Here is a 72,089-nt window from a genome sequence, read left to right on the forward strand (position 1 = left end):
TCATTCATGGATTGCTGGACAATCCGTTTCACCAGGGATTCCAATCTCTGATCTTCAGACTCTTTCACCAGCTGCACGAGTGAAACAGGGCTCGCAAAGGGACTTGTCCTCCGGGACATGCGCCCCACAACCCCAACAGGCTCTCTGGGCCGTATGGCTACTGTGGCGGTGTGTGCGGTGTCTGGAGGAGGAATGTGAGCGTCTCCTCTCATGTCTGCTCCCTGATGGAGACTCACGGCGTCTTGACCTTGAAGATGATTCTCTTCGTGGCCTGACAGGGTCTCTTTCTTGACCAGACCTGGAGGAGCTGGGAGAAAGAGAAATCCAGGGAGACACAGGATTTTGCCATGAATCATGAGCCAGCAACCCTCCCTTCATATCCCTCTAAATGTACCAGCACTCACCTGTTGTGATGTTGTGAGAGGGCTGGCCACAAGAGGGCGGTGAAGCAGGATCCATGTTTCAGGCAAAACCACAAACTCACTAGGAAGTAGAGCATACAGGGATCACTACAAAGCAATAAGGAACATTCAGGTGTTGTCCTAATATGCATCCAACCGCTCCCCCCCCCCCCCCCCCTGCATACCACAAAAAGGTATGCAGCATCCGGTCCCCACATACCTGGTAAACAAACGGACAAGGTACCGGGAAGACGTCGCTATGCCCACAGTGGATTCCCAAATGCTCTGGAGCTGACAGGCGTTTAAATTTTCACGCCAGGATGACGTCAGCGACGGCCGGCCGTGATCGCAAGTTCGCATGCGCGGACCAGGCCTCGCTTCCGATCTCGGCGAAGTGCGCATGTGCAGGCAGCGAGCGGAGCTCCATTACCATACAGCGCATGCGTCCGCCGGACTGAGCGGAGGGGAAGCAGGAAGGAGATGGCTGGAACGCATGGAGCGTTCCAGCCGCCATTGGGCCACCAGGGATAGCAAAGAAAGATAGTTTTGAGACAAACAAACATAACAAAAACACTGCCATGGAGGAGACAAATCTTCAGACCCTGTCAGGATATCCGTCGGCCATCCGAAGCACCGCACAGTTATCAGCCAAAAGGGGATTTTGAAATGTCACTCACCCGCCCATGGCTGGGCCCTGGACATAGACACCGACTTTTCATTCTGAGGTAAGCGACCAAATTTCAACAGGAAATAATCCAAATAGGGTCCTTGGAGGAGGACAAAAAAGGAACACTGGCTGTGCCTGCAAGCTGAAATTTATAGAGGGGGGTCCTATACCATTGGAGAGGAGGCGGGGTTAACCCACACGTAGGCTGCCATGGAGACTGCCAGGAAAACACTGCTAAAAGCTAACAAGGCTAAACGTGCAATAACGGCAATGGAAAAAGTTACTAAAAGCACGTTTTTACAGCTGCTTTTTCCTGGCGTTGGCAGTTGCTCTGCAGCTCGTTTTTTCTAACGCCCTGTGCGCATGAGGCCTTTGACTTCCGACTACTTACACACAGACAGAAATATGTCACAAATGCATTATTGAATTTCTATTTTTCTGAATTTCTGTTTTCTGCAATTTCTATTATTCGAAATATTTTGTTGCCAAGTGTGTTTTTCTATTTTTATTACAATGCTCTTAGTGTTTTGCCCCTCGGTGAAGCTGCAGTATTTCCTTTCACTTGTGGTTTACATCTTTATCTATTAGGTTTATCAAAGTTCATCAAGTTCTTTATCACCATTGTAAATTGAGATTTGCTCATTTTTCTGGAATTTGTGAATCCGTTGTTTTATCTTTAGTGGGTCATTATGATATCCAGAAACTGATTCTTTTCTTTTTATCTCGCCACAGGGGTGGATCGATGTGCCGGTTATGGAAAGCTATCTCCAAATACAGAAAGCCAAATAAAATAGAAGTCAATTATTAACCTTATAAATACTTTGATGCAGTCCGATATGTAAACTGTACATTATAGAGAGAAAACATTCCAATGTTTAAGTTATTTATCTTTTGTATATCACTGTATAGCTGTTCCTCCTCTGAGTGTTTTCTTACATGTAGATGTATTTAAATTCTTTGTACTGTAACTTGTATACAAAATAGGATGTTTCTTGTCATTGCGCTGATGAAAAGATCGTTGAATGTTTGTCATTACGGATTTTGTAAAGAGGTTTTTTGTAATTGAGTGTAAAATGTGCAGTTCTGATTTACTAAGGATAAGTGAAAATTACTGATTGATGTGTGTGAACTGGGGGTACAATTGCAGTCCTTGGGGCCTTCATACTGGCCAGATGTTTGGCAATGTCAGTTCATTTTCTTTAGGCCTGGTTCACACAAGTGCGACTTCTTATGGGATTTGGGTCGCACAGAATTGCATGACAAGGGAAGTCCCATTTTTTTTAAAGGTACTTGTTATAATCAATGCAACTCAGAACAGTGCAATTTTGGAAAAAGGTTCCTTCACTACTTTGGTGCAACTTACAGTGCGACTTGGCCCTATAGAATATGCAAAGTCGCACCGCATAATCACACTGTAAATTGCATCAAAGTTGCATCTCAGTAGTGTGAACGGAGCCTTAATCGCATCATAAACTATTTGTTTATAATTAGTCAATCCTACATTTGAGGATGTTGGCCCTTAAAGGGTATTTTCTACTTTTGAAGTATAGAAAACCCCACTAGGTGTTTGTTATGTGTTCCTATTCAAATCGCACACCTAAAAAAACATTTGAAAAATATTTCTTACTTTTTTAGATTGTAAGATTTTCCATTCAGGCTCACGGTGTCTTTGTCCCCACACAGACTGAGCTATACAATATTTTACTATTCAGGAGGGCGCTTTATAAATTTGTAAATCTTTGTTAGAACAGTCAGTGTTCAAATCCAGCTGATAATGAAGAACTGTGAACACAGTACATACTTCACAGCCCCCTCCTAAACATTACAAAGCAGGGAGAGTATGTACTTAAAAATGTAACCAGCACTTTTTTTATATTTATTTTTACGTTATGCTACGGTAACCGCTTAAGGACCGCCCCACGGAAATATACTGTGGCAAGGCCGCCCTTAAGCATAAAATGGTATACCTGTACCAGATTTTCTTCGGCGCTGGGGCACGCACGCGTGCTGCCGGAGCCCCACTCCCACTGTGGTTGGACAAAGCGGGAGCCAATCAGCGGGTCCAGCGGACGCAATGTCCGCCAGGAACCCGCGATCGTTCGGAGAGAGGCAGAATAGCAGTTTGCTTATGTAAACAAGGCAGACCATCCTTCTGCCAGAGAGGAAAATGTAGATGCTAATCAGAAACACGGATCTCTGTTTTCCTTTATTCAAAGCATACCCCCCACAGTTAGAAAGCACTCATAGGGAACACATTTAACCCTTTGATTGCCTGTGATGTTAACCCCTTCCCTGCCAGTGTCATTTATACAGTGACAGTGCATTTTTTTTTAGCACTGACCACTGTATTGGTGTCACTGGTCCCCAGAAAGTGTCATTTAGTGTCAGATTTTGCCGCAATGTCGCAGTCTTGCTAAAAAATTGCTGATCGCCGCCATTTCTAGTGAAAAATATTAAAAAAAAAAAAAAAGTCCCTAAATCTCTCTCATAGTTCGTAGACGCTATAACTTTTGCGCAAATCAATCAATATATGCTTATTTCGATTTTTTTTTACCAAAAATATGTAGCAGAATACATATTGGCCTAAATTTATGGAAACAATTAGATTTTTTTACATTTCTTTATTGGATGTGTTTTATAGTGGAAAGTAAAAATTATTATTTTTTTTTTTCAAATTTTTTGTTTATAGCGCAAAAAATAAAAACCACAGAGGTGATCAATTACCACCAAAAGAAAGCTCTATTTGTGGGGAAAAAAAGGCATCAATTTTATTTGGGTACAGCATCGCACGACCGCGCAATTGTCAGTTAAAATAACGCAGTTCTGAATTGCAAAAAATGGCCTGGTCATGAAGGGGGATAAAACCTTCCAGAGCTGAAGTGGTTAATGGGAACATGTAACAAATATAATGTAATCGTTATACCTATTTGGCTGCAAAAGTTGAAATACACTTTGAGTTCTGGAGTTGTGCATCCCTGAAGTAAAAATGTATAAGAACACCTATTAGGGTCCAGCATATCTATAAAGCCCACCATCGTAGCGTGGGGGTTGAACTAAAACTTTATGCCTTAATGATGTCACTGGGTGATAGCAAACTGCATTCTTAGCATTGCTGGCTGATGCCAAAATGTGCACCTCTTTTTTTTTATATGCAATTTAGAGTATAAGGCTGGGTTTACATATATGCGAATTGGATGCGTTTTTTACCACATCCAATATGCATAACATGTGAATGTGAACGGCTTTCAATTCAGCCGAGTCACACGTCTGGGGCAGCCACGGTGCAGTTTCAAAAAGGGTCCTGTGCGTTTTTGGGTCCGGTTCAGGTGCAAACTTAGGTAATAATTCGCACCTGAACCGGTGAACAGAAACGCACCAGACTGCTGCACTGAAACCACATCCGCATATGTGTGAATCCAGTTTAAAAAACACTCAAAAACAATATATTGGTGCGCAGCACTAAAGCTGTGCAGTATTAATATAGTACGTGACCTCCATATGCAACTATTATCCTTCATTACTCCTTCCTTGACTTTTTACTACAACTGCTGGCAGTGAATGTGACATGTGGCCTGCCAAAGTCATACACAGGTGACACTATGCTGACATGTTGATTCTTGTGGAAATTCAGTGATTATTGCGGCAGGAAACATATACCAGCGCCATGCACTGTGAGGTTGGTTAGTTCTTTAGATGCAGACCAGGTTTTTGTGGCCTACTAATGAGATCCATCTTTAACCTGCCACAGCGCCTAACACTGACCCCTTCTGATACCCTCCACCCTCTTGGCCATTTGAAGACCCTCTGTAGCTGTGTGAAGGCCTCATTCATAGCAATTTGAAATATTGCTCCATGAATACAACCTTCGTAGAACTAAAGCAGTGCTGAAAGAAGTAACAGAGGTCTAAACTGTAGGAGTGATTTTGATATCATGCTGCTGAACAGTTTAAACTTTTGTGGACAGTTGCCTCATTTGCTATACAATTTAATCAGTATGCTGTGAATTAAAGTGTAACTCCAGCCAAGGCCTATATTGATGTTAGAATAGGGTAGGGTATTGGTGTATGTGACCCTATTGGGGAGACTCCCTTCCACATTCTGTCCTGGTGAAAACATTGTTGCTGGGACTGGAGGAATCTCTCCGGTGGGCACATATAGTACGTGAGAAATTCCAACCTGCTTCTTTCCATCAAACGCGTGGTTGAATGAATCACACGTGTACTCAGGGTTTGGGATGGGAACTAATGAAAGTTGTAGGGCCTGGCATAGAACCAGAATACTAGGTCCCTGGTTGTTTTCTTTTGTTTTTATCCTTTCTTCTGTTGTAATTGTGCTATCTTTTTTTTTTACATTTGACAGGTCCACTATAAAGCAGGACAAACACTACACTGTTTGAATGAACGTGAACTTCTGATGTGCTACACTTCTTTGTAACATAATGGCTGGGTTCACACATATGCGATGCGGGAACCAGCCTGTGGCACCAGCATCGCATGTCTCTCATAGGCAGTTCACACTGCCCTATGTGAACCGCTGTGGGTGTCAATACAAAGTTAATGATACCCCCAGATCGGTTTGCAGATCTTTGAAATGGTGCAGGAATCGGATCACATAGGTGTGACCACCCAATGCGATCCAATTTCAGTGCGGACCAAAAAAAAGGTCCTGCACCGTTTTGGTCGGAATATGATGCAAATTCAGCCATACAATTGGTATGGCTGAATTTGAATTGCACAGACATAGCATGTGACCCGCACAGCAATGCGGTGCAAATCACATGCGATATCTCACATCGCAATAGTGTGAACCCAGTCCCAATGTTGCAGTATTAGTTTATGCTACACTACTGTTTTGCTGTACAGAACATGAACATTTCTTGTATATAATAGAGAAAGTCCTTTCACTGGTAGACACTTGTCCTAACCTGTAATAGGAATCCTGTGCCCCAAACTATGGCACTAGAAACACCTTTACAGTCAGTAGACAGGCGTTGCACTAAGACACTTTTCAGTATGTTACATTGTTTTCTGTGTTGTGACAGCTAGCGCAAGTACAAGGTGCTGCTTCACACTGGAACACCCTGATTTTTTGTGTGTGCAAGAAAGAGATTTCCAATATTTGCATGTTAGATTGTAGGAGATGAGACCGACACCCCTTCCATTCTCCTAATAGGTAACTCTGCTATCACCTTTACCTATTTAAAGATGATCTGTAAATAAATAGGTATCCGAGTGTTAGTGCCGACAATCAGTGGTATCTGTACATATATTCAATTATCTTCTAAAACGTGGCCAATGTTGGTTTCATCATTTTAGAGCACCCAGAAGGTATGTAGACACCACTGAATGCCTATGCTGATATTCTAATGCTGCCATACAGTGGCAGGTGCACTTTAAAGTTCAGATTTAACAATTCCTTAAAGTGATACTAACACACTGTTTTTTAGCGTTTTCGTTTTTTTTAGCAAAAGCTATACCTCCACAAAAGTTTATGGCTCAAAAATGCTCATAAACACAGATTAGTCGGGTTTTCAGCGTTTTTTTTTTTTTTTTTTTTGCGGTTTCAGAGTTAAATCGCTTTTACAGCTAAAAAAAACTCCTCTTTAAACCTACTAGTTCTGGTTTTTTCTCCAGGCTGAAAACACTGATAACAGCCTATGTGTGCATGAATACATAGGATAACATGCTGGGGAGTTTACTGGCTGCAGAAAAAAAACACATAAAGCCAACAGCAGCTGTAAAACATCCTTTAAAAAAAAAAAATCGAAGTACCTTTTTCCTAACCAAGGGGTCTCCAAACTTTCCAAACAAAGGACCAGTTGATTTTGCTTCATACTTTTGGGGGACTGGACTGTGGCCATTGGGATTAGAAAATGTCCTGGAATCAGTAAAACAATAAACAATGCCCCATCTTTGGTAATGGGGGAATTTTTAATGCCCCATGGTTGGTGTCAGTGGGAGGCATAATGCCCCATGGTTGGTGTCAGTGGGAGGCATAATGCCCCATGGTTGGTGTCAGTGGGAGGCATAATGCCCCATGGTTGGTGTCAGTGGGAGGCATAATGCCCCATGGTTGGTGTCAGTGGGAAGAATAGTGCCCCATTGTTGGTATCAGTGAGAGGAAAAGTGCCCCATGGGCTGGAAAAAGACAAGTAAGGGGCCATAGTTTGGAGACCACTGTCCTAATCTATATACAGCTGTCACATAAACCATCTGTTTCCCAGCCTGTCTGCAGGGAAACATTAAAGCCCCATACACACACGCAGATCGTCGTCATACAAATGTTCGTCTTTTCTCCCCGGGATGTCGGTGTCTGTTGAAAAGTGCAAAGACAGCACAAGGACAGCACAAGAATTTTGTCTGCAGACTTCAGCTGACAGCAGAAGTGATGTCATGTAATGGTTAACTTTCCCTGTGTTTTTTATTTTCTGAGCATGCCCAGTCTTGCAAATCTGCGGTCTGTCGGCCGAATTCTGTACTGACAGGCGAACAATCGTCCGTTCTGGTGTCCGCAGACAAAAATTTTCATATACCTCCACAAAAGTTTATGGCTCAAAAATGCTCATAAACACAGATTAGTCGGGTTTTCAGCGTTTTTTTTTTTTTTTTTTTTTGCGGTTTCAGAGTTAAATCGCTTTTACAGCTAAAAAAAACTCCTCTTTAAACCTACTAGTTCTGGTTTTTTCTCCAGGCTGAAAACACTGATAACAGCCTATGTGTGCATGAATACATAGGATAACATGCTGGGGAGTTTACTGGCTGCAGAAAAAAAACACATAAAGCCAACAGCAGCTGTAAAACATCCTTTAAAAAAAAAAATCGAAGTACCTTTTTCCTAACCAAGGGGTCTCCAAACTTTCCAAACAAAGGACCAGTTGATTTTGCTTCATACTTTTGGGGGACTGGACTGTGGCCATTGGGATTAGAAAATGTCCTGGAATCAGTAAAACAATAAACAATGCCCCATCTTTGGTAATGGGGGAATTTTTAATGCCCCATGGTTGGTGTCAGTGGGAGGCATAATGCCCCATGGTTGGTGTCAGTGGGAGGCATAATGCCCCATGGTTGGTGTCAGTGGGAGGCATAATGCCCCATGGTTGGTGTCAGTGGGAAGAATAGTGCCCCATTGTTGGTATCAGTGAGAGGAAAAGTGCCCCATGGGCTGGAAAAAGACAAGTAAGGGGCCATAGTTTGGAGACCACTGTCCTAATCTATATACAGCTGTCACATAAACCATCTGTTTCCCAGCCTGTCTGCAGGGAAACATTAAAGCCCCATACACACACGCAGATCGTCGTCATACAAATGTTCGTCTTTTCTCCCCGGGATGTCGGTGTCTGTTGAAAAGTGCAAAGACAGCACAAGGACAGCACAAGAATTTTGTCTGCAGACTTCAGCTGACAGCAGAAGTGATGTCATGTAATGGTTAACTTTCCCTGTGTTTTTTATTTTCTGAGCATGCCCAGTCTTGCAAATCTGCGGTCTGTCGGCCGAATTCTGTACTGACAGGCGAACAATCGTCCGTTCTGGTGTCCGCAGACAAAAATTTTCATGTTTGCAAGAAAGACTTTTGTCCGCGGATTGTGCGCAGACAGCTGTCGGAGGCACCATACTAACACGCGTACAATCGGCAGATCTTTCGTCCGCCGACGTTTGTATGCCGACGATCGGTACGTGTGTACGGGCCTTTACAAGAGGAGCTTCTATTTCTCTGCTGCTGGTCACATGTGCAAAAAAAAGAAAACAGGCTTTGGAATGCAGAGTAAAAAAAATTAATAATGAATTTTATTAAAACTGTTTTAAATTGTCATACAAATATATATTTGAAATCAAATCTTTACTATTGGCAATGACATGGTGTGGGTTGATTTCTGCCAGTCACAGGCTGTGTCACGTCCCCTCCAGCCTGTGTCTTAGAATAAGAGGGAGGTGAAGCCTCTATCAACCTACATGTAATATTTTGCCCCCAATGTGTTTAGCTGGTTAGTGGGCATGGAGGAGGAGGGTGGGAGTGGGCTGACATTTACCACTGTGTATACTCCTACATGTGCGACTCTATAGTGACATGGGCTGCTCAGATGTGATAGGGAGGAAATGCTCAGCATATAAACTCATTGAAAACTGAGCATGTGCAAAGTTGCCACCACAGCTGCAAAATCCCTAGCTGAATTGGGGAAATGAGTAGAAGGCGGAGACAGAGAGCAGCAGAATCAATCAGATTTTTTTGCAGAATACAGAAAACGAATCTCATAGTGATTGAGTATGAACAGCATGTAATACAGCATTTATTGATAGTTTTTAATTATGTGGGTTTAGTGACACTTTAAATGTTTTAGGCTTCCCACGTAGTCTATAGCATTCCTGCTGGGATGCCTTGGAGAGTGAGATGAGACTCACATTTCTGGGTCTAACTTGCTAAGTTTTTGTATTTCTGCCTCAATGGCCAGCTGTAGTACTAGGACTCTTTTGCTGACCCAGTATTATCTTCTGTATAAAAGTCTGAGAATAAATTATTGTTCAGAAAAAAACAGTAAAGCCGCTGATTTCACTGTAAATGTAAAGCAGAGCAGCATCTTAGTTTGTGTATTTAGTGAATTCTTCTAGAATAACAGTTAGGAGAAGGGACAGAGGGATCAGCAGTCACTGGGAATAACAGGAGAAGGGACAGAGGGATCAACAGTTACTGGGAATAAGTTATGAGAGCTCACTGAGGGATCAGCATTCACTGGGAATAACAGTTATGAGAGCTCACAGAGGGATCAGCAGTCACTGGGAATAACAGTTATGAGAGCTCACAGAGGGATCAGCAGTCACTGGGAATAACAGTTATGAGAGCTCACAGAGGGATCAGCAGTCACTGGGAATAACAGTTATGAGAGCTCACAGAGAGATCAGCAGTTACTAGTAATAACAGTTATGAGGAGTGGACAGAGGAATCAGCAGTCACTGGGAATAACAGTTATGAGAGCTCACAGAGATCAGCAGTCACTAGTAATAACAGTTATGAGAGTGGACAGGAATCAGCAGTCACTGGGAATAGCAGTTATAAGAGCTGACAGAGGGATCAGCAGTCTCGGGAAAAACAGTTATGAGAGCTGACAGAGGGATCAGCAATTACTAGTAATAACAGTTATGAGAACAGATAGAGGAATTGGCAGTCACTGGGAATAACAGTTATGAGAAGTGACAGAGGGATCAGAAGTCACTAGTAATAACAGTTATGAGAGCGGACAGAGGATTCAGCAGTAACTGGGAATAACAGTTATGAGAAGTGACAGAGGGATCAGCAGTCACTAGTAATAACAGTTATGAGAGTGGACAGAGGAATCAGCAGTAACTGGGAAAAACAGTTATGAGAGCTGACAGAGGGATCAGCAATTACTAGTAATAACAGTTATGAGAGCTGACAGAGGGATCAGCAATTACTAGTAATAACAGTTATGAGAGCGGACAGAGGAATTGGCAGTCACTAGGAATAACAGTTATGAGAAGTGACAGAGGGATCAGCAGTCACTAGTAATAACAGTTATGAGAGTGGACAGAGGAATCAGCAGTAACTGGGAATAACAGTAATGAGAGCTGACAGAGGAATCAGCAGTAACTGGGAATAACAGTTATGAGAGCTGACAGAGGGATCAGCAGACACTAGCAATAACAGTTATGAAAGCTGACAAAGGGATCAGCAGACACTAGCAATAACAGTCATGAGAGCTGACAGAGGGATCAGCAGTCACTGGGTTGTGAGGCTTTTCTGAAGGGTAAAGCTGTCAGCAGGTGTGGAAGGCGTCCACCATTCATGGCTCTTTCAGAGCTCCTGACTATCCTGTACTGTCCACTTGTTTCTAAAATATCTGATGCAAACCCAGGATATGCTAATTGCCAAGAATGTTCTTTTCTTAGAGGAAACATAATACAATGGCCATCTTTGTGCTAGATGCAGGCAGTAAATACTGTATCTCCAACCAGCAAAGATTAAAGGAAACAAAGATATGGAGCTTACTTTGGCTACAAAAGGCTCTGTCACTGACCCAAAACAAGCCCGCAGTCTAGAATGTCCAAACTCCTGGACTCCATACATGTTCCAGTTCTGTTCCTCAGCAGGTAATGAAGTCATAGTTCAGCATGAAAGCCAAGCAACTAGCATCTTAGGAAGGAAAGCCTCCGTAATCTCTCGACATTGGTTCACACATGCAGTTTGGTGTGTTTTTATTCTGCATAAAAAACGCATGGACAGTGGTTAACATGGTTTCCAATGGCCCTAGTTCACAATAGTGCAATGTGTTCCAGTGCCGTAGACAAAAGTAGAACATGTTGCTTTTTTTTTCTGTATAGAACGTATCTGGAATGCAGCAGTGGCATCAAAAACGTATTGGAACGTACATGTCCTTAATTGAGAAAGAAAAACAAAAGGAGAGAAGAAACGCAGAATAACCGCATCTGGAAATTGTGGTGTGAAGTGGCTCTCAGTACAGATTTCCTTTAGGCTGGGTTCACCAATGTGCAAATTGGATGCAGTTTTTACCACATCTGATTCGCATGACAGGCGAGTGTGATCTGCTCTCAATGAAGCCGATTCAAACATATCAGGGGAAGCCACAGAGCAGATTGCAAAAGGGTTCTGTATGTTTTTGGGTCTGGTTCAGGTGTGAATTCAGGCAAAAATTCGGACCTCAACCGGTGAACGGACGCACCGGACCCCAGCAGCCACACATATGTGAGCCCAGCCTTACGAATCTTGAGCGGTCTTAAGCACATAAATGAGGACCTCTGTTTAATGCATGCTGCTTTTTATGCCCTAATGAGGGTTCTCACCGAATTGGAAGTCTGATATGTTGTCCATTGTGCCTTTCCTGCTCTCCAGCCACTGCTTCTTATCTCCCCAAGACTGACACTCTCATGACTTCAGGAGTTTGCAGATGGCCTGACATTGTCAGAGTAGCAATCAAAAGTTAAAAAGCTGTCCTTATGGCCCCTTTCACACTTGGAGTCCATCGGCGGACTCAGTTTTTCTCAGCTGGGGATCGATCACCCGCTGAGCAGGCGTATGGCCGCTCTTTGTGCGGAGACACAGCTGTCAGGTCCCCGCTGTTCTCTATGGGAGAATCGGATGAGAACGGACCATCTGTCTGTTCTCATCCGATCCGATCCACTGGACGGATGGAAAATAGGGTTTCCATCCATCCAGATTTGACGGACCGGATCGGATGTCAGTGGACATGTCTCTGCTGACATCCGATGCCCCATAGATATGCATTAGGCATCCGTTCAGATCCGCCTGAAAAACTGACAGATCTGAATGGTCCAATAGTGTGAAAGGGGCCTATCACTATTGCATCCCTCTTAACAAGTCTTCAGCTCCAAGGACAGACTTATTGGGGTTGATTTACTAAAGGCAAATGAACTGTGCACTTTGTAAAGTGCAGTTGCCCTTTGCAAGTGCAGTTGCTCCAGAGCTTAGTAAATGAGCAGAAGCTCCGCTGACTTCCATCACCCAATTATGTGCAAGCAAAAATTGCTTTTTTTGTTTTAAATTTTCCTTGCACCTGATTGGGTTCTCTTAGTACATGATCTAAAGATTCACTTGACAAAGCTCTGGAGCAAGTGCGCACTCTGCCTTTAGTAAATCAACCCCATTATGTCTGTAGAGTAACGATTCGGAGTTTATGGACTGCTTCACAACCCCTTGTACAGAGTAGCAGATTATACCAGAATAAATTACTGCCCTCTCCATTAGAAGGATTTTTACAATTTGTAGTGGCTTCTAGCAACTACATTTTTCAAAATGATTAATGGTACTTTATGTAAAATACATTGAGACGCTGCCAAAAATGAAAAACACAAGTGTGAATCTTTCGTTAGATTTAACCAGTCTAAGGGTAGCCATACAAGCTATACTGTCGACTATTGTATTCGGGGCTGCTCAGCTCTCTAAAAAACAGACTGCATCTGATCGGACACAGTCATGATGTGCCCAACAATTTTCACACCCAGCTTCTTTGATTTTGAAATCAACTGGTTGAGCCAGGTAGTACAGACAGCGCCACCTACAGTTCAAATTTTATCCAGAATCTGCCTAAATTTGAGCCATATATGCCTAAGTTATAATGTGATCCAGGATATAACTGTCCCACCAATAGAAAACGAATACTGTCCTACTCATTGTGCTCTTCAAGTAGGGGGAGCCGTAGGATGCAGGCAGGTGACGGTTTTATTTCTTGTATGGCGTTTTAATAATGTAGTTGATAAAATGCAATGGCTTTATTAGTATTCCAAAAAAAAACTATACTAATTAGATTTTAGATATTTAGGTATATCTTTCTTTCTTGCCAACGCAGATCTAATATAGTTGAGGTGTTTTTCCTGCTGTGATAGGAGCAACTATAAGAGGCACACTCATTTAAAAGTCTCCCATTAACCTTCCCTTGAACTGCAAAAAAAAAAAAAAGATATTAAAGCACCTTTTAATAAAAATAAATAAATGCACATTTTTTTTTTTTAGCATGTAAAAAAAAAATGTGCATTTACATTTTTTTTTTTACTCCAGTCAAGGAAGCTCAATGGACTAGGAGGGAGCTGACCAGCACGGTCGCAGTTCATGGAGAATTATAAACAGTCAGCCGCACGGGGCTGACGATACCTGTAGTCATTCATCCACAAAACTCTGAATGACTGACGCGGCCGCGTGTGCGGAGCCCCGTACAGCCACGCTCTTATCAAATTGTGACAACAGGTGCAGGGCGAAGATCCCTGACCCGCTATCACACGGAGGGGAGGAGGGGGGAGAGCTGCAGGAGCAGCAACTTGTATGTTCTGTTCCACTATTCTGTTTGTTGCCTAACTTAATGAACTGCTTTCCTTTCTTTTCAATTACTCACTATACATCCCCTTTCCAAACCCCACTCACACACACACCCATCAACACTTAGACGGTTTGAATCTCAGCAAGTTCAGCAGGAACCGGCCGAGATTCAAACCATGTATGGGCAGGCTGAATGTGCCCAAGTCGATCAGCTTTGGTACCACGAGCCTGTCGCATTTTATATGTGATTATTGCTAGCAGCTGTTACAGTCGCTAGCATAAATCATAGTGTTCTCCCAGCGGGGATGGCTTCCCCCACCGAGAGAACACAATGGCTCCACGGGAGGGATTCCCCCATCAACATTGACTGTGTTGATGGGGGAATCTAGCGATTTTGTGGGTTGCAGGAAAGAAAATCGCTCCATCTATGGCCGGCCTTACAGCATCTCAACATTACTGTGCATAACGTGCCAAGTCTGATCACTTTATTGTTGTTAATTTACGCCAATATGTTGAATTGCTTATCTTGGGAGTACTTGAGCTAAAACAATGGAACACAATTCAGATTTACTCATCACAATATATTTTTTTTTTAACATTTCTGCCACCATTACTAACTGTCAGAGTCTTGTTATTCTGTAATATCACATACTACCTTTCACCACCTATAGGCTAGTTCTCCATAATCTTCACTCCTACCTGGCAGTAATCATTAAAATGCTCTTTTAGGTTCTTTTTTTATACAGCACACAATGGCAACAAGTTGTAAAATGCATTTACAAACTTGCATAGAGCTAGTTTACATAGAATTTCTGTACTAAAAGTGCACTGTCAATAATCTATCTTGTATTCAAAGTTATAATAAAAGTTGATTTTTTTTTATAAAGTGGTTTCATTCTTTTCTAATATTTATAAAGCACTAATATTCAGAACCATTTTGTGTAAAGCAACATACACTGGCGATCAGGTAATGCTTCATATCATTGCATGTAAAAGGTGTCCATACATGGGCCTATTATCTGTCTGATAAATCATTGTAATGGGCCATACACACTATAAGATTTTCTTGAAGACTTTTTCCTTTAGACTTACCAAAACCATATAATATGAGGTCAAACCTAAACACTTTCAATTTGTATGCAATCTGGCAGGCCCTTGCACTACATAGAAAAGGTAAATCTGAAGGAGAAAGTCTTCAGAAAATCTTATAGTGTGTATGGCCCTTAAGACTTTACATCAGGGGTCCTCAAACTACGGCCCGCCAGGGTCCTGAGCCCGGCCCGCCGGCCGGTGTTCTGACAGATTGCTATACCCTATCAGAATGCTATACTCCCATCGCTTCCGGTGGCGGTACGTCATGAAACAGCTGTGAGACTCACCAGTGCGCATGCGCAGACAGGACGGATTGCCACTGTTACAGTCATCGTCTCTGACAAGGTATAGCAGTCCATACAGGGGGCGGGACGGGGAGGAACATTTTGCGCAGTGACAGGTAATAGCAATCTGTGATGACACCCGTCATTGAGTCCTTACAGGGGGCGGGGCGGAACATTTTGCAGAGTTCACTTGCCAGAGGCGGGGCCGGAGGGTAGAACTGAGAGGAGGCGGGAAGGAAGTTCGGCCGTGACATTAATACAGGCCTTCTAGCCATTAAAAGCCGAAGCGGCTCCTCCTATATATATATATGTTTAATTTATATAAAATACTAAGTATATGTTTTGTTTTTTTTATGCCTTTTAATGGCTAGAAGGCCTGTATTAATGTCACGGCCGAACTTCCTTCCCGCCTCCTTCAACCCTCCCGCCCCCGCCTCCGCTAAGTGAGCTCTGCAAAATGTTCCTCCCCGTCCCGCCCCCTGGTATGGACTGCTATACCTTGTCAGAGACGATGACTGTAACAGCGGCAATCCATCCTGTCTGCGCATGTGCACTGGTGAGTCTCACAGCTGTTTCATGACGTATCGCCACCGGAAGTGACGGTGGTATAGCATTCTGACAGGGTATAGCTGTGGTCACTCTGGCATTGAAAGGGGGCATGCTGTGGTCACTCTGGCATTGAAAGGGGCACGCTGTGGTCAATCTGGGGGCACGCTGTGGTCACTTTGGCATTGAAAGGGGCACCCTGTGGTCACTCTGGCATTGAAAGGGGCACCCTGTGGTCATTCTGGCATTGAAAGGGCACGCTGTGGTCACTCTGGCATTGAAAGGGGCACGCTGTGGTCACTCTGGCATTGAAAGGGGGGCACCTTGTGGTCACTCTGGCATTGAAAGGGGGGCACACTGTGGTCACTCTGGCATTGATAGGGGCACGCTGTGGTCAATCTGGCATTGAAAGGGGGCACGCTGTGGTCACTCTGCATTGAAAGGGGGGCACGCTGTGGTCACTCTGGCATTGAAAGGGGGCACCCTGTGGTCACTCTGGCATTGAAAGGGGGGCACCCTGTGGTCATATATATATATATATATATATATATAACAATAAATATTGTATTGTTTTTTTTTGTGCACTACAAATAAAATATGTGCATTGGAATTCGTTCATATTTTTTTTTCAAACTATAGTCCGGCCCCCAATAGTGTCTGAGGGACCGGGAACTGGCCCCCTGTTTAAAAAGTTTGAGGACCCCTGCTTTACATGCTGATAACCAGTTTTTAGGGCTTAAAGTGTTTGTTACCCCAACACTTCATATACCCAATATGTGCCTGCCGTACTTGTAAGAGAAAGTATCTTGTTCTCTTTGTATTGCTTTCTTTATGTGAAATCCCTGGTGTTCTTGCCAGTCCCCTTGCTTTCCTATTAAAAACTGACCACACTAAGCAAGGGAGCACACAGTGGTCAGTTCTCTAGCTATGCTGGGAACACAGCGTACTCTCCTTCAATGATCAGACTTGTCCTGACACCCCCAACTGCACAGGCTTTCACTGGGAAGCTCAGTGTCCTGCTGCTTCTCCTCCCCCAGCTCTTATGCAGCTGAGAACAGAGGGAATGTAAAACACATATATAAAAGAAAAAAGGGAAAAAATATATTTATAATGTATTTTTTTTTATCTATTCAAAAATGTTTTGCCTTTCATTTCCATTTTAAACGGAATGGGTTGTTTCACAAGGTGATCATTTAAAATCACTTTAAAAGGTAAATTCATCTTTGGCAGACCTTTTTTTTTTTTTATAAAAGAGCGCAAACAGATATGTGGCCATAGTAGAATAAATTATAATTCCAGGCATTAGTAAGTTATACGAGGGGTGTTCCAGTTCAACCGGGACTTTTCATTTTACAGGTATAAAAAGAGATGCTAGGGTGGCGGTACTACAAGCAGTAGTAAGTGGCAAGTGTGTCCAAATACTGATAGAAGTCTTGTTTTTTCCAGGAGAATGCTCATGCTGCTCACCACACTACATGCACATTACAGCAATCTGGCTGGGAGGTATTGCCACATCCCCCTTACAGCCCGGACCTCACTCCAAGTGATTTCCACCTGTTTGGACCCCTAAAATAGTTCCTCAGAGATCAGCATTTCAGCACCGATGATGAAGTAAAAGCAGACTGTCCTAGGATGGTTCAGGCGTCCTGACAAATCTTTCTACGCCAAAGCTTTGCAGGTATTAAACGCTTGGAAAAGTGTATAAATCTAGCAGGGGAGTATGTTGAAAAATAAAGGCATTTTCCACTCCTTAAAATTTTTTCTTATTATATAAAAACACAAAAGTCCTGCTTTGACTTGAACGCCCCTTGTACATAGTTACACTGGTCCAACTTGGACCAATATAACTATGTATACACCATACCTAACCGATGCCCGTGGCCACTGAATTAGATGAAGCTACTCCACCTGCTTTCAGGTCCCACGCCAAGCGGCTGCTGAACTTCACTGTGAACACAGGAGGTCAGCCATTCAACATGGGCACCAGTTTGATGTCACCGCCCTGCCTCCCCACCTTGTCCAATCAGAGAGGGCTTTGCATTCATTCAGAAAATGCAAAGCATTCTCTGAATAGGGACTGTGCCAAGCGGCTAACCTCTTGTATTCAGTAAACAGGAGGTGCAGCTGCTCGGCCTGGGATTCAGAAGCAGGACAGCCAAGTCCTCTTTAGTGATTTCCAGCTTCCAGGGGCATCAGCCAGGTATGGTACATGCATAGTGTTGTTGATCTATTGTAACTATGTATAAATGATCGATATTCTTTAACCACTTCATGTCCACGCTATAGCCGAAAGATGGCTACAGCGCAGGCCTAAAATACTGGATGTATCGAGGAGCGCAGGTGACGCACTCTATGATCACTTGGGACTCGGCTGATCACAGATAGGAGTAAAGGGCCGATCACAGCCCTTTACCATGTGATCAGCTGTCAGCCAATGACAGCTGATCACGTGATGTGAACAGAAGTCGGCTGATAACCTCAGGAGAAAAAAAATAAAGCTGATCACCAGCTTCTGTAAGAGGGACATCGGTCCCACACTGTCCCCACCGATGCTGCTAATCAGTGCCCACCAGTGTCACCTACCAGTGCCCATCGGTACTGCTAATCAGTACCCACCATTGTCACCTACCAGTGCCCATTGGTACTGCTAATCAGTGCCCACCAGTGTCACCTACCAGTGCCCATCGGTACTGCTAATCAGTACCCACCATTGTCACCTACCAGTGCCCATCAGTACTGCTAATCAGTACCCACCAGTGTCACCTACCAGTGCCCATCGGTACTGCTAATCAGTGCCCACCAGTGCCACCAATTAGTGCCTCATCATCAGTGTTACCTACCAGTGTCCATCAGTGCCATCTATCAGTACAACCTCATCAGTGCCGTCTATCAAGTGCAGCCTCATTAGCGGAGATCAATGAAGGAGAAAAATTACCTGTTTGGAAAATTTTATAACTGTAAACTTTTTTCTTTCTGTCTTTTTTGGTTTGTTTTGCAAAAAATAAAAAACCCAATGCTGATTAAATAAATACCACCAATAGGAAGCTCCATTTGTGTGAAAACAATGATAACAATGTCATATGGGTACAGTGTAGCATGACCACGACTTGTCAAAGTCTGACAGCATAGAAAGCTGAAAATTTGCCTGGGCAGGAAGGTGGTATGTGTGCCCAGTAAGCAAGTGGTTAGAACCGTTCAGCTTTAAAAAAAGAAGTTGATTATTGGAAGTGCCATACCTGTAGGCCTTTTTTAGTAGCACTGAAGCCAAACTCAAATACAAGCAGTTCGCGGGTTACAAACAAGATAGGTTCCATAGCTTTGTTCTTAAGTTGAATTTGTTTGCAAGATGGAGCAAGTGCAATTTGTAAGTGTAAATTATTTTTAAATTTTGGATAGCATAGTGAAGGGTTAACACCCCTGTAACATTTTGTTTTGCCGTCTGTGCCCCTGTTCAGAAGATTTCACCTCACTTTCTGTCCCTATGATAATTGGATTTTAAAAATTGTGGGTTTGTTGTGGAAACAAGGATTGGTGATAAAGCTTTAGGCTCGGTTTACATATTTGCGGCTGCGGTTTGCAGTCCGGTGTCCTGTGCGCTTCTGTCAACTGGTTCAGGAGCAAATTTTTTTTCCCCTGAATTTGCACCTGAATCAGGCCCAAAAACACAAAGGACTCTTCAAGACCGCACCGCGGCCGCCGCACATGTGTGAATCAAATCAAATGAAAGCCGGTCATACTCCCGTTATGCTAATTGGATGTGGTTAAAAACGCATCCAATTTGCATATATGTGAACCCAGCCTTTGTGGAGAAACCTTTTTCCCATGAGAACTCTTACAAGAGTGAATTTCCCTTCCTGGGGTAGATTTCTCCTCACTTCTTTCGGTCTCCCTTTTGTAAGTAGTTGTATGCAAGTCACATGTTTATAACCTGGGGACTACCTGTACTCCCCGTATTTGTTGACATTCTTATCCTGGCTAGTTTCCCAGGCCATTCCAGCTGTTAGAAGCTTACCCCCCCCCCAGCATAACAAGAGCCCAGGTCTCCCACTTTCAAAAGTCACACATGCACAGTGCACTCTCCCAGCAGTGGTAAGCTCAGCCTTTGCTATTATAGGAAAAACTTTGCAAACATTAAGATGAACAGAGCTGAGCAGACAATACTGTAGGACTATGCCAACTTTAAGGTGTTAACCACTTGCCGACCGCCGCACGATTATCTACGTCGGCGGTCAGCCCCTCACAGGCAAACTAACGTAGGGCTACGTTGCTTGCTTGTGAGGGTCTAGGGAGCGAGCGCGCGCCCCCCGGGGCGCGCTCCCGCTCCCGCGTGGTCACGGACCCCCCCGCGCGTGTGACCAGCGGACCCGATGTCCGCCGGTCACTCGGCGATCGGCGGGGGAGAGGGAGAATGTCAGGCAGCTTGTGTAAACAAACTGCCTGTCATTCTCCTCGCTGCAAAGACACTGATAAAACGGATCTGGTATGTAGATCCGTTGATCAGTGTCCTTACAGCTAGAGCCACAGCCAATCACAGTAGAAACCACGCCCCTAGGGACACACACAGCCCCTCCCTTCCAAATAAAGTTAACCCCTTCACTACCAGTGTATTTTTACAGTAACAGTGCATATGTATAGCACTGATTACTGTAGAAATGTCACTGGTAACCCCAAAAGTGTCAAAAATGTCAGTCAAGGGTCCGATCTGTCCGCCGCAATGTCGCAGTACCGCAAAAAAAATCGCAGATCGCCGCCATTACGCGTTAAAAAAAAAAACAACAAAAATGACAAAAATCTTTCCCTTTGTTAGTAAACGCGATAACTTTTGCGCAAACCAATCAAAATACGCTTTTTGCGATTTTTTTTACCAAACATAGGTAGTATAAAATAAATTGGCCGAAAATTTTTAAAAATTTTGATTTTTACATTTTTTTTTGGGGGAATTTCATATAAAAAAATGTGAAAAATATTGCTATTTTTGCAAAATTGACGCTCTTTTTTTGTTTATAGCGCGTGATCAAAAAATCGCACAGGTGATCAAATACCACCAAAAGAAAGCTCTGTTTGTGGGAAAAAAAGGACGTCAAATTCGTTTAGGTACAGCGTCGCACGACCGCGCAATTGTGCGTTAAATTCACGCAGTGCCGAATCGCAAAATACCCCCTGGTCGGAATGGGGGTAAAATCTTCCGGGGCTTAAGTGGTTAATACGGAAAGGCCTTTTTTGTATATAGTCTATTTTAGGGGTCACTGCCCCACCGCCGGTGTTAAGGGTGGGAACAGTGCCCCCACCGCCAGTGTCGGGAGCAGTGCCCCCACCGCCAGTGTCGGGAGCAGTGCCCCCACCGCCAGTGTCAGGGGCGGGAGCAGTGCTCCATTGATGGTGTCAGTGGCAGGAATTATGCCCCATTGTTACTGTCAATGAGAGGAATAGCTAGATAAAAGGCAAGCAAAGGGCCGTATCTGGCCCCCGGGCCTCGGTTTGGAGACCACTGGTCTATATATATATATATGTATGTATGTATGTATGTATGTATGTATGTATGTATGTGTATGTATAACCTATTTTCCTATGATCAGACAAAATAGGATACCAACATTGAGCTGTATAAATTTTGTGAAAACTCTGCACTCATTTATGAGTTGTAATAGAAAGGTACAAAGGAAAAAGTACAGTAAAAAATAACTCTTTAAGGCCAAAGTTTAATGACTGCAGAATGAAAACATGGTAAGACACGTGTTAGCTGTCTGTACACACTTAAAAACAGGAGAGTTCCTATAAATAACAGCTCAGTAATGTACTGAGGATAGAACACGATGCTGTAATAGACACTTGAGTATCTTTAATGTGTCACCAGGAGAATCTAAGGCAATTGGCAGACTTAAATCTTTCCAACCACTTAGAAGTCCATCTGCTTAGAATAAAATGCTTGAAAAGGACTGTCTGCTCCCTATCCCAGTAAAGTGGGAAAAGGTTACATGAAACAACAGTCCCCACTGAAGCGGTGACAGAGTAACAGACAAATGAGTATACGGTACATATAAAGACTGGGAGTACTGGGGATGTTTAGCTGACAGATTTGTATTTAATCCAGGGGTTGGCACCCCGTACGTCAAACGGTGCTTCGTTATGATAAATATGGTTTCCCAACTCTTCCAGAGGGGGCTCAGGGTCAGTGGTGGCAAACTGAGCAGCTTCTTCTATTTCTTTCCGCACCTCAACATCGATTTCCTGCAAAAGAAAAGATTTGTTAGCAGCAGAAGCAATTAGAGCCAAAGCTGTTCTGTGGGCAAAATACTGCATATAGAGGTCATAAGATTGAGAAGGCTCATTATTATAGCCTGAAATTTGTCTTTCCGTTTTCAAGGGTTGCATACTGAAGGAGAGTTCCCAGAATTTTATTATCTAAATCAAAACTTTTATACGTACCATACCCCTTACCCACGCTTGTATAATACAGAACTCATTGTGCCCTCTTTTTTGTGATGTTGTGTACTTTAGGTATTTAGGATTGGCTGAATAGGAGAAGATGGTGTATAAGACAATGCATTTGACATTTAAACCACTAGCCGACCAGCAGCCGTATTTTTACTGCGGCAGGTCGGCTCTATTACGTGAAAACGTATCTGTACGTCGCTTCGTGTAACCGATAGTGGGGGCGCGTGCACCACCGCCGCAGGCGCGCGCACACACACACACACACACCGATTGGCCAGAGTGGGAGCCAATCAGCGGGTCTGGCGGACGCAATGTCTGCCAGCCACCTGCGATCGCTCCCCATGGAGAAAGATTGGCGGTTTGCCAATGTAAACAAGGCAGGCTGCTGTTCTGTCAGTGATGAAAACAGAGATCCTGTGTTCCTCCTATTAAGGAACACAGGTCTCTGTGTTCATCCAGTGAGTACAACCCCTCCAGTTAGAAAGCATCAGCTAACACCTAACCATTTGATCGCCCCTGGTGTTAACCCCTTCCCTGCCAGTGTCATTAGTTAAGTAACAGTGCATATTTTTAGCACTGATTATTGTATTAGTGTCACTGGTCCCCTCAAAAGTGTCAGTTAGGTATCTGATCCGGGCAGTCCCGCTTAAAAAAAAAAAAAAAAAAATTGCTGATTGCCGCCATTATTAGTAAAAAAAAAAAATAAAAATAAATAATTAATAAATAAAAATGACAAATATATCTAATTTGTAGACATAACTTTTGCACAAACCAATCATACATTTATTGGTATTTTTTTTACCAAAAATATGTGGCAGAATACATACTGACCCATATTGATGAAAAAATTAGATTTTTTTTATTGGGAATGTTTTATATCAGAAAGTAAAAAATAGTTTTTTTTCAGAATTGTCGCACTTTGTTTATAGTGCAAAAAAAAAAAAAAAAAAAACGCACATTGATCAAATACCACCAAAAGAAAGCTCTATTTGTGGGAAAAAAAGGACATCAATTTTACTTGGGTACAGTGTCACATGACTGCGCAATTGTCAGTTAAATTAAGGCAGCGCCGTATCGCAAAAAATGGCCTGGACATTAGGGGGGGGGGGTTTTAAAACCTTTCGGTCCTTAAGTGGTTAAACTACATTTTTTAAGGCAAGTATATAATTGGTACTAGTCTTTGATAATATTGCTTGGGTTAAGATTTATACTTTTCCTTTCTTACAACAGTTGTAGTCAACTTATACAAGATGTGTGTGATGGTTTTCTGCTATTTTTGACCTATAAAATTTATCCTGTACTGTGTGCGGTTATAAATACCCACTTCAACTCCAGTAATGTTCTCGTACATCACTGGATGATATGTAGTTTTTGAGGGGATTTTGGGGTTTTTCGCCTTCCACTGGATCAACTGCGGGTATAGGATTGTATAGTTGAATTTTCTTTGTTTTTTTTTTGGTTGAACCAGATGGACTTGTGTCTTTTTTTAACCTGACTAACTATGTAGTTAAAACCGGTACCGTTTTTTTTTTTTTTTAGAGCCAGCGATCGAGTGTTTTTACAAGCAGCAGGAGGTGGCGTCTCCCCCTCCTGCAGCTCTACCAGGATCTCCCATTCCACCGGAAGTCCTGATTGACCAGCCGGCACTTCTGCCGACTGATCATAGAGCCTGGCAAAGACCAGATAGGCGGCTTTGTTGGGCTCTATGATATAGTAACCCAGAAGCGATGAGGTCACATCACTTCTGGGTTACCTGGATGTAAACAGTGCTATTTTGAAGAATCAAAAGCATTTCACCGATCTTGGTGTGATCAAATGCCTTGAAAGGGCAGGAGGAGGAATATGGGGTATTACAGACCCCAGATCCCTCCATAAAGAGTACCTGTCACATGCCTATTGCTGTTACAAGGATGTTTACAATAAAAGAGACAGTGTAACAAAAAAAAAAAAAAAGCCCCTGTCCTTGTGCGTAAAGGCAAGTGCATGCGCTGGTCCCACACGCACACAGTGATCAGCCCACACATGTGAGGTATCACCACAAACATCGGATCATGGGCAGTAATTTTAGCACCAGACCTCCTAAAGTGGTAACCTGCTTTTAATGCGTCGCCTATGACTAATAAAATTTACATCCTTTTGTTGCAGTTTCAGAGTCATGCGCAATTTAAAAGCGTGACATGTTTTGTACATCAGCTTTTATATTTTACTGCTGACAGCTGATGACTCGTCAGTTGACAAGGACACGGCGGTGGCTGCCCGCTCCTTTACAAGCAGGTTGTTAAGGATGCTGGCGGATGCCGGTTCCTTAAATTTCTAATGCCGGGACACTACTTATTTACCAATTGCTATTTTTAGAAAAAAAAAATTTAATTGACTTTCACTCCTGTTTTATGCAGTATTTACTGAGTGACTTTGCTTTATGCAGTAGATACCACATAAAGCCGCAGTAAATTTACATTTTTCAGGATTGCATGCAGTATTCGGCAAAACATTTAAATACCACATGTGAGCTGGTTCTGTGAATGGAGTCCTGTGTCTTTAAAATGGCCCATCTCTATCTATAGAACTTAATCAAGCAAGGATATGCAATAAGGTTATCTAATTACCCTAAAAAATACATAGAGCATTTGAACTTTTTTCTGCAACTGAACTTTCACATTACACATAAAAGGCCCCTTTCACACGGGCTTTCCGATCTGGTCTGCCTGTCAGATGGACCTAATCGGATGCTCCATGTATCTCCGCTGACACCCGATGCTATCCGATCCTGTCCGTGAAATCCAGACAGATAGAAACCCTATTTTTCATCGGTCTGGAGGATCGGATGGGATCAAATGAAAAACGGACAGGCGGTCCGTTTTCATCCGATCTCCCATAGAGGAGAGCGGGGCTCTGACAGCTCCGTCTGCAAAGATCGATCCCCGATGACCAAAACAGAGTCCGTCGGGCGCACTGCCCGTGTGAAAGGGGCCGAAGGAAAAAAGAATCTGCTAGTAATTTAAAAAAAAAAAAAAAAAAAAAAAAAAACACAAAAAGATTTTGATAATGTGGTTCTATGCAACAGAGGATTAAATCAAATACCTTCAATTCCTCCACACTGGATAAGTTGTTGTTTAACATCCTGTCCTTTAGAAGGGTTATTGGGTCACTCTTACTCCTCACTTCCTGAATTTCTTCTCTTGTACGGTAACTGGAAACAAATATAAAGCACTCCATTACACATAAAAAATATAACGCAAGTGGACCGATCAGGATAGAAAAAAAAAAAAAAGAAGACACGCCACGAGTGAGGAAGTGCAATACATTGGTATTACCAAATCACAACACATCCCTGAGTAAGAAAATATAAATAAATACAAAGCTCTTTTTTGCCACAAATCAAAATACTGCTCTGTCACCAAGGGCTCATTCACATCAGAACATGGTGTGAGAAATACGCGTTCCGTGCGTTTCCTGCGCTTAGTTGAAAATGATCTTCTGCAGGTGTCAATGTAATCCTAACCACATTCCAAATACAGATCGCAAACGCAGTGCGTTTGCCTGCACCGGATGTATATGTGTGTGTAAATGTGCATGTGAGTGTATGTATGTATGTATGTATGTATGTGCGTACAGTGCTCAGCATATATGAGTACACCCAATGCCTAGAAGACTTGGTGCTGTCCTTACAAATCATGGAGGTCATACAAAATACTAGATGTAGTAGTTTTTGGTGTTGGGTGTATTCATTTTTGCATTAACTAATTTCAGTAAAACAGACTACCAAATCTTTAAAGTTACATTATTAACCTTAACTTCATGTAAGGAGCTAAAACGGAATTTTTGTAAAATCTTACCTGTAAAATTCCTTTCTCTGAGTCCTCCGACAGTCGCCGCCTCTTCTACTCCTTCGGAGCAAAGTCTAATACCCCATATGTGACGAATATGAAGAGGCGGCGACTGTCGGAGGACGTAAGAGAAACAAATGTTCTATAAAACTCAATTTTGTCAAAATTTTGGAAATTGTTCTTGTGTTCATTGAGATATTGATTCAAATCCTACCTTTCAAAAGAGGGGTACTCATTTATCCTGAGCACTGAATGCGAGTTTATATGTGTGTGTGTGTAAACGTGTACGAGAGTTTATGTATGTAGGAGTGTACGTACAGGCCGATCTCATAAAATTAGAATATCATCAAAAAGTAAATTTATTTCAGTAATTGAATTAAAAAAAGTGAAACTCCTATATTTTATGTAGATGCGTTTATATATATATATTATATATATACACATACATACATACACACATTATATATATATATATATATATATATATATATATATACACACACACACACATACATGATTTATTACATACATACACACACTATATAATATATACATATACACACATAGCACTGTCTAGACCAGTCTATTCTTCAATCAGGATTTTTCAGCAATGAGTAATTTCTGTCTATTAGATAAGTAACCACCAACTCCGAAGATCTTTTAATTTCTTCTCCTCTGACGCTTATGTACTGTGAGCTGTGGATATAATTGTTACCAGGTGTTCTCTGAGACCTAAAAGTTACATCAAGTGTTCCTCTGTGTTAAAAAGGTTGCGAAAGGCCAAGCTAGACAGCAGAGGGCAGTGGTGAGTTGAATATTCACAATAGCACAGTCCTACAATTCACTGGGAGCATTATGCGCCTCGGCGCTGTCACTAAGCTTTTACTAAATGCTGCAACGATGCTTCCAGCTGGTGCTCCATTTGCTACAGTACATGCATTTACCTAACTCCAGGGTCACTCATACTATGTCCATGGTAACGATAGGTCTGAAGCTCCATCAAAATAGGTCCCTGCAAAAAAAAAAAAAAAAATTCAAAAACAATACAATTAAGCCCCTTTCACACTTGTGTGACCTGAAAGTTGGGTGACTTGAAGAAATGCCTGAGTAATCTTGGTGTATGGACCGCAAGTCGCATCAAAGTCAGACCAAAGTAGTGCAGGGACTACTTTGAAGTCACACAGATATGAATGGTACTCATTGGAAATCATGGGATACGACTTGTCATGCGACTTTGCAGTCCCAAGTCGCACAATTGTGAATGGGGCCTTACAACTATTTATATCCACTGTACAATAACACATTTTAGATATGCTTTTAAAATATAGACATATGAAATGGACAGCAACACATTTATTTATAAAGGAAATACATATACAGGTACTATACCTTCCCAGATCTGCAATGATCTGCAGCAAACTTAGTAGCTTCTCTGACACAAAGCACGTCCATACCATCAACCTGCCAAAATATGAAAGTTATTACTCTTACAGGATCTAAGCCAAGGATTGTTTTTAAGTAGAACTATAACTATATTTTGGATCGAGTAGAAGTGTTACAACTCCTGTCCTGTTTTTTTGTTTTCCAATGTGTGTCCCAATGGAGAGAATTACCTTAGCTTCCTGTCCCATAGCAAAAACAGGAAGTGACAGGGAATCCCTGCAAATTAAAGGAATCCCTTGACCAGCCCCCCCCACCAGGTCACCAGAACTAGTGTCCCCATTGGAAGATTTCCCATCTATTACTTTTCTAGGGAGAACCCAAAATTGGGGATTCTTTTACTTTCACTGATTATAATAAATAGGACAAATAGAGAGGATAAATCTCCCTAACAGAGGCACAGACCACAAACAGGCGTTCTAATGCCCACTCTGTCCAAAACGAAAAAAAAAAAAAAGTTTTGCCTTTAGTATAATTTTAGGCTGATGTCAAGCTAAGAATTGAACATATACTACAAAAGTTGTGTAAGAAAAAAAATGTAAAACATGCTATACAAATTTATTCTGTGCTGGAAAATCTCATTTTAGAACAATGATGGGCAAAAACATGTTGAGCTGAAGTGCCAATTCTTACAGATTAGCAGCCAGGAGACCTCCGCTGTCACACACAGCAGAAGAAAAAGTTCAAACAAACTGAACACCACTGTGGTGAGTTTAACCACTTAAGCCCCAGCCTTATTTCGGACACTTTTTGTTCACAAGTTAAAACCAGTATTTTTTCCTAGAAAACTACTTAGAACCCCCAAACATTATATATATATATTTTTTAGCAAAGACTCTGGAGAATAAAATGTCATTCATTTCAATATTTTTTGTCACGTGGTATTTGCGCAGCGGTCTTTAAAACGCCATTTTTTTGGAAACATTTTGAAAAATCACATTTCACTGCATTTAAAAAATACTAAACAGTAAAGTTAGCCCATTTTTTTGTATATCGTGAAAGATGTCACGCCGAGTAAATAGATACCCAACATGTTACGGTTTAAAATTGCGCCCCCCCCCCCCCCGTGGGATGGCGACAAACTACGGTCAATAGAGATCTCAATAGGCGACGCTTTAAATTTAACGGTTACCAGTTTAGAGTTAGAGTGTAGCTCTTTTTTTTTTTTTTTAATTATTGCTCACGCTCTGGCGATTGCGGCGATACCTCACATGTGTGGTTTGAACAGCGATATCAATCGCGGCTCGACTTCCGTATACGTTTTTTTTTTTTGTGCGCAAGCCAACGGTGACGGCTAAATTTTTTTTTTTCCAATTTATTTTATTTATTTTTTTTAACTTTATTACAGGTTTTTTTTTTAAAAAAAATTCTGATCACTTTTATTGCTGTCACAAGCAATGTTAACATCCCTTGTGACACCAATATGCAGTGACAGGTACTCTTTATGGAGGGATCGAGGGTCTAAAAGACCCTAGACCCCTCCACTACCATGTATGCAAAACGCCGAAAACGGCATTTTTGCATACAGCCGTTTAAATTTGCCGCTTTTTGCAGCACAGTAACCCGGAAGTGACGTCATGGACGCCGCCTCCGTGTTACGTCATCGGAGACCCGATCAAAGCCGTTTCCGGCATTGATCGGAACTCCATCCAGCCAACGGACGTGCCGGCTGGGTGCTCGGGGCTCCCGGTGGGACGGGAGTCCCGAGCAAAGTCACGGAAGGCGGCGGGAGTGGGGCGGGAGTGGGGGACGTCCCCTCCCGCTCACCCGGGTAACGATCGAGCGGCTCCCGAGCCGCATCGGTCGTTACCGACGGAAAGCCGACCGTTGGCTGTTAACCAAGGTACTAGCTAGAGGCATCACCCCGGTATACCCCCGCAAAGTCTGCCGACGTATATATACGTTGATATGCGGTAAGTGGTTAAAGACAAACTGGTAAACTTTAGGTAGTAGCCCAATCCAGAAAAACATCAAAGCAGAAAACAGCAAGATAGTTCACAAGCTTAGAATAAAGAAGTGGTGCTCACCCTGAGGCCAGGGATATAGTCTCCACGCTTGTAGTAGTCTGTGCTAGCTGCAGCCCTTTCTACAGAGGTACCCATGCCATATCGGTTGTTTTCACATATGAAGATACATGGCAATTTCCAAAGAGCTGCCATGTTGTACGTCTCAAAAATCTGACCCTGTAAAGCAGAAAAGAAAAAAAAATTGCTGTCTCCATTAACAATATATGTCAACACATTTTCAATTAAGAGACTGTAGAGGCACATTGACAAATAAAGTAAGAAGGTAGGATATCAATGACAGCTTAGACCAAACCTTTAGGGATAAGTTTACCTTTTTAAACCAAATAAATGCAGATCTTTTTGCAGGTAAAAAAACAATGTGCATTTATTTTTATTTGGAGCCTGGAAAGCATTGCACCCTCGATCAGCAGGTGGTGGGTGCCATGCAGGACTCCTGCATACGTCCCAGTGTATCTGTCTGCTCACAGCTCCTACGGGCAGGCAGAGACAAACTACTAGAGCTCTCAACAGCACCACGGTACTTCATTGAGAACTACAAGCTGACAGCCGCAAAGGCTGTTGGTACTTGTAGTGAAAGAATGACGCGACCAGACTGGCGGAGCTCCACACAACCACGTTATTTTCAAACAGTGTCAATGGGCACCTAGAGAACATGTCTGTTCGCTGTCATGGAGGAGAGGCTGGAACATGTAACATTCCAAAAGGTGAACTTATCCTTTAAAATCAAATCAGTCACCATATGAATATAAAGTAAATATGTGGAGGTAAACTTCAGTGAAAACTGCCATGTGGAAACAATCAGTAGATCCAGAGATGGTAGATCTCCCCTCCCAACAGAAAACTTCCTTGTTGGTTTTTTTTTGTGTTGGGCAGCCCATTACCAACTGACAGAACACAGGGGCTGCCTATTTATGGCTGCTATTGTTGATCTCATCGGCTTTCATTTTTTTTAGTCACTGGTAGAACATATATGCAGATGAAATTAGAAAGACGTCTGCAGTGCTTATTTGCATAACTGTTCCAGGTCAATGATTCAAAGTTGTGGCAACAAACATTTAGCAGACAGCCAAGCAAAAAGAAGAGCTCAGCAATTGCAGTCTGTTTCTTACTGTACACCATCCCTTTAGGGCAAACCCCCCCCCCCCCCCCCAAAAAAACAAAACCACACTGATTAGACATTTAAAAGCAGATGCTGTAGATCAGTGATCCTCAGTTCCGTTCCTCATGGCCCACTAACAGGCCAGATTTTAAGTATTACCTTGGGGAGATGCAGACTAGAGTACTACAATCACTGAGCAGCAAATTATATCACCTTGGATGTATTTCAGTTATCTTGCAAACCTGGCCTGTTAGTGGGCCCTGAGGACCAGGGTTGAGGACCACTGCTGTAGATAATGGGTGTCCAACCCTTCGGCTTCTCTGGACCACATTGAGTTTAGAGAAATTTTCTCGGGCCACATATAAAATATATACTATAGTTAAGGTATATTAATAAAACGCCGCCACGCCCTTGTCTCCCGCAGCAGCCGGGGAATCGCACGGCACTTGCAGCCTAGTGCGTGCCCATCCAATGCAGCCTTAACACTGCCGTCCATTGCAGCTTCACCAGTGCGTGCCCATCCAATGCAGCCTCACCAGTGCATGCCCATCCAATGCAGCCTCACCAGTGCATGCCCATCCAATGCAGTCTGCAATGAAGAAACAGGAGAGCCGCTGGATTACACAGAGCGGGGATCTCCCGCTTACCCGGCGACCGCTGTCATGCGAAGTCCTGCTTCCTGGACCAGCTCCTATGATAGAGGTCACCAATGTGGCAGGAGTCGTCCCGGAAGATTGGAAATTGGCAAATGTCGTGCCCATTCACAAGAAAGGTAGTAGGGAGGAATCGAGCAACTATAGACCAGTGAGTCTGACATCAATAGTAGGCAAATTAATGGAAACCCTAATAAAGGATAGGATTGTGGAACATCTTAAATCCCTTAAATGATTGCAAGATGAAAAACAACATGGGTTTACTTCAGGGAGATCATGTCAAACAAATCTTATAGATTTTTTTGACTGGGTGACTAAAATAATAGACGGTGGAGGTGCAGTAGACATTGCATATCTAGATTTTAGTAAGGCTTTTGACACTGTCCCACATAGAAGACTTCTCAATAAACTGCAGTCATTGAGCATGGACTCCCATATTGTTGAGTGGATTAGGCAGTGGCTGAGTGACAGACAACAAAGGGTTGTAGTCAATGGAGAACATTCAGAACAAGGTCATGTTACCAGTGGGGTACCTCAGGGATCTGTACTGGGACCAATTTTGTTTAATATCTTCATAAGTGATATTGCAAAAGGCCTCGATGGTAAGGTTTGTCTTTTTGCTGATGACACAAAGATATGTAACAGGGTTGATGTTCCTGGAGGGAAACGCCAAATGGAAAAGGATTTAGGAAAACTAGAAGAATGGTCAGAACTCTGGCAACTGAAATTTAATGTGGATAAGTGCAAGATAATGCACCTGGGGCGTAAAAACCCAAGGGCAGAATATAGAATATTTGACACAGTCCTGACCTCAGTATCTGAGGAAAGGGATTTAGGAGTAATTATTTCAGAAGACTTAAACGTGGGAAGACAATGTAATAGAGCAGCACGAAATGCCAGCAGAATGCTTGGATGTATAGGGAGAGGTATAAGCAGTAGAAAGAGAGAAGTGCTTATGCCGCTGTACAGAACACTGGTGAGACCTCACTTGGAGTATTGTACGCAGTACTGGAGGCCATATCTCCAGAAGGATATAGATACTCTAGAGAGAGTTCAGAGAAGAGCTACTAAACTAGTACATGGATTGCAGGAAAAAACTTACCAGGAAAGGTTAAAGGACCTTAACATGTATAGCTTGGAAGAAAGAAGAGACAGAGGGGATATGATAGAAACTTTTAAATACATAAAGGGAATCAACTCGGTAAAGGAGGAGAGCATATTTAAAAGAAGAAAAACTACCACAAGAGGACACCGTTTTAAATTAGAGGGGCAAAGGTTTAAAAGTAATATGAGGAAGTATTACTTTACCGAGAGAGTAGTGGATGCATGGAATAACCTTCCTGCAGAAGTGGTAGCTGCAAATACAGTGAAGGAGTTTAAGCATGCATGGGATAGGCATAAGGCTATCCTTCATATAAGATAGGGCCAGGGACTATTCATAGGATTCAGATATATTGGGCAGACTAGATGGGCCAAATGGTTCTTATCTGCCGACACATTCTATGTGCTGTCTATCATAGGAGCTGGTCCAGGAAGCGGGGCTTCATATGAAAGCGGCTGCTGGGCAAGCAGGAGATCCCTGATCGGCTTTTAATCCGGCAGTGCCCAGCATTCTATTCTCTGCATGTCTGCTGAGTAATCCAAATGGTTCTGCTAATAGAAAGGGAAAGGATGTGTTCCTACTTCACATTGCGTATAGCCTGATCCCCACCACTCTTGTGCTCTATTTCATAGCATAGCTTTACAAGAATTTAAGGAAGGCTATGTAGACCCAAAAATGTAATATACTGCAGACGTGGTGGCTGTATTAGTTTACTTTTAAGCTACCGCCGCCCCCAACCCCCCCCTTGATTTCACCTGCTGATCTGTTCAGCAACACATCTCCTGTATTAGAGTGCCCACACCCTGCATGAAGGAGCACAGGAGGCAGCTTTAGACAGTAGCATTGTCAGTCTGGGAGGAGGGGAGCGTTCGATGTTAGCAGATTTAGATATACTAACAAATTGAAGCCAAACTCCAGCTAATACTTTAAAATCAGTTACAACAAAAGTTTTTTTTCCTTGTGGGATAATGGTTTTACATAAATAAAAGGTGAATAATATAAGCACCCCTGTCAGTGGTAAATGTTTTTTCTCAACATCGGCTAGAGTTTTTTTTTCCTGGAAAAACCACAGACTTACTGGTAGGATCACCAAGTGAAAATAAAAAAGAAAAACCTAAAAAAGGGAAAAATATTGCAGCCATCATATCTCAGAATTGGTAAGCTGCAATATAGTAAATGCTTGCTTTATAAGGGATAAAAAATAAAAAACAATGTCATACTTACCTGCTCTGTGCAGTGGTTTTGAGGAAGCCTGGATCCTCCTTTTTTCAGGTCTCTGCCAGCACTCTGGGCCCATCCCCCTTGCCGAGTGCCCCCATAACAAGCCGCTTGCTTGTCAGGGCACTCCTGCGTGCTCACTCCAGAGCCGGCTCTCTGCTTCCATAAGACGCAGCCCCCCCTCCCCCGTGTCACTGGCTGTGATTGACAGCAGCGGGAGCCAATGACCCCTGCATCTCAGCCAATCAGGAGAGATCCAAGAGAGCCTCGGTTCTTGTGCACATCGCTGGATCAAAATCGGGCCTAGAGAAATATGAGGGGGGAGCTGCACACTGAAAGGTTTTTTACCTTCATGCTTGGAATGCATAAAGGTAAAAAACCTTCAACCTTTACAACCATTTTAAACTTACAAGGGGCTCTTCTCCTGCTTGCTGCAGAGGATAAATCTAGAATGTACTTTTTCATATACAACTCATCAAGATACATGAAAAATTCTATTCGTATTCATCATAAAAATATTTGTAAAATGGATAGATTTCCTTCAAGCCTGGTACACATGGGCCAAATATAGGCTGGTTCAACAGAAACCATTTGTACATCAGCCTGGCCAGCTTCTGTTGAACAGGCATACTGGATAACCAGTAGCCCATCTCAGCACTGGCAGCTAATGGCTGCCAGGGATGAGCGGTGTGTTCTGGCGGGGATTCAGCCTCCTGTCAGTACACAGTAGTTTAGCAGGGAATTTGCTGTACTAACATTGCATAGTTAAAACAGCGAGCTCCTCTCAAACTATTTTTTTTCGTTCAGCTCGCTGGGTTGAACAAAAGAAAGTGTGTATCAGGCTTGAGTATGTTTTTTGTATCTTATAACACCCACATCCCTTCATTCACCAATTCTTACCTGATTAGCAGCTCCATCACCATATAAGGCTAGGCAGATTTCATGATTTCCAAAATATTTACAGGCCAATGCTATCCCGGCTCCAAGAGGAACCTGAAAGTAAACACATTTTATCCAAATCAGTTGGACTTCTACAATAATAAAAATTTAGTTCTAGTACACAGGGGATCCATGTCGCTCTGCTTTGTGCCTTTGACCAATCTTAAGGGACAGTCAACTAGTGCTGACTAAATAGGAGGTAGCATAATAGGTGACATACCTGAGCTCCCACAATGCCATTTCCTCCATAGAAGTTCTTGGCATACATGTGCATTGAGCCTCCTTTTCCCTTGGCACAACCACCTTTTCTTCCTGTCACATGAGGATAAACAGAAAGTAAATATTTTGGAGTATACAGTAAGATCAGTTTTCTAAGTATGAGATGTTTCTAAACCTGATAGAAAGCAAATATTTTGTGGGATACCATTATGCTTACCATCCATCAAAGTGGTTTTCCTAAGGCTGCCTTAAAGTGATATTAAAGATTTGTTTTTGGTTTTTAATAACAAACGTGTCATACTTGCCTGCTCTGTGTAATGGTTTTGCACAGAGCAGCTCCAATCCTCTTTCTCGGGTCCTCCACTGGCGCTCCTGGCTCCTCCCCCTTGACCAGTGCCCCCAATAGCAAGCCACTTGCTATGGGGGCACTGGTGCATGAACGTTCACCATCCCCGCTCTATGGGTCCATAAGACACAGAGCCCCAGCTTGGCCCTGACCCCCGCTTTCTCCTCATTAGCTTGCTGGCTGTAAATGACTGCAGTGGGAGCCGCTGCTGTGACTTAGCCAACAAGGAGAGAGAGAGACCCAGGACAGCCGAGGCTCCTGTGCACATTGCTGGATCGAGAGGGGGGCTCTGGTGAGTATTGAGATTAAAGGGCCATACACACTATAAGATTTTCTGAAGACTTTTTCTTTCAGATTTACCTTTTTCTATGTAATGCAAGGGCCTGCTAGATTGCATACAAATTGAAAGTGTTTAGGTTTGACCTCATATTATATAATTTTGGTAAATCTAAAGGAAAAAGTCTTCAGAAAATCTTATAGTGTGTATGGCCCATTACACTTACAGCAATGACAAGGTAATGACACCACTTTCAGAGGACAGTCAGTGCTCTCTCTACTCCCTGCTTGCTGATTGGGCAGTGAAAGAATAGTAGCAAACCATTAAGGTCGTCTTTTTACTCCCTCTGCTCTTTCCCTCCTATTAGCATGTTCCTTGTCAACACTCTTGCACTTAGCACACCTGACTGGCTCCCAGTGTTGCCTCTCGCTCTCCTAATCTGAGTGCTGTTGTATACAGAATTTTCAAGCCAGTCAGGTGTGCTAAGTGCAAGAGTGTTGACAAGGAACATGCTAATAGGAGGGAAAGAGCAGAGTGAGTAAAAAGATGACTTTATTGGCCTGCTACTTTTCTTTCACTGCCCAATCAGCAAGCAGGGAGTAGAGAGAGCACTGACTGTCCTCTGAAAGTGGTTTCATTACCTTTTCAGTGCTGTAAGTGTAAATCTCAGGACTGGATGGACAGAAATACAAATCCCTTGGTGGGCAAAAAGACTCCATTATAACTATTTTATGAGCATATTTAGCCATTGGCCTGGAGAACTGCTTTATATACGCTGTGTAAACAAAATAGAATAAAATACGATATATATTATTATAATACATACAGTGAGGGGAAAAAATATTTGATGATTTTGTACATTTGCCCACTGACAAAGAAATTATCAGTCTATAACCTCTATGGTAGGTTTATTTTAACCACTTAAGCCCCGGAAGATTTTACCCCCTTCCTGACCAGGGGGTATTTTGCGATTCGGCACTGCGTGACTTTAACGGACAATTGCGCAGTCGCGCGACGCTGTACCCAAACAAATTTGACGTCCTTTTTTCCCACAAACAGAGCTTTCTTTTGGTGGTATTTGATCACCTGTGCGATTTTTTGATCATGTGCTATAAACAAAAAAGGGCGTCAATTTTGCAAAAACAACAATATTTTTAACATTTTTTTATATGAAATTTCCCCCCCCCCCCCCAAAAATGTAAAAATCAAAAAATTTTTTAATTTTTGGCCAATTTGTTTTCTGCTACCTATGTTTGGTAAAAAAAAAAAAAAAAAAAAAAAAAAATCACAATAAGCGTATTTTGATTGGTTTGCACAAAAGTTATTGCGTTTACTAACTAAGGGAAAGATTTTTGTCATTGGTTGTTTTTTTTAACGCGTAATGACGGTGATCTGCGATTTTTTTTGCGGTACTGTGACATTGTGGCGGACAGATCGGACCCTTGACTGACATTTTTGACACTTTTGGGGGTACCAGTGACATTACTACAGTAATCAGTGCTATACATATGCACTGTTAGTGTAAAAATGACACTGGGAGGGAAGGGGTTAACTTTCTTGGAGAGGGAGGGGTTAAGTGTGTCCCTAGGGGCGTGTTTCTAACTGTCATTGGATGTGGCTAGTGGTGTAACAGCACAGATCAACGGTCCTACATAGCAGGACCGAGTGATCTGTGCTTTTACACAGGGGAGAATGACAGGCGGCTTTGTTTACATTAGCCGCCTGCCTTTCTCCCTCTCTACCCGACGATCGCGAGTGACCGGCGGACATCGGGTCCGCCAGTCACACGCGCCGGCTTCGTCGGGTACGAGCGGGGGCCCCCTATTCGCTCCCAGGGTACGTCACTTTGCCTGGGAGGGGCTGACCGCTGCCAGCGGTCGGCAAGTGGTTAACAGTGACAGAACAACAACAAAAATATCCAAAAAACATAAAACACATTTCAAAAAGTTATAAATTAATTTTCATTTTATTGAGTGAAAGAAGTATTTGATCCCCCTATCAATCAGCAATATTTCTGGCTCCCAGGTGTCTTTTATACAAGTAACGAGCTGAGATTAGGAGCACTCTCTTAATGGAAGTGCTCCTAATCTCGGCTTGTTACCTGTATAAAAGACACCTGTCCACATAAGCAATCAAGATTCGAATCTCTCCACTATGCCAAGACCAAAGAGCTGTCCAAGGATGTCAGGGACAAAATGGTAGACCTACACAAGGCTGGAATGGGCTACAAGACCACCACCAAGCAGCTTGGTGAGAGGGGGACAACAGTTGGTGCAATTATTTGCAAATGAAAGAAACACAAAATAATGGTCAATCTCCATTGGTCTGGGGCTCAATGCAAGATCTGACCTCGTGGAGTTTCAATGATCATAAGAACAGTGAGGAATCAGGCCAGAACTACACGGAAGAATCTTGTCAATGATCTAAAGCCAGCTGGAATCATGAATACCAAGAAAACAACACTACGCAGCGAAGGACTTAAATCCTGCAGCGCCTGCGAGTTCCCCCTGCTCAAGAAAGCACATGTACAGGCCTGTCTGAAGTTTGCTAATGAACATCTGAATGATTCAGAGGAGAACTGGGTCAAAGTCTTGTGGTCAGATGAGACCAAATTTGAGCACTTTGGCATCAACTCAACTCACTGTGTTTGGAGGAGGAAGAATGCTGCCTATGACTTCCAAGAACACCATCCCCACTGTCAAACACGAAGGTGGAAACATTATGCTTTGGGGGTTGTTTTTCTGCTAATGGGACAAGACAACTTCAACCTCAATGAAATGTGTGCAAACCTGGTGGCCAACTACAAGAAACATCTGACTTCTGCGATTGCCAACAGGGGTTTTGCCACCAAGTACTAAGTCATGTTTTGCAAAGGGGTCAAATACATATTTTACTCTTTAAACTGCAAATCAATTTTAAGCTTTTTTGAAATGCATTGTTCTGGATATTTTTGTTATTCTGTCTCTCACTGACACAAAAAAAAAAAAAAACAAACCTACCATTAAAATTATAGACTGATAATTTGTCAGTGTGAAAAATGTAAAAAATCAGCAGGGAATCAAATACTTTTTTCCCCTCACTGTTAGAGATGGGCTTGGGCATGTTCGAGGTCCCCACGTGCCCGATCCTGCAAGGAGGCCAACACTGCACTCTGCTATTCACAGACAATGAGACATTTCTGGTCCGTACCTGCAGATCAGGAAATGTCTCAGTGCCTGTGATTAGCGGAGTGCAGTGTCGACTTACTGGCGGAATGGAGCACGCGCGAGCCCATCTCAGCTAACTGTATGTGAGCATCAATGAAATAGACCTTCTTCCAAGGCATCACAGATATGCACTCAGCATTTGTGCATGAAGTGTGCTCTTTCAACATGGAAATCAAGCAGTTACCAACACCTCTGGGTCTCCTACCAATGATCAGGAGGCGCGAGGACCAGCTCTTAGTCACATGACCACAGCACTAACCCGTTATTGGCTATTACAGTGATCACAAAAACAGGCCCCTATACTGTTTTTCTCATCAGGGGAAAAAAAAAAAAAAAGAAGGTTTCTAGTTTCTGACAGCAAATTTTGTAAATAAGTAATTTTTCTCCTACACTGATGTGTACTGATGGGGTGCAACTGAGGCACTAATATGCAGCACTGATAGGTGGCACTGATGGACACAGACTGGAGTCACTGTTGGGACTGCATTGTATTCAGGGCACTGATGATCAGTGCCCTGATTACCTTTACAAGTTTTCTTTGTGAGGAGATGCTGCTTATCATATCAGCTCTCTTCACCTCACACTCTGTCAGTGTGAGAGATGAAAAGCGGATGAAGGGCACTTCCTTGTTTACATGTGATCGGCTGTGATTGGACACAGTCGATCACATGAGTAAAGAGCCGTGGCTCTTTGCCGAGATCGGGGTCGCGCCATGTTCCTGGGCGATCGCAGCTAAACTGGGCGCTGACATAGGACGTCATCCCAGAACAAGAGTTATTTGGGGGTGAGCAGTGGTTAAAATAAAAAAAAACATAGGAGATATCCATCACCATTTATCAGTAAAGGAAGGTTCAATTCATATTAATTGCATTAGTTGCTTTTGCCTGGGTACACTAAATAGTTCTGATATAGATATATATATATATATATATATATATATACACACATAGTTTTGCTAAATTGGGTTTAGGCAATAAGATTTGTTTTACCTGCAGGCATGAAGGGGTTAGTTCAGTTAGTCGCAGGTGGTATTAAAAAATTTGTATAATATATACATACCCACATATATACACACACACACACACACACACACACACACACACACATATACACACACACACACACACACACACCTCTGCAAAGCAATGAAGATGTTGTGCTTTATATACCAGTGAAGTTCTTCTATACATACCTGTGAGCTCAGCCAGGATTTCTTTCACCGACACCCCACGGGTATAGGTATACCCGTGAGCTCGATAGGCTGTGATTAGGTGATCTGTGGAATTGATGGACGCCTCCATGCCAACACAACAAGCTTCCTGCAGAGAGAAGATTTGCATATTCACAATGAAGAATATCTGTCTAGTGGCTTTAAACCACCTTTCTTTCTAGGAATTTAGTGGTACAATATAAGATGAATCTCATAGGAGACATTACTAAATTATCTCTAAAAAGAGAAGCTGTTCCTGAGATCTTCTGGCACCAGCTCCCCTAAATAGATGAAATCCTTCTGCAGCATCTTACCTGACCATCGTATAGATGACAGAATCCACGGATGATCTTCTGCTTGTACAGCTGATCAGATTTGAGCTCCATACGTCGAATGGTCTGCATGGTCCTGTAATACTGCAGGCCCTGCTCCCTAGTTAGAACAGCTGTAGTTGGTGGAGCTTCTTCCAACTTGTGAACATCACATTTCTAACAAAAAAAAAAAGGCGGCATGTTATCCTCTACTGTTTGCGCAGTATAAAACACGCGTACAAATTACAGCTTCAGTTATGACATTGAAAGCAGAAAATTGCTGCACTATAAAAATCTTCTTTTGCCAGAGGAAGAAATCCAAGTCACTGTGAGCAGAACCTGAACAGGCATTTCTTATGTCAGGCCCTTTTATTTAAGAAGCTTTTTTTTATTTTTTTTATTTTATAAATCTCTGGTTACCCCATTTTCCCACCCCATACCCTTCTATAAATGCTTTAATCATTATGCACATTAATTAAGGTGCAGAAATATTTACACCGGCAATGGCTCATTGGTTTGTTGCTGCTCCTTTACTGTCCAATCAGCAGGTTGGGGATGTGTTCTAGACCAACCTATGCTGTCAATGGAATGTAGATTGATGAACTAGTTAATGGTGCATGGGTGCCTGGCTGAAAAGAATTACAGGTCCTTTTATATACTAAACCTCAACCAATATGGAGTTTTCAGATATTGGCAAATGGTTGTTTAACCACTTTACCACCGGAGGATTTTCCTGCTTTACGTCCAGGCCACTTTTTGCAACTTGGCACTGCGCGACTTTAACTGACAATTGCGCGGTCATGCAACGCCGTACCCAAACAAAATTTACGTCCTTTTTTTCCCCCACAAACAGAGCTTCCTTTTGGTGGTATTTGATCACCTCTGCGCTTTTCATTTTTTGCGATGTTGATAAAAAAAGAGCGATTTTTCATTTTTGAATTTTGAAAAAAAAAAAAAATATATATTTTTTACATTCTGATATATAACATTCCCAAAAAAAAATTAAAAAAATCAAAATTTAACATTTTAGGCCAATTTGTTTTCTGCTACTTAAAAAAAAAAATCGCAATGGGCGTATTTTGATTGGTTTGCGCAAAAGTTATCGCGTTTACTAACTACGGGAAAGATGTCATTTTTATTGTTTATTTTTTTTTTTACTAGTAATGGCGGCGATCTGCAATTTTTTTTGCGGGACTGCAACATTGCAGCGGACAGATCGGACCCCTAACTGACATTTTTGACACTAGAGTAATCAGTGCTAAAAATATGCACTGTTACTGTAATAATGACACTGGCAGGGAAAGGGTTAACTTTATTGGTGATCAAGGGGTTAAATGTATGCCTCATGCTTACTGACGTGTGTGGGGGGGGGAGGGGATTGTGTGACACAGACACAGACACTGAATCCTGTAATCTGTGACTGTCTGTCACAGAGGAGATCCGCCCGCTTTGTTTACACAAGTGGGCGGATTTCCTCACTCGATCCCCAAGGATTGGGGAAGAGCGGCGCTGATCACCGCCTCTTCTCCCCTGGCCCGACTCCCGCTGTGTCTGAATACAGCGGGAGTGAGCCTCCGGCGGCACGCACGCGCCGCTGAGAGTGGGCGGGATCCAGCGTCGTAGGTCTACGTCGCTGGACGATAACGAGCCACTTTGCCGCAGTACCAGCTCAGTGAGCGGTCGGCAAGTGGTTAAAGGAGTTGTAAAGTCAGAAGGTTTTTTTTTTTTATCTTCATGCATTCTATGCATGAAGATAAAAAGAATTGTGTGTGTAGCACCCTCCCCAGCACCCCCTAATACTTACCTATGCCCCATCTCTGTCCAGTAATGTCAACAAGTCCCTCGGCCGTCTGGGATTCTCCCTCCTGATTGGCAGAGACAGAGCTGTGGCGCCTCTGGCTCCTGCGGCTGTCAAAGTCCGTTAGCCAATCAGGAGGGGGGGGCGAACAGCAGCTCTGTGTCTGAATGGACACACGGAGCTGCAGCTCGGCTCAGGTGCCCCCATAGCGAGCTACTTGCTCTGGGGGCACTCAATAGGAGAGAGGGGCTAGGAGCAGCAACGAGGGACCCGAGAAGGGGAGGAACTGGGATGCTCTGTGCAAAACCAACTGTATAGAGGAGGCAAGTATAACATGTTTATTATTTAAAAAAAGAAAATAAAAATAATGAAACTCTACAATCACTTTAAAGTAGTATATATATGGTGGTGATATATAACCAGTGTTAATTGTGACGTGAAAATTTGATTTAGTCTTAGTCATCCGATTTTTTTTTATTTTTAGTTGTATTTTAGTGGACTAAAATAGTATTCAAATTTTGTCAACTAAAATATTTTCGTCAACAAAATTAACACTGTGGCTCACCGACTAACCACCCCTACCCAATAATGCTGCATCATGTACATACAAAACTTGAGACATGACCCTGTATGTAATGGCGCCACAGCCAATGAATATGTAGACAGGACTTTAAAGGCATCCACTGTTAATCTCAAAGAAATATTTGATACTCAGGTGTATAAAAACAAACATACAAAATTTATTATAGTAGCACATTAGAAAAATTCAATTTATAAAAACCATCGCATGAGTAAATATGCACAAAAGTGCTATACAACATTGCTCCAAAACTAAGATAACCCATAAATTGCCTGACGTGCCAGAATCTGATGTCTGTGGGTCACGAGGATGAATGACCGCCTGTGTTCGGGTCAAAAGGGTTCTAATGTGTAGATGCTAATGGATCACTACGCGTTTCGCTATACATCTTCCTCAGGAGAACCTATTGGTGTTTAGATAATCGACATAGGGCGCCCAGTGTCCTCTCAGTTTGAATGTATTCAAAAAATAAATTTTTTATCCTTTTTTCGAGAAAGATCGAGCTTTCCTTTGATATATTAATCACCACTAGGGTTTTTTTTATTTTGTTTTGTTGTTTATAACAAACAAAAAAAAAAAAAAATATATATATATATATATATATATATATATATATATATATATATATATATATATATATATATATATATATATATATATATATATATATATATATATATATATATATATATATATATATATATATATATATATATATATATATATATATTCCTAGTTCATGTTAAAAATGTTTGCAAACAAGTAATTTTTCAATTTCAATGATCTGCCCTGATAACCTACACTGATGATCAGTGCTCTGATTATCAGTGTAAACAACCTACTCACTGTACTGTCAGCCTTGCCGGTTATCGGCTCTCCTTTCCTGGCACAGACACAGCGTGAGGAAAGTAATGGCGATAACTGGCAAGTCTGTTTACAGATGACCAGCTCCGATTGGACACAGCTGATCACATGGTAAAGGGCTGCTGTGATCAGGCCTTTATCCCGATTTGTGATCAGCTGTGTCCAAAGGAAACAGTGGTCACAAAGCAAACCCGATGTGCGGTTCTGGAAGGATGTCCAGAATGGAGAGCCGTGTTGTAGCCATCTATTGTGTGGGGGGAAAGGGGTCAAAGTTTTCACACCCTACCTTAATGTCAAAAGTCGCTTCAGATGCAAAGTCGGCATAGTTGCGGGATGCCACCATAATGCGGACAGCCTGGAAAAGATAAAAAAAAAATAAGACTGGTAATTGAAGTGGGCAGATAACAGCGCACACACACACACTTTGTAAGTCAATAACTTCACATAACTGCTATATAACAAAGCAAGAGTGAGGCAATGCATGGAATTTGTTACACAATTGACGAGTAGTGCAGCCATTACGATAGAAATGGATTTGCTGGAATGAGGAAACACACAGAAGCTGTAGCTGTGGAGGTGTACACAACATTACAATTCAGCTGAAGGCAAAACGTAAAGAAAATGTCCCCAAAAATATTTGTTTGGGAGTTCCACCCTCATTATCTGATACCTGGGCAGAAGCTGAAGAGAAATTCTACATTTTACGTTTGTCATCAGAACAGGAGAGGAGTGACAACTGGCTAAGGTGAAATGTCCCCTCAGTTTGAGGACATTTCCACTTCATGTGACATCTCTGGGACAGGAAGCTAGAGGAAATCTCTCTAATGGAGACACACACACATTGTTCAGCAGCAGGAAAGACAACACCATACAAGAACCCTGCACTGAGAGAAACAAGGGGGCTGCCATTGCTGACCTTCTCTTAGAAAATACTCATTGCCTGGCTAATTCTGGCTTTACTACTTTCCAAGACATTGACCTGGAACAAGAATGGAAATTAAAGTGAGCGCTCAGAATTGAAATACTTGTTCTAGGAACGAAAAACTGACTGCTATAGTTACGGACTCTCATGATAAATTTCTTAAAGTGTGGCACCCATGGATGACGTATATCACTCCGTCCAGATTTAATGCTACACTTCTCTCAATTTATATGCTCCCTGGGCGCTCGCTCCGCAGGACCTACCTTTCCTCTTTCCCTTGCCCCCTTTTTCCACCCTCTCCTCTATTCCTTCACTCTTCCTTGTGTCCCACCTGTGTGGGAACCTTAAAGTGTGGCACCCATGGACGACATGTATCACTCCGTCCAGATTCAATGCTACACTTCTCTCAATTTATATGCTCCCCAGACGCTCGCCCCGCAGGACCTACCCTAATGCCCCATACACACGTGCAGATTATCTGCAGACTTTTGTCTGCAGATTTACCTTTTCTATGTAGTGCAAGGGCCTGCCGGATTGCATACAAATTGAAAGTGTTTAGGTTTGACCTCATACTATATGGTTTTGGTAAGTCTGCAGACAAAAGTCTGCAGATAATCTGCACGTGTGTATGGGGCATAACTCTTTCCACCCTCTCCTCTATTTGTTCACTCTTCCTTTCCTCTTCCTTGTGTCCCACCTGTGTGGGAACCTTAAAGTGTGGCACCCATGGACGACGTATATCACTCCGTCCAGATTCAATGCTACACTTCTCTCAATTTATATGCTCCCTGGGCGCTCGCTCCGCAGGACCTACCTTTCCTCTTTCCCTTGCCCCCTTTTTCCACCCTCTCCTCTATTCCTTCACTCTTCCTTTCCTCTTCCTTGTGTCCCACCTGTGTGGGAACCTTAAAGTGTGGCACCCATGGACGACGTATATCACTCCGTCCAGATTCAATGCTACACTTCTCTCAATTGATATGCTCCCCAGACGCTCGCCCCGCAGGACCTACCCTAACTCTTTCCACCCTCTCCTCTATTTGTTCACTCTTCCTTTCCTCTTCCTTGTGTCCCACCTGTGTGGGAACCTTAAAGTGTGGCACCCATGGACGACGTATATCACTCCGTCCAGATTCAATGCTACACTTCTCTCAATTTATATGCTCCCCGGGCGCTCGCTCCGCAGGACCTACCCTTCCTCTTTCCCTTGCCCCCTTTTTCTACCCTCTCCTCTATTCGTTCACTCTTCCTTTCCTCTTCCTTGTGTCCCACCTGTGATGACACGCCTCTGTGTTCTTGAATGAATATGCCCAACTACAGTATTCTCTCAATGGAATTTATTTCAGGATTTCTGTTTTTTTTTTTTTTTTATTATTATTATTCCTCAAACCCATAGAGAGTATCGTGCATGTTTATGTTACCTGTGTATGGGAGACTGTCCATCTCTACCTTGATGGTTTTCTCTATAATTGCACACCTACCCATTGCAGCTTATGTACTGTTATATTTCCTTATTTGTTTTTCGTTATGCTTCTTGTTCCTATGTTCCATTTTCGCTGTATTCATTTGTATGGACTTGCTGTGTACTTATGTTTGCGATACAATAAAAACTTTTGTAAAGTAAATACTTGTTCTAGGCCAATGACGCAAAATACAGAGGCTACTGGATCAGCATGGCAGCCAGAGAACTATTATCAAAAGGGAAGTCAGGCATGCCATGGCTGTCTGCCCACTTTCTCAGTACAGGTTTCTTTTAAAGTGAATCTGTCAAAGATTGTAAATATTTAAAAGCTGAACTCCAGGAATGGTGCTGAATTACTAGGGGGTTAAGTCCAAGGAGGTGCATGCCACCTCCTCGGCTTCTCTCTTTAAAGTGGTTGTAAAGTCAGGTTTTATCTTATTCCATTCTATGCATTAAGATAAAAAACCTTCTGTGTGCAGCAGCCCCCCTAATACTTACCTGAGCCCATCTCTATCCAGCAATGTTGCAGGAGACACTCGGCTGCCCGAGACTCTCCCTACTTATTGGCTGAGAAGGCAGCTCATTGCCCTTGGCTCCCACTCCTGTCAATCAAATTCAGTGAGCCAATAAGGAGAGAGGGGGTGGGGCCGGCTCCATGTCTGAATGGATACAGTAAGCTGTGGCTTGGCTCGGGTGCCCCCATAGGAAGCCGCTTGCTGTGAGGGCACTCAAAGGAAGGGAGGAGCCAGGAGAGCCAAAGAGGGACCCAAGAAGAGGAAGATTTGGGCTGCTCTGTGCAAAACCAACCCCACAGAGGAAGTAGAACATGTTTGTTATTTTTAACAAAAAAAAACAAGACTTTAAGAGCCCATTCACACTAGCGCGACTTGTCAGGCGACTTGTCAGCCTGACAAGTCGCGCTCCCTCGCGGTCCATTGACCGCTACAGGACCCGTTCTAATAGGAGCGACACAAGTCACTCCGACTTAGAAAAAGGGTCCTGTACTACTTCGGGGCGACCTTGGAGCGACTTGCATAGACTTCCATTATGTGAAGTCCCTGCAAGTCGCTCCGAAGTCGTGGTGCAATGTGATGCACAAGTCGCCCCCGAAGTAGTAAGGAGTCGTGTCGCGCTAATGTGAACCGGCTCTAAACCACTTTAATTTACAACCAACATTTTTACTGAGTGCCGGGAGCAGAGATATCACTACACTTCCGACGCTTTGACACCGGATCTTCTGATCCCGGCTCCAGCAGCTGTAGAGTTGCATGCCTGTCCACCCCTCTTCCTACCCAATCACAGAACAGTTTGTATTATGTGAAACTGCCCACCAGGCCTCAATAGACTATTTGGTAAATAAAAAAAAAAAAAAAAAAACAGAGCCCATAGATTTTTTTTGAAAATGAAATGATCAGATCTGCACAGCAGTACATAGGATGAAAAGCTAAAGTGGTCCTTACCTCACCAGTAGTCCCCTTTACAATCAGCAAGCCCAAGACATAGAAAAGAAGAAACATCAACTCACCAAAGAGGACAAAGTAGTGCCTATCTTCTCAGTTAAGCTACCAATGACATTACATGGACACCTAGGCGCCATGGTAACCATATACCACATATCATAGTTTTAAGGGCAGCTTGGGTTCTATGAGCAAAACCTTCATGTATTATTAATAAACAGGATTTATATAGCACCGACAGTTTACACAGCACTATACAACTTGAGGGTAGATAGTACAACTACAATACACTTTAATACAGTAGGAATCAGAGGGCCCTGCTTGTTAGAACTTACAATCCAAAATGGAGGGTCAAGAGATACATGGGGTGATAACTGGGGGGGGGGGGGGCAGGGATGTGCTGATGAAGAAAATAAATGTACAGTTGTTAGGTGGGGGCCAGATAGGTTTCTCTGAAGAGATGCGTTTTCAGGGATCGTCTGAAAGTGGACAAAGTAGGAGACAGTCTGACAGATTGGAGTAGAGCATTCCAGAAGATGGGAGAGGCTCGGGAGAAGTCCAAGAGGCGAGCATGGGAAGATGTGACAAGGGAGCTAGAGAGCAGGAGATCCTGGGAGGAACTAAGAGAACAATTTTGTTGGTATTTTGAGACCAAGTTATGGTTAGTACCTTGAATTTAATTAGTTGGTTGAGTAGCGGCCAGAGGGGTAGCAGACCCTGAACGGTTTGTAAGGTGGATGAGCCTGGCAGCAGCGATCATGATTGACTGAAGGGGGGATAGCCAATTTAAAGGTAAGCCAATGAGGAGGGAGTTGCAGAAATTGAGACAAGAGGTGACCAGGGAGTGGATTAGAAGCTTTGTGGTGTCATTGGTTAGTAAGGGACATATCTTGGAGATGTTGCGGAGGTTGAGGCAGCAAGCTTTGGACAGCGACTGGATGTGGGGCATAAAATTCAGAGTCCAGGATTACACCTAAGACCTTGGCATGGGGGGACTAGTTGGTAGTTGAGCCGATGATTTTGACAGAGAAATTAAGGAAAGAGGAATGTGGGGGAGGAAATATCATAAGCTCAGATAGGTTGAGTTTAAGGAAGTGGTGTGACATCCAGGCTGATATGTCTGTTAGTAGTTTGGTGATGAGTGAGGAGACTGATGGAGTAAGCTGAGGGGTAGAGAGATAGATTTGGGTGTCACCAGCGTAGAGACGATATTAGAAAGCCATGGGAGGCAATCAGCTGACCCAGGAAGGAGGTGTAGATTGAGAAAAGGAGAGGTCCAAGAACAGAACCTTGGGGGACCCCAACAGAAAAAGGAAGAGGAGGTAGTAGTTCTAAGTGGCACTGGAGGTATACGTTCTTCTACTTTTTATACATGAATCCAGCTGGGTCCTAAATATTGAAAAAAAGTCGCAAATCTGCAGTAAGCAGCATAGATAAGTGATGGATTTCTGCTTCACTCTCTGACCCAAACCCAGACAAACTCGTGGGACACCAAACTAACATTATCCCCTGCTGGCAGCTACCTTGTCTGCACCGAGATCTCATAGCACTACACAACCTGGGACCGAAAACTATTCATCTGTTGACGTGACCCTGTTGTAGGGGTGGGGGGGTTGAGTATTGGGACTGCAATTGCAGGCACTTTACAAATGCATGTTGCTTGGCTGTACTTACATTTTAGTTACACCCAGAACATGCATGGGTGTCAGAATCCCAGATCACTGTATGTTTTACAGTCAGCCACTTAGAAAGCACTGAAGCCAATCATAACAGCCAGGCAACAAGCATCTTCATAAGGATAGTGACCAATGGGAGCCTCCCAATAGGCTAGGTGATCTCTATTTTTTTATAGCATGCGTTGGAACCTCTCTGACTCTACCTGGGAGATTTCTTCTCACTTCCTGTGTGATCAACATACATTACTTCTTGGGGAAAGCTTTTCTTTTTATTGTTGTGTCCCGGCTGGAGTGATCTCCCCCTCACTTCCTGTGTGGTCATTGAAGCAGAAATGATGGGAAATTTCCCCAGCAGGAACCAAACCTTCCTGTGGATCCAGATGCCATGGCACCACCTTCCCATGGATGCAACCTCCATGCTCCCACCTGCCTGTGGATCCAGCTGCTAGGACCCTAACTCCTCGTGGATCCAGCTGCCACGCCCCAACCACTTAGTGGATCCAGCTGCCACGGCCCCCACCTCCCCCGTGGATCCAACCTTCACTGCCCCACCGCCCCGTGGATCCAACCTTCACTGCCCCACCGCCCCGTGGATCCAACCTTCACTGCCCCACCGCCCCGTGGATCCAACCTTCACTGCCCCACCGCCCCGTGGATCCAACCTTCACTGCCCCACCGCCCCGTGGATCCAACCTTCACTGCCCCACCGCCCCGTGGATCCAACCTTCACTGCCCCACCGCCCCGTGGATCCAACCTTCACTGCCCCACCGCCCCGTGGATCCAACCTTCACTGCCCCACCGCCCCGTGGATCCACCCTTTACGGCCCCACCGCCCCGTGGATCCAACCTTCACGGCCCCACCGCCCCGTGGATCCAACCTTCACGGCCCCACCGCCCCGTGGATCCAACCTTCACGGCCCCACTGCCCCGTGGATCCAACCTTCACGGCCCCACCGCCCTGTGGATCCAACCTTCACGGCCCCACCGCCCTGTGGATCCAACCTTCACGGCCCCACCGCCCTGTGGATCCAACCTTCACGGCCCCACCGCTCTGTGGATCCAACCTTCACGGCCCCACCGCTCTGTGGATCCAAACTCCACAGCTCCCCCACCTCCCCCGTGGATCCAGCTGCCACGGCCCCACCTCCCCCGTGGATCCAGCTGCCACGGCCCCACCTCCCCCGTGGATCCAGCTGCCACGGCCCCACCTCCCCCGTGGATCCAGCTGCCACGGCCCCACCTCCCCCGTGGATCCAGCTGCCACGGCCCCACCTCCCCCGTGGATCCAGCTGCCATGGCCCCACCGCCCCGTGGATCCAGCTGCCACGGCCCCCACCTAGCCCGTGGATCCAGCTGCCACGGCCCCCACCTCCCCCGTGGATCCAAACTCCACCGCGCCACCTCCCCGTGGATCCAAACTCCACAGCCCCACAGCCCCGTGGATCCAAACTCCACAGCCCCACCGCCCCGTGGATCCAAACTCCACAGCCCCACCGCCCCGTGGATCCACCCTTTACTGCCCCACCGCCCCGTGGATCCAACCTTCACGGCCCCACCGCCCCGTGGATCCAACCTTCACGGCCCCACCGCCCCGTGGATCCAACCTTCACGGCCCCACCGCCCCGTGGATCCAACCTTCACGGCCCCACCGCCCTGTGGATCCAACCTTCACGGCCCCACCGCCCTGTGGATCCAACCTTCACGGCCCCACCGCCCTGTGGATCCAAACTCCACAGCTCCCCCATGGATCCAGCTGCCACGGCCCCACCTCCCCCGTGGATCCAGCTGCCACGGCACCGTGGATTCAACCTCCACAGCCCCGTGGATCCAGCTGCCACGGCCCCCACCTCCCCCGTGGATCCAAACTCCACAGCCCCGTGGATCCAACCTTCACGGCCCCACCGCCCTGTGGATCCAAACTTCACGGCCCCACCGCCCTGTGGATCCAAACTCCACAGCTTCCCCGTGGATCCAGCTGCCACGGCCCCACCTCCCCCGTGGATCCAGCTGCCACGGCCCCACCTCCCCCGTGGATCCAGCTGCCAGAGCCCCACCTCCCCCGTGGATCCAGCTGCCATGGCCCAACCTCCCAGTGGATCCAACCTCCACAGCCCCACTCACTGTGTATCCAGCTGCCATGGCCCCACCTCCCAGTGGATCCAACCTCCACAGCCCCACTCACTGTGTATCCAGCTGCCCCATGGTCACCCCCTCCTTCTCTCATGCATCTATCTGCCCCGCCCTCGTATTATTCTACCACTATAGAAGATACTGGTGTGAGTTCTCCTACATCCTCCCCAATGTCCTTCTCCCACACACCACTCACAGTGACAGGCTTGTGGGCCGAGCCCTGCAGCACCCGGGAGATCAGTGACAGCATCTTTTGCATGAGCGGCCGGTCAGAAGAGAATCCGGGTCAGTCTCCAGGCCGAGATTTCAGTACGGTGACAAGGACGACCTCAAACCTGATCAGACTCCTGTAACCTTCCCTGCGCTCCACTGGTGCCGGGCGCGTTCCTGACGTCACACACACACCTCCCTACCCATGAAAGAGGACGAAGCGTCCAACTGCCTGCGCGCGCGCTCCCGAGCACGGCGTCCCAGCTGACAACGCGCATGCGTATTCTCTTCTCAGCGTGGTTCGATCCCGAGCACCATTCTGACAGGATGGTCACATGACACAGACAAGCCTCCCAGCCAAACCTCAGCTGAGAAGAGAACATGAGATAGTGCATCAGATACTGTATCAGAAAACATAGCCACATACAGGTGGTTAAAGCAACCCTTGTCGTAAGTATATAACAACTTTAGAAAAAGAGACTCTGCCTGCACAGTAAATAAAGTACAGTCAGTGAAAATATTGCAATGACTTAAAATTGTGCAATAAAGTGCTTTCTGTGCCATAAATATAATGTGCAATTTATAATAAATGTTTATCACAAGAATAATCCCAAAGTGACAATAAATAGATAAGAATGTATGAAAAATATTCAGCAAAATATGTATATGTATCCGTGGGTCTTGTGTCCATTTACATTTGTGTGTTGTATTTTTAGCAGCAGAAGATAGTAAACAATACAAGTCTGCGCATGTTCTAAAACATTTTCTACACCCATTAATGGTATAGGCTTGCTGGTATATGTAGAGCGCTTATCTCTCCACTGTTATAATACCGCTCTCACCTCATCAGATGGACCCAAAATACATTAGGTCAGATGCGCTTTTTGCCCTTATGCATGGACTTGTTGTGCTCCTTAACAGGGGTCAAGTCCTGGGGAAAAAAAGTGTGGGAACTCACCCAAGATTACCACCCCCAACCTCTAAAATAAAAAAAAAAGTGTGTGTTCGTTTATATATACCTCTTGAGGAGCGAGGGCCACTTTAGCGACTTGATAACCAGTTGCCGGGCACAATGAGCGGAGCGGGCAGATCATATGACAGGTCCGTGTCAGCAAATGCAGAGCAGACTTGGACACAGCCCACTCTACTCTATGAGCCCTCCAATCTGATCCACCCAGACAGAAGGGGACGGATGCCCTTCTGTTTTTTTAAGTGGATCGAATTGGGTTTCTACAGGTATCGCTGGCTGCTGATGTCCCCCAGGCGGGTATGGCTGGTGGCTGCTAACTGGCTGTCCTCCAGGGCTGGTACTGCTGGTGGGTACTGCTGGCTGGTACTACTGGCGGGTACTGCTGGTGGGTACTGCTGGCTGGTGCTACTGGCGGGTACTGCTGGTGGGTACTGCTGGCGGGTAATGCTGGCGGGTACTGCTAGTGGGTACTGCTGACTTGTACTGTTGGTGGGTACTGCTGGCGGGTACTGCTAGTGGGTACTGCCAGCTGGTACTGGTGGTGGCTACTGCTGACTGGTACTGCTGGCGGGTACTGCTGGTGGGTACTGGTTGTGGCTACTGCTGACTGGTACGACTGGTGGGTACTGCTAGCTGGCACTGCAGGCGGGTACTGGTGGTGGCTACTGCTGATGGGTACTGCTGGTGGGTACTGCTGGCAAGTACTGCTGGTGGATACTATGGTGGGTTACCTATACATTGAGTTGCAAATTTGCAATACAGGCGTGATTTATATCAGTTGGACACAACATCATTAAAACTAGTGATCGACCGATATTGTTTTTTCGTTGCCGATACCGATACCAATATTTTGGCCATCACATATCGGTATCGGGGGTGAGGTTTATGCCAGCGCTAAGTAGTTTTCAGTACATTTAGTAGACTGTAAAAATGGTGGTGTAAGCTGCCGCCAACCTGCCTCTGAGGCAGTGTGTAGGTGAGAAAGTGCAAAGTTGTTGGTGTCAGACGCTACCACAAAATTGTGTACTGTGTGTTTTTAAAAACGTAAGGATAAAATGTGTGCTGTGCGTTTTAAAACAATGCGTTTTTAAAAACAAAAAATCATAACATCATAAAAGTGCATATAGTGCGTTAATGTGCATTTGATAAAACCATATAGTGTCGCCACTTGGATTATACAAAGTGCTTTAGTGCTTGTTGTGAGCCAGTGCATCCAGTGCTCAGTTAAATACTGTTAAAATGAGAGAGTACTGTATGCACCCGTGGATCTCCACTGGGTGTAAATGCTTACCACACACTTGTAATGGGTAGCTCGATTCCCCTCAGATACCATAATATGCCCAGGGCGTGGCTTATTGCGTCAGTACGTCACTTCCGGTAGCGGTGGTTCAAAGCGGTGGAACACGGAAGCGACACAGCCTGGCGGACCCTGCACGCTGAAAGTGAACTCCTACAATGTGAGTGGATATAACACCTGTTTTCATCTTACATACTATATAAGTACAAAAAGGGAAATATGGAAATAAATATACAAGTATATTTCCTGCGCCTGTGGGGATTGTAATAGAAATGTGTCCCTAATAATATCGTGATACAAATAAATATGTATAAAATTTGTGAATAAATATAAACTTTAGAAATAGATTAAATTAAATATGTGTCACCTTCTGTTAAATAAATACCATAACTAAATAGCAGCAGCTATAGAAAGTGCTAGTGCCAATGTGAGAAAAAATGATCAAACTGATCACCTATAGCGCTTGCTGACCAAAATACTGATAAAAATATTTATATATAGTCAAAATGGACAATAAATAATAAATATATATAATCAATCAATCTACACGTAATCTATAAAATCATATAAAGAAAGTCCATACAGTGTTGACTTCCAAAGAAATGTGATTTAAAAAATAAAGGCAGTCCAAAAATTTGTTGTGAAGAATAAATATAAATAAATAAATAAAGTGCCAGTGCTCTGCTCCTTTTCTTCCTCCAAAATGGCCCTTCACCGTGAGAAGTAAGTAAATTTCAAACTCACCAGAAAATGTGGGTCCTATATGCCATACGGCATTAAGACCAACCGTGCTTTAGGAGACAATCTCCAGATATGGGTGCGTCCCTCCTGCCGAGATAAGGATCACCTCTGCTGAAGACCACTTTCACTACCAGCCCCCTCCAGGGGGTACGATCCCAGAGGATTCAGATGGTGCTGTGGTCCTAATGATTCGGGTCACCTCCGGCCATAGGGTAAAAAGGAATAAAGACCCGGATAGTGCAGTACTGTATAATTAGTAAATTAATTGCACACCCCCGGTCACTTCAAAATACATGCAGTCCCAATTTCGTGATGTAAAAACCAGTGTGGAATCAAAGAATACAGGGAAAACAAACTATGGTGGTAAAATTCCAAAAAAAGTGCTAAAAACATGCATAAAAGTCCATATAAGCTGCACAAACGCTGTCATACACGAGGGCTCCGAGTGGAGAGCGGTACTTCCGGCTTGCGTTCCACTAAGCCCGTATGACGTCACGATGCGCGTTCCATCTAACGCGTTTCGTCATTGGCTAGACGTCTCACTTCATTCACCCCTCACATAATTTGGACCTTTGTTATGATACACCATCACTCATTCTTCCCTAATCACCTTATGGTTTTTGGGTTCTTCCCCCCCCCCCCTTTGCCTTCTTTCTCCCAGCTCACTCTTCCTTCACCTATTTGGGATTCCCATATTTCCATCACACTAGCCCTTCCCACCTGATATACAATTATATATGCCTATTAATATTGGTAGCATCATGCTACATCTTTACTATTTTGTTACTTATATATACACGACAGGTCTGGAAGGTGCATTTCTCTATTACACATACAATACCCACCTGCCATGGACCCCCCTCTTTGGTTGCTGTCACATTGGGACCTTTCAGCTCCCGGGTCAGACACGGCGCGCCGCTGCCACATAGGAGTTCAACTTTGAGTTTTATTGATCTGTGAGTATTTAGTACTCCTTTGAGTTCTCACTACTTGACTGAACCTCTTTTCATTCAAATTCCATTCCTACTGCATACTTCAACATATTGTCTTTTTATAGAGATACCTTGAACACATTGATCTCTGAAGAAGGGAGATGTTGCTCCGGAAACGCGTCAGATCACAATGTTATATACTCTACTGTCATGTTATCTCATTATACCATTTATCTAATTTTTGAAATCAAGTGGTTACACCAAGATGTCTGCCAACATGTGATATCATATCATTCATGTTATATATCATTTTTATTTGAGCTATTGAGCTACACCATGTGCCACTGAGCATATGTTGCCAATTTTGTGTATACAATGCAATAAAATCAAATATTGTTTTACTCATACATTGTGTATTTCATTGATTTCCAGTCACTAAGCACGTACCTCATACAAAGTCCCGCGGGCCAATCTCTTGTTTCTTTACATACTATATACTACACAATGAAGGCTATTTTCTATTACAGTATCTGAGGGGAATCGAGCTACCCATTACAAGTGTGTGGTAAGCATTTACACCCAGTGGGGATCCACGGGTGGGGATCCACGGGTGCATACTCTCTCATTTTAACAGTAACTGAGCAGTGGATGCACTGGCTCACAACAAGCACTAAAGCACTTTGTATAATCCAAGTGGCGACACTATATGGTTTTATCAAATGCACATTAACGCATTATGCACTTTTATAATGTTATGATTTTTTGTTTTTAAAAACGCATTGTTTTAAAAACGCACAGCACACATTTTATCCTTACGTTTTTAAAAACACACAGTACACAATTTTGTGGTAGCGCCTGACACCAACAACTTTGCACTTTCTCACATATCGGTATCGGCCGATATTGGCCGATATTTTTGAACATTTAAAATTTTTCAAAATAAACACAAATTTCGACACAAATCTGTTACTGAACGTATCAAACTTTATTAACAATTTTAACATTAAGGGCTCAATCTTTACACCTTAACTGCATGAGAACTTATAGGAAAACTTCAATTGCAGGGACATTTAGTTTCACATCATTCTGATTGTGCATTAATGCATAATAAACTGCTGCAGTAGCGCACTCAAACACTGCAATAATTTTAAATCACTACTGCAGTGCAGTCAGTGCAAAACTGCTAGAAAAAAAGCTAGGCAACTCAACAGCTACACAGTGGATTGGGCTGGAGTCAGTGGATTACCTATGCAGTAGGGCACTCACTGCAACTACTGCAGTCAGTGCAAAACTGCTAGAAAAAAAGCAAGGCAACACAACAGCTACACAGTGGATTGGACTGGAGTCAGTGGACTACCTCTGCAGTATGGCACTCACTGCAACTACTGCAGTCAGCGCTAAACTGCTAGAAAAAAGCTAGGCAACAGCTACACAGGGGATTGGAGTCAGTGGACTACCTCTGCAGTAGGGCACTCACTGCAACTACTGCAGTATGTGCTAAACTGCTAGAAAAAAAACTAGGCAACAGCTAGACAATGGATTGTATTGGAATCAGTGAACTACCTCTGCAGGAGGGCACTCACTGCAACTACTTCAGTCAGTGCAAAACTGCTAGAAAAAAAGCTAGGCAACAGCTACACAGTGGATTGGAGTCAGTGGACTACCTCTGCAGTATGTGCTAAGCTGCTGGAAAAAAGCTAGGTAACAGCTAGACAGTGGATTGGATTGGAGTCAGTGAACTACCTCTGCAGTAGGGCACTCACTGCAACTACTGGAGTCAGTGCAAAACTGCTAGAAAAAAGCTAGACAACAGCATGCCTAGAAATATTTCTCTACTGTACTCAGTGAGGGATCCTTGCATCACTTTTGTATCCAACAACAATTGCCTTATGTTATAATACCACTCTCACCTAATCAGATGGACCCAAAATACATTAGGTCAGATGTGCTTTTTGCCCTTATGAATGGGCTTGTTGTGCTCACAACAGGGGTCAAGTCCTGGGAAAAAAAGTGTGGGAACTCACCCAAGATTACCAACCCCAACCTCAAAAATAAAAAAAAAGTGTGTGTTCATGTATATATAGCTCTTGAGGAGCCAGGGCCACTTTAGCGACTTGGTAACCAGTCACGGGCTACAATGAGCGGAGCGGGCAGATCAGATGACAGGTTCGTGTCAGCATATGCAGAGCAGACATGGACACAGCGCGCTCTACTCTATGGGCCCTCCAATCTGATCCACCCAGACAGAGGGGGACGGATCCCCTTCTGTTTTTTTAAGTGGATCGAATTGAGTTCCTGCAGGTATTGCTGGCTGCTGTTGTCCCCCAGGCGGGTATGGCTGGTGGCTGCTAACTGGCTGACTGCAGTTGTGGGTCGGAGGTGGACTCCTGGCAGTGTGGGTGGCTTGCTTGCTGGCACCCTGTTGTGGGTGGCTGGCTGGCTTGCTGAAACACTGTAATGGCCGGGTGGCTGACTTGGTGTCACCCTGATGTGGGTGGCTAGCTTGCAGGAACACTGTGGTGGGTGGCTGGCTCAGAGTCACCCTGTTGTGGGTGGCTGGCTTGCTGGAACACTGTGGTGGGTGGGTGGCTGGCTTGGTGTCACCCTATTGTGGGTGGCTGGCTTGCTGGAACACTGTGGTGGGTAGCTGGCTTGGTGTCACCCTGTTGTGGGTGGCTGGCTTGCTGGAACACTGTGGTGGTTGGCTGGCTTGGTTTCACCCTGTTGTGGGTGGCTGGCTTGCAGGAACACTGTGGTGGGTGGCTGGCTTGCAGGAACACTGTGGTGGCCAGATGGCTGGCTTGGTGTCACCCTGTTGTCTTTGGCTGGCTTGCAGGAACACTGTGGTGGGTGGCTGGCTTGGTGTCACCCTGTGGTGGGTGGCTGGCTTGCAGGAACACTGTGGTGGGTGGCCGTCTTGGTGTCACCCTGTGGTGAGTGGCTGGCTTGCAGGAACACTGTGGTGTGTGGCTGGCTTGGTGTCACCCTGTGGTGGGTGGCTGGCTTGCAGGAACACTGTGGTGGGTGGCTGGCTTGGTGTCACCCTGTGGTGGGTGGCTGGCTTGCAGGAACACTGTGGTGGGTGGCTGGCTTGGTGTCACCCTGTTGTGGGTGGCTGGCTTGCAGGAACACTGTGTTTACAACAGCAGACCACCATTCTCTCTTCACGGGGAGCGATCACAAGTGCTCGGCGGTAATCGAGGCCTTCCGGCCTTGTGGATCGGCTTCCCCACTGGCGAGTGGGCGCGCTCCAGTGGCACAGGCGCGCCCCCAGGATCGCTCCTGCGGATGGCCGCACAGGTACGACGATTCAGGGAAACCTGCCGACGGCTGGTCAGCAAGTGGTTAATGTGTATCTTTCCAGACAGATGTGGAACTTTCATTACTAGTACGGGATATTCTTCAATGTTAATCCAATGCCATCCTGATTCCTCTTATCCTCATTTCCCATTTGGACCTCCAACAAAATGGAGGTCCGTGTATTTCTGGTTTGCCGTGTCATTTTACTGGCTCCTCCTCTCTACGCGGTGCATCACGTCAAGTGATAAGTATACAGAATCTGCAGAAGCAGGGCCTTGTAATAGAATACCATATGTAGTGCTAACCCCTTAGAAGCTGCTGGATTCTGGGTCCCCCTTTGTCTGCACAGCCAGACAACATGCATTTTCAGCACGCACACGTAGTCAGACAACCAGTCCAAAAACGTTTTGTTACTCATTGGGGGTAAATAACTTGGATGGGGATATGGTGGTTATGGGATGCCCAGAACAGAACTTGGTCAATGTAGAACTTTGAGGACAACATGTGATCACAGACTTCTAGCAAAAATCACAGACTTTGGAGTTTGTGCTAAGAGGACAATCCAGCCACAGTTTTCTGTGAAGTTCTTATAAAATGTCCCTCCCCCCCCCCCCCCCAAAGCCTTCAAGGGAGACTGCAGCCGAGTGCAATATTCAGCTAAATTTCAGAGGGACGGCATACTGGTATCCCTCACCCTTGTATAACGGTAGAAAACCTTGCGCTTATGGTATTAGTGCATAAATTAAGAACGTGTCTGTGCAATCAATAGCTGCTTTCTGCAAATTAAAGTGCTAGTGCCTTTAAAATTATATAAACCCAGTGTTGCAGCGCTGCTAATAAAAGTGTTGTATATGATGATCAAAATAAATAAATAAAATTAGTGCAAATGTGCAAAAATGTGCCAAGTATGCCAATGTGCAAATCTCGCAAAATCAGGCAATATATATACTGCAAATAAATATCAAATCATATAGTCCATATAATAAATCAATCAAGTGTCCATCAGGTGCAGATAAAGTGCTTCTGTGTTTCACTGTGTGTATAAGCTGGGGTGACCCCCTTGTGGTTGCCTACTTACCACAATACATTTGATATCAGGCATTCAGTGATAGATCTTGCTTCTGTGATGATAAAGGTGAACAGTAACAGCTAGGCATCTCTCAGTAATGTCCTAGGAGTTTTCCAGTCAGACCTCATGAGGTATATAAATGGCCTACACCTATAGCAAGGGCGTTTTTTTCAACTTTGGTCAAAGCTACACAATTTGTTTTTATCCACATTCCTTATCTTCATAGGCAGTTTTTTGGTAAAGGTGAACAAACCCTTTAAGGAGAAGGTGCAGAACCCATCCGTACCCACCTCAGGAACCCACAGCAACAAAGAATATGATACATCAAGAAGGGTGACCCCCATCCCCATTTACAGGAGAAAGCACACAGCCACCAGTAACCCCTCCTACCCCATGGAAAGCCAAAAAAGCCAGCGATGCAATATATGCCACATTTATTATTATTATAATTTCCTTGTTGGTATTGATAAAGTATTCTTAATCTGAATCAGATTTACAGCTTTTTTAGTGCTCCAGGGCCTCCACACAGACCTCTAAGGGGCTAAACTATCCTGAAACCCCCCTAACCAGCCCTCAGAAACCCTCAATACCTGAAGATACAATATAGTGGGTACGGAAAGTATTCAGACCCCCTTAAATTTTTCACTCTTTGTTATATTGCAGCCATTTGCTAAAATCATTTAAGTTCATTCTTCTTCCTCATGAATGTACACATAGCACCCCATACTGACAGAAAAACACAGAATTGTTGACATTGTTGCAGATTTATTAAAAAAGAAAAACTGAAATATCACATGGTCCTAAGTATTCAGACCCTTTGCTCAGTATTTAGTAGAAGCCCCCTTTTGATCTAATACAGCCAGGAGTCTTTTTGGGAAAGATGCAACAAGTCTTTCACACCTGGATTTGGGGATCCTCTGCCATTCCTCCTTTCAGATCATCTCCAGTTCTGTCAGGTTGGGTGGTAAACGTTGGTGGACAGCCATTTTTAGGTCTCTCCAGAGATGCTCAATTGGGTTTAAGTCAGGGCTCTGGCTGGGCCATTCAAGAACAGTCACAGAGTTGTTGTGAAGCCACTCCTTAGTTATTTTAGCTGTGTGCTTAGGGTCATTGTCTTGTTGTAAGGTAAACCTTCGGCCCAGTCTGAGGTCCAGAGCACTCTGGAGAAGGTTTTTGTCCAGGATATCCCTGTACTTGGCCGCATTCATCTTTCCCTCGATTGCAACCAGTTGCCCTGTCCCTGCAGCTGAAAAACACCCCCACAGCATGATGCTGCCACCACCATGCTTCACTGTTGGGACTGTATTGGATAGGTGATGAGCAGTTCCTGGTTTTCTCCACACATAACGCTTAGAATTAAGGCCAAAAAGTTCTATTTTGGTCTCATCAGACCAGAGAATCTTATTTCTCACCATCTTGGAGTCCTTCAGGTGTTTTTTAGCAAACTCCATGCGGGCTTTCATGTGTCTTACACTGAGGAGAGGCTTCCGTCGGGCCACTCTGCCATAAAGCCCCGACTGGTGGAGGGCTGCAGTGATGGTTGACTTTCTACAACTTTCTCCCATCTCCTGACTGCATCTCTGGAGCTCAGCCACAGTGATCTTTGGGTTCTTCTTTACCTCTCTCACCAAGGCTCTTCTCCCCCGATAGCTCAGTTTGGTCGGACGGCCAGCTCTAGGAAGGGTTCTGGTCGTCCCAAACGTCTTCCATTTGAGGATTATGGAGGCCACTGTGCTCTTAGGAACCTTAAGTGCAGCAGAAATCTTTTTGTAACCTTGGCCAGATCTGTGCCTTGCCACAATTCTGTCTCTGAGCACTTCAGGCAGTTCCTTTGACCTCATGATTCTCATTTGCTCTGACATGCATTGTGATCTGGAAGGTCTTATATAGACAGGTGTGTGACTTTCCTAATCAAGTCCAATCAGTATAATCAAACACAGCTGGACTCAAATGAAGGTGTAGAACCATCTCAAGGATGATCAGAAGAAATGGAAAGCACCTGAGTTAAATATATGAGTGTCACAGCAAAGGGTCTGAATACTTAGGACCATGTAATATTTCAGTTTTTCTTTTTTAATAAATCTGCAAAAATGTCAACAATTCTGTGTTTTTCTGTCAGTATGGGGTGCTATGTGTACATTCATGAGGAAGAAGAATGAACCTAAATGATTTTAGCAAATGGCTGCAATATAACAAAGAGTGAAAAATTTAAGGGGGTCTGAATACTTTCCGTACCCACTGTATCATGGATTGGTTGCAAGACTTCATAACCTTCCATTCCCACACTCAAGGACTACCCTTAGCCCTCCAACTTCAAGGAACTATACTTTGTTGACCTCCCCTCCCCTTGTGTGCCTACCTTTTAAGTGGAGGTCCTGGAAAGGATGGGAGGCTTTGAAGCATGACAACCAATCCATGATATATCACATCTTCAGATATTGAAAGTACCTTAGGGTTGATAAAAGTGGTGTGACAGTATGGTTCCCTGTTATGGTGTATGTTGCCCAGGATTCTCAATTAGGTGCGTTGAGGGGCTCCAGGATACTGGTTTTATTTGGAGGAAACTGTTTTCTCAGTTTCCTCCGTGGTTGGTAAAATCTTGTTTGGGACCTGGAGCCTTGAAATTTTACAGTGATCTGGGTGGGAGGAAATCTCTAATCATGGGACCAGGTTTTGGGAATAGGCAGGAGATTGATTGATCAGGTGTATGCGGATCTTCTTGTAGAGTCAGGACCAGGGTTCTGAGCTCCACCCTCCGGTGGAGTTCACATGGGTGTAAGGGAGCAAACCAAAGCCAGGAGGCTGAATTTTACTTTGTTTTGTTTTTGTTTGATGGTAGAAACCCCTGTGTGGGCAACAGATCATTTTGTTGGATAAACCCTTAAACAGCACTACTGCTGTGGTCTCCACTCACTGGTGAGCTCTATACTAAAGCTAAACAACCCCCCCAAACATTGCAGTGGTTCTAAATAGTTTAGCCTCTTGAAGGTCTGAGTCGGCATCCTCGAACATTGGACATAAAGGCCATAAATCTGGCATTGCCTGCAAGATATACAGCATCACTAGTTTTTTTTTTTGGGCTTGTCAAGGGGTAGGAAAGGTGGTTGTGTGCATTGCCCTGTAAGGGGGGTCACACTTCTTGATATATTGGATCTTTTGATGGGGATAAGGTTGGGCTCTGCACCTCTGCCTTAGGACAGGAAAACTCCTAGGGATAATTTCCATCCTCAGAGGGCAAAAGAGATATCCTGTAGCATGGAAAGGGAAGGCCATGAAATATGGCATCCCCTTCCTGGTATATGGTGTGCCTGGCTTATGTAGGTCCCCTTAAGTATGGAAAGGAAAGTGAAATATGGCTTTCCCTCCTTTGCATTTGGCAACACTTGCGGCACAGTACCTAACGTTGCTTTGAAACCCTAATGCAAATTGATGCTTAGCCTGTAGCTCCATAAACCTTAGGCTATGTTCACTGTAGCCTGCATGGTTAAAAGCAGTGTTTTGCAGTACAGGCTAGTGATAGTGCTTGCTCTAACAGGGAGCAGTGCGGTGTAGGTTTCAGCACATCACACTGCTTGCTTTATTTATTTTTTCCTTAACCTCTTCCCGACCGCCCACCGTAGTATTACTGCAGCAGGGCGGCTCGGGTGCGCAAAATAACGTAGTACTACGTGATTTCGTGCATGAGGTCTCGAGACACAGTGGGAGGAGTGGCGGCAATTGCCGCCGGCCTCCCGCAATCGTCAGATAAACTATGTAAACAAAGCAGGTGAGTCTTCTGTCAGACAGGCAGGGAGAGATCAGAAGTTTCAGCTAAGCTGACACCCCATTCTCTGTGTGCCTGTCACAGAACCCCCCCCCCCCCCCACAGTGAGCAAGCATATTAAGGGCACACATTAACCCCCTTGATCACCCCCCGGTGTTAACCCCTTCCCTGCCAGTGTCATTTATACAATAACAGTGCATATTATTTAGCACTGGTTACTGTATTAATGTCACTGGTCCCCAAAAAGTGTCAAAAATGTCAGTTAGGGGCCCGATCTGTCAGCCGCAATGTCGCAGTCCCCCAAAAAAACGCTGATCGCCGTCATTACTAATTAAAACAAAAAAATAAATAAAAATTCCAAAAATCTTTCCTGTAGTTTGTAAACGCTATAACTTTTGTGCAAACCAATTAAAATACGCTTTTTGGGATTTTTTTTTTTTTTTACCAAAAATATGTAGCAGAATACAAATTGGCCTAAACTGATGAAAAATTAGATTTTTTAAATTTTTTTATTGGGAATGTTTTATAGCAGAAAGTAAAAAATATGGCCTTTTTTTCATAATTGTCGCTCTGTTTTTGTTTATAGCGCAAAATCGAAAAACCGCAGAGGTGATCAAATACCACCAAAAGAAAGCTCTATTTGTGGGAAAAAAAAGGACATCAATTGTATTTGGGTACAACGTCGCACGCCCGCGCAATTTTTCGTTAAAATGACGCAGTGCCGAATCGCAAAAAATGGCCTGGTCATTAAGGGGGTAAAACCTTCCGGAGCTGAAGTGGTAAAGTGGTTGTAATCCTCATGCATAAAATATGAATAAAGTATATCCCTCTAAAGTGTGTAATTGTCTCAAATAAGAGCACTAAAGCCCCATACACACGTACCGATTGTCGGCCGAACGATTGGCCGTCTTTTGTCCAGGGCTGTCCTGTCCGCTGAAAAGTGCAAAAGACTGCACACGAATTTTGTCGGCCAACAACAGCCGACTGCAGAAGTGATGTCATGTGATGGTTAACTTTCCGTGTCTTTTTTCTTCTCTGAGCATGCCCAGTCTTGCAAATCTGCTGATTGTCGGCCGAAATCTGTACTGACTGACACACAATCAGCCGTTCTGTTGTCGGCCTACAAAAATTTTAATGCCTGCACGACAGATTCTGTTGGGCCGAAAATGCGCTGTCGGCTGTCGGAAGAACCATACTAACAAGCCTACAATCGGCCGATCGGTCGGCGGCCGAATATTTGCGGCCGACAATCGGTACGTGTGTACGGGGCTTAAGTATAATTTCTGGCTGTTTTGTTCCTTTGCTATCTGCATGAGTCGCTTCTGACAAGTTTTCCTGACACAAAGAGAAAAAAGGTGACGAGATGGACCTCCAGCTGATTGACTGTCTCAGCTCTCTTCCTGTGTCCTATGTGAAGGGGGGTGTGACATGTCTCTTACCTCCAATCACCTCTCCTCTCTGAGATCTGTGTAACTTTAGCTCTCTGCCCCTCTTTCTCTGACAGCTCAAACAAGCTTAAAGATAACGTTTTATTTAATTTTGGATAAAGTAAGGGGGGTTATAGCACCTGTAGGATTTTTTTTCCCAATCCGTGTCCCATTGCAGAGATTTCCTTTCACTTCCTGTCCCATAGCCAAAGAGGAAGTGAGAGGAAATTCCTGCAGATTAAGAGAATTCTTTGGGGGTCCCCAGTTTACCAGAACTAGGGTCCCCATTGGAAGATTTCTCCTCTATTACTTTTCTGGGGATAACCCAAAATTTGAGGTTTTCTTTTTACTTTCACTTTTAATGATAATGGTAAACAGGACAATTAGAGAGGGTGAATCTCTTTAACAGCGGCACAGACAGCAATACAAACTGACAAGTGTTCTAATCGCTCTCCACTCTATCCTAAACTAAAAAAAAAGGTTTTGCCTTTAGTTACACTTTAATAAATTCTGCACCTTGAACGGATGTAGAGAAGAGAAGACTGCAGATAAACAGATATACCTTCTGTAGGAGGATTTGTTTACTCTCTGTGTATCACCTTGGGCCAGTCACTTCACTGGGTATATGAGAGGGTTTACAACCACTTTAACTTTATTTGAAGTGTCGCCGAGGGGTTATTTACTAAATCTGGAGTGTGCAAAATCTGGAGCAGCTCTACATAGAAACCAATCAGGTTTTTTTGTCGAAGCTTAATTGAACAAGCTGAAGTTAGAAGCTGACTGGCTACCATGCACAGCTACACCAGCTTCTGAGTGCTACAGTTTTAGTAAATCTGCCCCTATGTGACACCTCATTCATACACACAGCAGCGTCTTGCCAACCAGTGCAAACTGCACTGTGCATTACAGCAGAACTGTTAATGGGGCACATAGAAAACAATTGTTTTCTATGTGCGCTAGCAGTAACCTGCGTTATTCCAGAAAAATGCAAGTCACTGCTGATAGTGTGAACAAGTCTTAACTGTCAACCAAGTGTCTTTCCCCTTATTTTCCACCAAAACAATCACAATCGTCATGTGAAAAACCTCCAGGCTGTGTCCCTCTCCACTGGTGCCTTTGAATTTCCAGTTGGGGAGCATGCACTGTGTAATTGTTATATCTCCTTGCCCACCCAGCCACACTGTGGATGCACAGGTCTTAGCATGTCACATAAGGGGACACCATGGTTCAACTGCACATGGACACCCTGTGCATGGCGCTTGAGCCGGCTTGAGAAGGACCCCTACCACACACTGATGTGCACCCTATGCATGGTGCTGGAGCAGGGACAATAAGAAGGACCCCTTCCACACTTTAATGTGATGCTCTGCACCTGAGCATATGAGCATACACTGGATGAGAAAGACCCGGGCAAGTGCATGCATGCCAAGGTGACTCCGGGGAGACCTGCAAGGCAATGGAGCCACCAATATAGGTGGAAACTTCACTGCAAAAGCTAATTATGCTACAATTGGAGGAGGAACACAATAGGAGACTAGAAACAAACATCAGCAAAATGTATTCTGCTACATTTCCTCTAGGGAGGGCTTAATAACACTGTAGGCACAAGAACTGCAGCATCTATGTGCAGTGTATACAGCGAGTAGGTTTTACTCTAGGGAGGGTTTAATAACATTGTAGGCACAAAAACTGCAGTATCTATGTACAGTGCATACGGCGAGTACGTTTTCCTCTAGGGGGGGTTTTATAGCACTGTAGGCATAAGAACTGCAGTATCTATGTACAGTGCATACGGTGAGTACGTTTTCCTCTAGGGAGGGTTTGATAGCAGTAGCACTGTAGTCACAAGAACTGCAGTATCTATGTACAGTGCATACGGCGAGTACGTTTTCCTCTAGGGGGGGTTTCATAGCACTGTAGGCATAAGAACTGTAGTATCTATGTACAGTGCATACAGCGAGTATGTTTTACTCTAGGGAGGGTTTAATAACACTGTAGGCACAAGAACTGCAGTATCTATGTACAGTGCATACGGCGAGTACGTTTTCCTCTAGGGAGGGTTTAATAACACTGTAGGCACAAGAACTGCAGTACCTATGTACACTTGTACAGTGTATACAGCGAGTAAGGGGACACCTCTACTGACAGTGGCCCAGCCAGTCTCCAGACCCTAATCCATATTTTTAAACTTGACTGATGTGCACCCTATGCATGGAGCAGGCACAATAAAAAGGACCCCTTCCACACTTTAATGTGATGCTCTGCGCCTGAGCATACACTGGATTACAAAGACCCGGGCAAGAGCATGCATGCCAAGGTGACTCCAGGGAAACCTGCAATGCAATGGAGCCACCGTTATAGATGGAAACGGGTTACACTTCACTGCAAAAGCTAATTATGCTACAATTAGAGGAGGGACACAAAAGGAGACTAGAAATAAGCATTAGCAAAAGATATTCTGCTACATTTCCTCTAGGGAGGGTTTAATAACACTGTGGGCACAAGAACTGCAGTATCTATGTACAGTGTATACAGCGAGTAGGCCTTATTTAACCATGCCCCTTTAAACCAGGGTCACTATTTACTGAACTTTTTGCAGCTCAAAGGAGTCCTCTTTTCTCAACTTTAAAAATATGGATTTGTGTTCTGTTAGCTCTTTGGTGGAATTTCATTTGAAACATCACACAGTAGCTGTCCTAATTGAACCTTGTGAAAGTATGACCATTTTAAATTCTGCCTTTCTTCTCATATGAAAAACAAAACATGGTTACATCAAAGGTCCATTTCTGGGTTTTATTTCTACCAAAACATTGCCAAAATTGTGACAATTTCCCAAGGCACTCTGCTCCATCGGTAAAGTGGATTTCACCATGTGGGGGAGCTCTCGTCTTGCTGTTTGAATTTGCTGTCTAGATTTTGTTTTATGTAATCTCTTTATGGAAACAAAAGTGTCATTTACATGGAGCTCCTATTATTTTTACTTATTTACTGGACTGTTTACCCTAAAGTGTAAATTCAACTTTGAATAAAAAAGAGAATGATATGCTGACCTACATGGATAGAGAAACTGTGTGTGCTAAACCTACCATCCAACCTTTTTTATTTAAACAATGAAGTCCACAATCACATTTAGAAGAAACCCTTAATGAGGAAGGTAAAACCAATCTCCTGAACACAGTTTTGCAGCTTTGACATAAAAAAACTGTACATATCACCGCAATTACCTAGTGTACAGTAAACCCCCCTCCATCGCGGGGGGTTATGTTCCAGACCCACCCGCGATAAGTAAAAATCCGCAAAATAGAAACACCCTATTTAAATACACCCTAGGTATGTTTTTATAACTTTTACGGTACTTTTTAAAGCATTTTAAGGTCTTTAAACACACTTTTCAAACAATAGAGACACATTTAAACACATAAAAGATATTGCGAGAGAGAGCAAGAGCAATGGAAAACACAAAAAATATTTAATTAATAATTAATAAAATAATATTAATAGGTCTAACAGGAAAAAAAAACCTGAAATACCGGGACCACGAAAACTGAACCGTGATATAACGGGGGTTTACAGTATACAGGTGACTTATACCTTGTTTTTGAAGGACAATTTAGTTTTTCATTTGGTAGTAAATATTAATGGTTATCTCCTGTTTTGTTTTTTAGCAAAGGAAAACTGGCAAAAATAGTAAAAGAAATATATATATTTTTTTAAATTAACCTGTATTTTTATTGCTATTGACTAGTGATCGACCGATATCGGTTTTTCGTTGCTGATACCGATACCGATATTTTGGCCAATGCATATCGGTATGGGCTGATATTGGCCGATATTTTTGTACATTTAAAAAAAAATGTTATTCTTATTTTTTTTTTTTTGACAGGTACTTTTGTGGAGAGATCTGGGGGTCTAAAATACCCCAAACCCCTCCTCTGCACTTAAAAGCATTCAAAACGCCAAGTTTGGCTATTTTGAATGCTGTCATTTTTTTTTAATCTGGCGCCACACAGTACCCTGAAGTGATGTCACTTATGACATCACTTCCGGGTTTTTTCATGGAGACCTGATCAGAGCCGAATGCAGCTTTGATCGGGTCTTCGGCGGCCATGCAGGCTGGTTGCCCGTGTCTCCCAGTGGGACGGGAGACCCGGGCGAGCCGCAGAAGGCGGCGGGAGAGGGGGACATCCCCTCCCACTCCTTGTAATAACAGCCGAGCAGCTTCTCAGCCGCATCAGTTGTCATTGCAAGACAGCTGACCGTCGGCTATGGACGCCGGTACCGGGGTGATGCCTCTAGCTGCAGGCATCACTCTGGTACAAGCACTTTCCAAAATATCGGCAATATCGGTCACCTTGGTGGCCGATTCCGATATATCGGGGAAAGTGCATATTGACCCTCGATATATCGGCTTTGCCGATAATCGGTCATAGTTACATAGTTAGTAAGGTTGAAAAAAGACATCAGTCCATCCAGTTCAACCTATGATGCGTGTGTGTGTTTGCTTTTAACCGTACATTGTATACCCCTGTATATTGTGGTCTTTAAGGTGTCCATCTACTAGTTTTTTGAAACTATCGATGCTCCCTGCTGATACGACTGCTTGTGGAAGAGAATTCCACATCCTTACTGCTCTTACAGTGAAGAACCCCTTACGCACTTTAAGGTTAAACCGCCTTTCCTCTAGTTTTAGTGAGTGGCCACGTGTCTTATTGTATCTCCTTTCTCTGAATAGTTTGTTCCTTATTCTCGGGTCACCAGTACAGTATTTGTACATTGATATCATATCCCCCCTCAATCGTCTTTTCTCCAGAGAGAAAAGGTTCAGTGCTTGTAGTCTTTCCTCATAGCTGACTGTCGATTCCTACTATTGACCTACCACCAAAGAACAACCCAAAACAAACTCTCCTACTCCTGACAATCACAGCAATACCACATATGTGTATGCTATTTGTTGTTTGTACCTATGTACTTTTGTGCCCAGAAACAATAGACCAAACAGCTAAAAAGCCCAAGTGCTCAAACTCCAAAGACTAAAAACACTAAAAAGAAAGGAGGTGCATTACCCTTCAACACCTTCTGAAAATGAATTTGTAATGCCAAAAACATACTCACAAACATGAAGAGTAAAATTGCATTAAAACAAGTCCACCTCAATGTGGAAAGGACATGTCCCTGTGCTAAGACTTCTGACGTGTCTCAGGAGACACTGCCCCTTCCTCAGAGATAGTCCATCATTCTAAAGGCTCAAATTTATACTGAATGTACCAGTATGAATACCTCCCCCTCCAAGACCATGTGCACTGAGCGGGGTCATATGGCACCTGTATTGATCACAACATGAACAAGGTAACACCCACAGTGATTACCATCCATCTACACATCACCGTATACAGGTGCCATATGGCCCCGCCCAGTGCACATAGTGGTGGAGAGGGAGGTATTCATGCTGGTACATTCAGTATAAATTTGAGCCTTTAGGATGATGGACTAGCTCTGAGGAAGGGAGCGTGTCTCCTGAAACACGTCAGAAGTCCTAGCACAGGGACATGTCCTTTCCACATTGAGGTGGACTTGTTTTATGCCATTTTACTCTTCATTTTTGTGAGTATGTTTTTGCAATTACAAAAACATTTTCAGAAGGTGTCGAAGGGTAATGCACTAGGTGTTTGCGCCTCCTTTCTTTTGTGTTTCCAGAAACAATAGAGCCCTTTTTTTCCTATTTTACTTAAAACACATTGACACTGACTCTAAGGGCTCATGCACACTGCAGCTCAAAAAAAAAAAAAAAAGCTGCTTTTGCCAAGCTTAAAGAAGCTTGTACTTTTTTGTGCTCGTGTGCACGTTTTTATTGAGCTTCTTCAAGCTCCTTTGAGCTTCTTTGAGCTTTCTTGGGCATAATCATTTTTTTTTTACAAACCCTCCTAGATAGTATTTTCCTAATCACTGTATGAACAGAACAAAAACCTGGAACCAACATTTTTGTGCATTTTCAAGCGTCTTTGAGCTCTTTTGAGAGAGTTTGGTGGGGGGGGGGGGGGTTCTACCTGTTGGAGCAAATGCCTGAAAACACCTGAAAAAGCCATAGCCAGGTTAAACTGGAGGGGAGTTTACAGGCAGAAAAAATAAGAGCTCAAAAGATCTCAAAAGCCTTTAGGAGTCGCTTCTTTGAGCTCCTTTGAGCTGCAGTGTGCATGAGCCCTAACTGACACTGATACTAAATTAAAAAATGCTGTTATTTTAACTCTACATAAAATACACTGACCCTGACTATGCCCTTTGCCCCTGATTTTGATGCAGAGCATGACTTTTAAAACGAACTTTTAGGGCCGGTTCACATTAGTGCGATCACAGAGATCGCATATATTTAGGAGTGCACTGCTCCTAAATTACATGTGATCTCTGTGCGGTGCAAATTTCAGCCATACAGTTTGTATGGCTGAATTCACACCGCAATCGCACTAAACACGCACATGACCCTTTTTTTTATCCGCAGCAGAATCGGATCGCATGGTGGTTCACACTAGTGCGATCCGATTCTGTGCGAACTTGCAGATCACGCTGCGATATGCGGTCTCAACTGGGGGTGTCGTTAACTTTTAATTGACACCCCCTGGGTATCGCATATGGCAGTGTGAACTGCCAGGGGTGTGGATGCGATGCGGGAACACGCTTCACATTAGCAGCGTTCCCGCATCGCACAAATGTGAACCGGGACTTACCCTAACCATGACATTTAGCTACATCAATTCCTGATCTAACTATTGTATCTTTATTTTCTTATTTATTTAGTTTTTTTGTTTACAATTATCTCTTCTCGCAAGGAGAAAAAGAGACAATGTACCTTTTTCTCCATTCAAGAGGAGAAAAAAAAAACACAGGGGTGGGCTCTACAGTGACTGATCACTGTGATAGCCAATCACAGGCTTTCACAGTGATCTTATTGGGAACCAGTTCTCGCAGTTCCAAATCATTAGTAAGAAACCCATAGTGCACACACTGTCAGCACAAACACAGTGGTACATATATTGGCACTTTTCCACTGCAAGTACCGGCTCGGCTCTACTCGGCCCTGCTTGGCCCGGTTTGGTTTTCCACTGCTGGTACTGCATGGTACGGTATGGTTTGCTTTCCCACTAAAGTAGTACTAAAGTTAAGTGGGTGGGATAACAACGGGGTGGGTGGGATTCTCTGACCAATCAGTGGCTAGTAGTGACTGCATGCAAAGGATTGTGGGATATGGTACCGGGTATGGTACCTCTTGGAACCACAATCGAGGTGGTACTGTTTTTGAGAGCCGTACCGTTCGGTTGCATGCAGTGGAAAAGCGCCGCTGTACCGAACCGTACCGAACAGGTCAAACTCTCCTGCCTAAGGTTCCATTTACATTTAAGTGTTC

At 43.8% G+C, this 72,089-nt stretch overlaps 2 protein-coding genes across 2 annotated transcripts in view; one reads left to right on the top strand and one right to left on the bottom strand.

The window, feature by feature from the left end:
- Positions 1-2,140, top strand: part of MAP3K15 (mitogen-activated protein kinase kinase kinase 15) — a 311,475-nt gene extending 309,335 nt beyond the window's left edge. Inside the window, exon 29 of the mRNA XM_082244591.1 lies at positions 1,801-2,140. Within this exon, the coding sequence (XP_082100717.1) occupies positions 1,801-1,876 (76 nt within the window). The 3' untranslated portion in view covers positions 1,877-2,140. The remainder of the gene's footprint in view (positions 1-1,800) is intronic.
- A 19,327-nt stretch (positions 2,141-21,467) lies between these two features.
- PDHA1 (pyruvate dehydrogenase E1 subunit alpha 1) lies at positions 21,468-51,401 on the bottom strand. The gene is made up of 11 exons (XM_082247165.1): positions 51,181-51,401; positions 43,626-43,694; positions 40,101-40,274; positions 39,769-39,895; positions 34,749-34,840; positions 34,490-34,582; positions 29,518-29,673; positions 27,440-27,511; positions 26,995-27,062; positions 25,305-25,413; positions 21,468-22,016 (listed from the first exon to the last, which is right to left on the bottom strand). The coding sequence occupies exons 1-11, from the start codon at positions 51,241-51,243 to the stop codon at positions 21,852-21,854; spliced, it is 1,188 nt and encodes a 395-aa protein (XP_082103291.1). The 5' UTR covers positions 51,244-51,401; the 3' UTR covers positions 21,468-21,851.
- Between the last annotated feature and the right edge of the window lie 20,688 nt (positions 51,402-72,089).

Source organism: Pelophylax lessonae, assembly GCF_965119305.1.
Source record: "Pelophylax lessonae genome assembly, chromosome: 2".
NCBI classification, from domain to species: domain Eukaryota; kingdom Metazoa; phylum Chordata; class Amphibia; order Anura; family Ranidae; genus Pelophylax; species Pelophylax lessonae.

Coding starts and splice junctions, on each gene's coding strand:
- PDHA1 (XM_082247165.1), bottom strand. CDS start 51,243: ATGCAAAAGATGCTGTCACTGATCTCCCGGGTGCTGCAGGGCTCGGCC. Junction 27,063..27,439: donor ATCATTGCAGATCTGGGAAG/GTATAGTACCTG, acceptor TTTTTTTTGCAG/GGACCTATTTTGATGGAGCT. Junction 22,017..25,304: donor CCAGTGTGGAGGAATTGAAG/GTATTTGATTTA, acceptor TTTCTTTTGCAG/GAAATCGATGTTGAGGTGCG.